Source organism: Ochotona princeps, chromosome 1 (genome assembly GCF_030435755.1).
Source record: "Ochotona princeps isolate mOchPri1 chromosome 1, mOchPri1.hap1, whole genome shotgun sequence".
Taxonomy (NCBI): Eukaryota; Metazoa; Chordata; class Mammalia; order Lagomorpha; family Ochotonidae; genus Ochotona; species Ochotona princeps.
This window is the reverse complement of record NC_080832.1, coordinates 46,786,380-46,858,468: the sequence shown is the minus strand read 5'-3', so window position 1 is coordinate 46,858,468 and position 72,089 is coordinate 46,786,380. Positions and strand designations below refer to the sequence as shown.

Below are 72,089 nucleotides of genomic sequence, written 5' to 3'. Positions count from 1 at the left end.
AAGCTCCTGGCTCCCAGCTCTGGATCTGCTCAGCCTTGGCCACTGCAGTCACGGACAGCCCAAAGCCCGGGAACCCTGCACCCGCGTGGGAGACCTGGAGGAGGTTCCTGGCTCCTGGCTTCTGATTGGAGCGGCATCAGCCATTGCTGTCACTTGGGCAGTGAATTATCGAAGAGAAGATCTTCCCTCTCTGTCTCTCCTCCTCTATGTATATCTGACTTTGCAATAAAAACAAAATAAATCTTCATAAATAAATAAATAAAATTTTAAAAGAAAAGATATTTTCCATATTGTTTTCCTCCTCCCATTAAAAAAATGTAATTTTTAATGTCATAAAAAACAAAATCTCTCCTGCCCCAATATCACCCTCCCTCCAAATATGCTTTATCTTCTTCCTTTCATTTGCTAAAACCTTATTGAAAAACAAGTCACTTTATTGACTTTATCAACTTCATTAACTTCCAACTCATTCCTTCACTTGTTTACAACATAACTGCCTCACAAATAGCCCCAGTGATTCTGAAACCAAAACTCTATAATGTAAGAACAGAACCCAACTTCTGGGCCCAGCACAGTGGTCTAGTGGCTAAAGTCCTCACCTTGGACGCACTGGGATCCCACATGGGCGCTGGTTCTACTCCCAGAAGCACCACTTTCCATCCAGCTCCCTGGTTGTGGCCTGGGAAAGCAGTCGAGGACGGCCCAAAGCCTCGGGACCCTGCAACCATGTGGGAGACCTAGAGAAGTTCCTGGCTCCTGGCTCCAGATCGACACAGCACTGGTCATTGCGGTCACTTGGAGAGTGAATCATCTGACAGAAGATCTTCCTCTCTGTCTCTCCTCCTCTCTGTATATCCGAGTTTGTAGTAAAAATAAACAAATTTTTTTTTTTTTTTTAAAAAAAGAACCCAACTTCTGGCCTATTTTCCTTAGCACAAGGTATCCTTGCCTGAACTTTATTTTATATACATATATATTTTTAATTTTGAATTTTTGAATTATGTGGTACAATTTTTGCATAGGCTGGGATTCCCCCCCAAACTCCCATATCCGACAGTTTCCCCATTTTGCTACAATGGTATAGTCCTTCCTAAGGAAGCATAATTCCTTCCATAAGTCTCTTATTTAAGTGTACCCCAACGTTGCTGGTACAGACAATGTCAGACAGTCCAGCATCCCATTGTCTACGCATTTCCAACAGTTTCACTGGAAATCCATCTTTCATCTGGAATCAGGGATGCATGTTCCATTATACCCTCACATCTGGATATAACACACCCCAGTACTCCATCACTGTACATTTCCATAAATGAGAAGCCATTAAACAAGGTCAACAACTGGTATGAATAAGAACAACACCCACAACAACCACAACAAATCACAGCACCATGAAAAAACATGCCACTGAGTAACCAACACATGGGTGACAAAAAGGAAACACACAAGTCTCTTGGGAAAAAATAATGCCACCATGTAATCCATGAGCCAGCAATGAATTCAACAAGAGAAAAGAAAGTATTTGAAATAAATAAAACTGAAAATAAAAAACATCAAAACAAGTGGGATGCAGTAAAAAAAAAAACCAGTATGATTGGACTATTGGAGTTAGAGTTTCCATGTTGGTTTCCTTATATAAGAGAGAACATACGGTATTTGTTCTTTTGTGATTGACTCATTTCACTGAGCTTAATGGTCTCTAGTTGGGACCACCTAGTTGTAAATAGTATAATTTCATTCTTCTTAATAGCTGAATAATATTCCATGGAGTAGATGTACCAGTTTCTTTAACAACTCTTCTTTGGATGCACATCTGGATTGTTTCCATGTCTTTGCTATTGTAGATTGTGCTGCTGCAAATACAGGATTACAGATTCCCTTCTCATATGCAGATTTCACTTCCATTGGGTATATTCCTAGGAATGGGATAGCTGCGTCATATGGCAGATTTTTTTGCAATTTTCCAAGCTCTCTCCATACTGATTTCCACAATGGTTATACTAGCCTACACTCCCAACAGCAGTGAAGGAGAGTATCTTTCTCCCCACATCCACGCCAGCAGGCATTGGTAGTTGAGTTCTGAATGTAGGACAGTCTCACTGGAGTTAGGTGGTACCTCAATGTGGTTTTCATTTGTATCTTTCTGATGGCTAGCACTTTATCAAAATGAATCTGCTGATACAAGGGAACCATCCCACTGGCCTTGGACTAGTTGCCAGAGTCAAGGACTCCAGGTGCTTCTAAAATAGTTAGGAACCTCTGGTGGCCAGTGTTGTCCTAAAATTATCTGTGTAGGGGAATTTCAGATCTACACAGAATATAATTGCTACATTTATATAATCCTGAGACAAACTGGAGCCCATGTGGCCATCAGAAATTCCTTAAAGAGCATGGTATCACTGACCAATTAAAAAAAGGTTACAGCCTCAAATGAGCCTAAGAACTTGGACACAACTTCTCACCTCTCAGCCACAATCCCAATGTGTAAGAACCTTCACACTTAAGTCCCCAGGGACCCCAGGAACTCAGAAGTAGCTGCCAGCTCCCTGCCCTGCCCTTTGCAATAAAGGCAACTTTTCTTGCACCACCCTGATAACAGCCATGATTGGCTTTCTGCGTATCTGGGAAATGGAACTAACTTAGGGGTTCTACAGCAATGCCTCCAATCAGTTTGGAGTATTGTTGGCTTAAAACTATAACAGCCAATTTTCAGACATATTTTCAACCTTTGCTAAGCTACTTTCCTGTCATCTTTGAAAATTCCTCCTTTTCTGGTTTCTAGAAAGTTATCCCCTTTTTTCTGCTTTTGCAAATAATCATGCTTCGATTTCTCATTAAGTCCTACATGCTGTCCATCAGCCTTATATTTTTGGTCACTTTTATCTTTATGTACATGAAGCCAAATTTTTTAACAAGTGATTATGCTTTTTCAAAATGTGTAATGATCATGGTCATTTCTCACAGACATGATTTGTCTTAGTTTTACAAGCTTATCAAGGGTGTGAACCATGAGATAAACTTCTTGGTTATTGAGTTCATATATGAAACAGGTAAAGATAATTATACCACATATGTAAATAACTATTTTCAAAATAAGATGTTGATAGTTTTGTTCCTCATATACCCTCTTAAGTATACATTTTAATTTAAATAAACTAATTTCAAAAATAGTCAATAATTCAATAAACAAATGTTAAGTCCTTTGTTTGTTATATACTCATACTCAGTTTTGAGGAAACAATAGCCAATAAGAAATAATATCAATCTTCACACCAGCACTCATAAAACTATCAAGGAAAATAAAAAATCACCATTGTTTGCAAAATGAAATAATTTTTAACACATGACATAAAAAACACAAGTGGTTAGAGGCATCCAAACAATAGTGGCATGGCTTAGGAACAAGAGTTAGAAACAGTCAATATTCCAACATAGAGATTCACAATTATAGCATTAAATTGTAAAAAGTAACGTGAAGCTATCTTAAATTTAAAAGAAAATACCCACGTTTATTTGATGAAAATTTCTCCATGCATTGCAATGATTGGTAAACTATCTCCACAAGACTATACCTTAAAATTAATCCAGTAGCACACACACATGTGCGTCTCTAAGGAAGGAGAATTCATGAAAATAGAAATGAGAGCTCACCTAACTACCTGATGGAGGCAAAGGCTGTGAAAGCAAACAAGATCCACTGGGAAACTTCCATATGGAATTTCATGTGTAAAAATGTGATGAGAAAAATTCAACACCTATTAGCTCTGAAGAAATTACCTATATGGTCATCAAGATAAATTATACTTTAATGATTCTTGTTGGTATTCATTATTAACACCTGGGGTATCTTTTAACATTTTGAAACTAAAAAAACACTACTTTGTATAAGAATGTGAATAGATCTAGACTTTAATTTCTACCTTCCTTGCCCAGAATCACTTTCGTTCTGCTGTAATAAACTTCCACAGATTAACTGAATCTTCTCCCTGACTCTGAGAGCAGGCCAGCATAAGCCAGGGGTAGAGACTTCAGCCCTGTTTTATCCCTTCCGATGACGGTGACCTTCCTTGAATCTGAAGATTCTCACTTGTTTGGAATTGGGTTGGCTCTCCTCAGCCCTGTCTATCCAAGTTGTAACGTAAGATCTGCTGAAACTTGTGAAAAGCCAGGCAGATGATGAATTCCCATTTGCAAGGAGACTCCCTTTGTCACTCCGGTGTTATGGGTTCTCTGTGCTGCTTGTGGTCTCAAAAGCTTTTGTATCTGTTGGGTTTTGCTATGCAACATGCAAGTTGAGAAAAACTCAGAATTTGTATTACTCACACCAGCTCCGCTTCACCTATCTATGTATTCAGCAGGCTCATGAACCCAACCTGAACTCCTTCCTCTACCTTTCCAAGTTTCTCAAAGCTAATTTCATATCACACCTCTTCTTTGTCCCTTTCACAATTTTCAAAGAGGAACATTGTCTTCAAGCTTGTTTCTCCTTGCTGGATTCTAAGGCTACCTCTTCTCTTACTAGGGCTCAATGCTGATGTCTGTGGCAGAACTAATAGCACAAAGTAATAAAGAACAACTTGGAACAGTGACAGACTTTTTTAAAAGTTTTTACAATGTGCTAAGCTGGGCCTGGCACAGTAACCTTGTGGCTAAAGTCCTCAAGTTGCATGTGCCTGAATCCCACATGGGTACCGGTTATAAACCCGGTGGCCCCACTTTCTATCCAGCTCCCTGCTTGTAGCCTGGGAAAGCAGTTGAGGACAGTGTTGGGACCCTGCACCCTCATGGGAGATCAGGAAGAGGGCCCAGGCTCCTGGCTTCAGATTGGCACAGCTCTGGCCGTTGCGGCCACTTGGGGAGTGAATCAACAGATGGAAGATCTTCCTCTCTGTCTTTCCTCCTCTCTGTATATCTGACTTTGCAAAAAAAAAAAAATAGATCTTTAAAAATGTGCTAAGCTATTATTTCAAAGTATAGATAATGCTCCTTTACATACACCATTTGTACATACTCCCAGAGAATATGCATTTTATACAATATTTGAAACAATTTCTATGTAAACTCCTATAAACTATTTTCAATTAATAGAAAAAAGGCAAAGGGAAAAAAAGGTAGAATGAAGACTATAAGATAAAAGATTAATTAATATTAAATCTTTTGCATCAATACAGCTTTGTAAACTGAGCATTCAGAAAACCTACATGCTCACCACCTATATGATTTTTAAAAGGGGCAACCATTGAACTTTATGGTTAAAATACCATCCACCCACATGAATGTGAGAGTTATGAGTTCTCTAACTCCCAGCTAATGCAGACCCTGGGAGACAGTAGGAACAGCTCAAGTGATTGGATTCCTGATGCTCTCATGGAAAAACTGGGTTGAGCTCCTAGCTCTCAGCTTTGACACTGTCCCAGACCCAAACACTGCAGGCACGTGGGCGATGAACGAGTGAAGGAGCTTACTCTTTGTCTCAAATATATGACTTTTTAAAGAATTAAAGAAAAAAATTAAGCCATACTACCTTTAAAACTGTTTATATGTATGTCGCAAAACAGGAATTGATGTATTTCCTCATCCTGTAAATCTATATAACTTAGTATGAAGCAGGATTAAGTTTTTTAAATATAACATGTACATCATACTTTAGGATTTCTCTCTCTCATATTGTCTGCAATGAAAAAAAAAAAGCCTATCCATGTTTGTCTCCATGAGATTGGATTTTGGTAAGAGATTGAAACACTACAAATATTGGGTATGAAAAAATCCACTCCCTGAAAGTCAGAACTATTCTATGGTAGTGATTTTCAATTTCCTATTCCAGGAAAATATATTAGTTATGGGAGGCATGCCCATGCAGGCTCTCAGAATCCACTGAAATACAATCATTTGCCTTCAGGTACTTAAGGTTAAATAAGTCTGTAATTGCTGACTTTCCAATACTGTCAGTTCTGAACAGAATTAATTTTTTCTAGACCAGTTTTTCTTACAGAATTCACGGGCTTTCCATATCAAACCATGAGGTAAAAAGATAAGTTCAATAAGGAGTCAATCCAGAACTAAGAATTAAATAAAAAACAAAAAACAAACAAACAAGCAAACAGGAGTTGTGAGGGTGGAATTGGAAGGGAAAGGTCATCAATGTCATTTGTGAGTTTAGGACATTGAGAACATAATGGAAGCAGGAATGGGGAAGCAGTTAACACTGATAAGCTGTCAGAATACTTCCAACAGGGGCCTGTGGGATCCTGTTGGGAAGAGGCTCCAGGAAAGAGGTGGTGGAGGGCCTCTCGCCCAGAGTGCACCCTTGCCCCCATTAAGTCCCTGGATGTGCTTCCGTGCTTCTCTGATAGATGACCAACATCTGTGCTCTAACTAGCCAATTAGACTAAATCAAAGTAATACTCCTTATTAATATCTCACACCAATGGTGCTTTGATCCTGGTGCGCTCCTGCAGAACTCCCTGCTTACACACATGTGACACAAGTTGTACATCAAACCTGATCATTGTATCTGATATCTGAGCTGAACTGTTTGAAGTGTTGCCTTGCTGAATGTATACAAACTGAACCCTTAGAAATAAACATTGTCAGTTGCCTAAGAAAGCACTGTCCCCCCATTTCTTTTCGGTCGCATCTCTTCTTCCCCAAGACCCACAAGATAAACTTGCAATAAGCCATGTAGTATTTATCAATTGAAGTACTAAAAATGCCAAGATTTTCAAATATATGAATCTAAGATTAAAAACTACATGTGTAAACAGATTACTTAACAATATTGTTTAATTAAGAAGTCCTCAAGTTGAAAACTTTTTTTTTTTGCAAATGTAAACATGTGATTGTTTCCTATTCTTCCATACAAAGGTAACCATAAAACCACAGAACTTTCTCCTTTGAGTCCTTGAACTCAAGGCTCTCTTAACAGAGACAACATATACTCAGAGGGGAAACAGTTCTTTAACAATGAGGGATTCCTGAGCTCTTTTTAGCTTATATATCTCTGTGCAAAATAAAATGTGCATAGAATCTAAAAGTTAGAGAACTTTTCTGTTTTTATTAATTTGAATATGAAAAGAGAATACTCAAAAAGAATAAATCACACGTCCTGAGTGGAATGTAAATAAGTTTGATTCAATTTGTTTGAGAGATAAGCTAACAAATAATTTTAAGAGTTTAATGAGAAGTGCTTGTGGTGTGGTACAGCCGATTAAACCAGTTTGTGACATGGACATTCCATGTGAAGTGCCAGCTCAAGTCTTGGCTAATCTGCTTCTAATCTAGTTCCCTGCTACAGCAGTCGGGAAAGCAGAGGAAAACACCCCAAACACTTGGGCTCCTTATAACCATGTGGAAGATCTCAATGGGGTTCTAGGTTCCTGGCTGTGGCTTCACCCAAACATGGCTGTTCAGCTATCTAGGGATGAAAGAGCAGATAGAAGATTTCTCTCTCTTTCTGTCTACCCCTGCTGCTATCATTCTGCCATTCAAATAAATAAATAGTTCTTTAAAAATTTAATGATGAATCTTCTACCACTTCAAGAAGTTTTACCCAAACATCAAAAATATCTGTTTATTCATATACACCCCAAAAATCAATCCAGAATAGCTCTTTATGCATAAAACTTCCTACCTGCTTCTTCCTAGCTTCATAAAGTAATGTAAGATGTTTGGCCAATGCCAAGAGATTCTATGGAAATCAAGCATTTCACGTTAAATGTACTGCCCAGGAAATACTAGAAACATAACAATAGCATCATTACATTAATTTTACAAAAATTTCCTCAGAGTCATAACATTTATTTCTATGAGAAGGTAGACAAAATTGACTTGGAAGCCAGCTTTGTTGGCACAGTGGTTTAAGTAACCACTTTTATCACTGGGCATCCTTTATGAGTACCAATTCAAGTCACAGCCATTCCATTTCCCAAACAGCTCTCTAAGCTAGGGTCTCAGGTACTCCACTTCCCAACCAGCCCTCTGCTAACACACCTGGGTATGCAGAGGGAGATAGCCCGAGTGCTTGGGTTGCTGTCACCAATGTGAGAGATATGAATGGAATTCTGGGATCATGGCTTCAGTCTGGATCAACCCTGGTTATTACGACCATTATAGGAATGAACCAGCATGTAAGAGGTCTCTCGGTCTTTCTTTTCTCTGCAGTTCTGCCAGTCAAACAAATAAATAAATCTTAAAAAGGGGAAGAAAATAATTTACGGAGCTAAAATATTATAAGAATGATTATTAGCACATCAAATAGACAGTTTCTTAGGGCTTAAAAACAAATGAGAGGTAATCTTTAAATTGTTTGATTAAAATTATATACAGTGACACCTAAAAGGGAGGATAGTTTCTTTATTACCAATTAGAGCTACAGGAGAGTGGAATAGGTTACAATATTGATCGTTGCGTGCTAACACAGCTATCTGAAAGAATTTATTTCTGCTACTCGGCCATTTTGTGAAGGCTACTTAGCAAATTAAAACATTTAGTTCAGCTAAGAAAATAATAAATAATAATAACCTGGGGCAGGCATTTGGCTGAGCAGTTAAAATCCTTGTTAAGACACCTAGGTTTCAGTACTTTCTGAAAATGAAGACAACCGGAGGCAGCAGGTGGTGGCTCAAGTAGTTGCATCTTTGCCAGCTATGGGAGACCTGAACTGCCTTCACAGCCAGCAACTGGGAGCCCTGCAGAGAGGCAAAGGCAGGGAGCAGGGAGCAACAGGGGCAGCTCTATCTGTCTCTCTCTCCCGATGTATGTATATATGTGTATCATCTCCTCTGCCTTCAGCTATCTCTCAAATACAGCAATAATCACTTGTTACAGATTTAAATAAGTTTCAAGGGGCAAATGTTGTGATGTTTCAGATTGTCATTTGGGATGCCCACTTCCCATATCAGACTGCCTGAAAACAAGACCTACTTCGGCTTTCAATCCAGCCTTCTGTACATGTGCATCCTAAGGGGCAACAGATTACAGCCCAATTACCTAAAATTCGTCCACCTACATGGGATACCCAGCGGGAGTTTCTGACTCCCAGCATCAGTGTCACCCAGAATTCAATGTATCCCTTTGGAGAGTGAATCAGCAGATTATCTCTCTACCTCTCTGCCTCTCTTGCCCCTTCCTCTTTTTTTCTTCTTTCCTATTTCTGCTCTTCAAATAAATAAATCTTAAAAAAAAACATTCAAGACATGAAAATATAGCCAGAGCTCCAGTCTGTCTTTCCAACCCCTGCAAGACCTCATGCCCTGTGCCCTACCACCTTTTATTCTGCCTTACTGTCCCAGCATCACCCTTCTTTACCCAACTGCCTCAGAAATAATTATTTCCTTAAGGAATGAATCCTGCTTGAGCTTTTCAGACAGAGGAATTGCTACTCCCTCCAATATCTCACAGAATAATGTGTGTGTGTATATATCTATATATCTATATATATATAATGTGTATATATATATATATATATTTGAGAATAATATATTTTTAAACTCTTGGCTACAAAGTTATTAAGATAACTTTGGCTAAAAGTATTTAAGCTACTTTTTCCACTTTTCCCCATTTGGTTTTACATTCAACTTGATTTGTTATGCAGTTCTGTATTCAGCTAATACCTCTTGACTTTGTTGCCTCCATGTTTTGTGACCTGCACTGTTCCCTGTCCTTACAGTGAACACACTCATCACTCTCTCTCCCTTTCTACACTGCCTGTAAACTCTCTAGTGCTTTCCAGATATCCACAAATCTAATCATCGCTGTCTCAAAGAGAGCTTGCTGTCATTTTAAGTTTCAAAAATGTGGCGAAGCAGGCAGCCAGTTCAGGGTCATGAGCTTGGAAGGCTCTCCCCGACTACCTAGGTGCTAGCTCCTGCCCTCCTGTGACTCTCACCCATCATCTGAGAGGGGGCACTATTGCACTGTTATGTAACCACTCCCCTCACAAGCCCCTATAAAGGCTCATGATGAGGAGGCATGGCCTTACCAGTACCTCTGAGGACAGGAATCCCCCAAGCATGGCCCCTGTGTGTCTGTATTCCTCACCCTCTGTGTACTGTTTGGGTGGGGCAATGAAGATAGCAATGTTAAGATGCTTTGCATCTCTGGTTTGTGTGCCATGGGGTGTTCCAGGAGAGGTGAGGCCTAGCAGTGGTGGAGTGTGGGAAGGGGATTTGGGGAAGGTGGATGTCTGCAGGTTTGTAAGTGTGTCCAGGTTGCTCGTTGTTTGTCTCTTAGGATAACTTATGTTGTTGGGGAAGCTGGGACATAGGTCTTCAGCTTAATGGATGGACTTGAGTGTAATGACCATTTGTTCCTCTTGGGGTTATGATTGGTTGGATTGCCACATTGACTTGTGATCTGCTATTCCTAGTGAGCCCTGTCATCACCAAGCTTGGTTAAGGACTCCTTAATAAACCTTAGACATGTCTGGCATGATCTCGCTCATATCCCATAACGATGCTTAGTTCTTTGTTATGCTTTAAAATAATAAATTAAAATTCCTTAACATAGTAAGAAGTTTATAATTTGCACTGTCTTACATTATTCAAGCTACTCTGATAAAACATTACAGATTAGATGACTTGTAAGTGACAGAACCTTATTTCTCACAGTTCTAGAGACTGGGAGTTCAAGATCAAAGTGCCACCAGGTTCAGTAGCTGGTAAGAATCTGCCTGCTTTCCAAATAGGAAAAAAGGTGCTTTCCAGCTGTGTCCTCCAGAAAGGGGCAAGGGAACTCTCTTCATATGCAAAGGCATTAATCTCAAGGCTGTCTGCCTGAGGGTAGAAAGCCCTCCTAAGATTCCCGATTCCAAGCACACCTGTGACAAACAAATACAGGTGCAGAGAGATGCACATACATGCTATTACATACACATACATACATATGTCTGAGGTTTTCCAAAATCTTTGTAAATAAATAGAATTAAGAGAGGATTATTAAAAAGCAAGAAAGTTTTAGAATCCATGAGAATTGTTTTCATAATAGATGTTTTCCATGAACTTCTTGAAGACCCTTCATCAATGTATGCAGATCTAAGATAAATGCCATTTCTTCTAGAACACACATATCCCTACAATCTCATATCTATTAATGGAATTAAATGAGAGAGGAGGAGGGGAGGAAGTCTCTCATCTCCAAGGCAGCCTTCATGAATATCTAGCTCTCATGAGTGACCGAAGTGTTCTTAAAATTTCCCTCACTATAGTTTCCCCTGACTATAGTTCAAGAGCTTTTTGTACGACTCTGTGAATACTTGGAAAAGTTCATAGAACATAAAATTTAAAGGAAAGTTTATGTACACAAACCTGGAAGCACAGTTTTTATGATAAACATTTTCCATGAACTTGCAGAAGGCCCAAGCATTTACAGCTTTCAAAAATTTTTTTAGTCAAAACAAGCTTATCACGGATGGTGTGGTGGCAGGGCAAGTAACTTTGCAGTGTTAGCATTCCATACAGGCACCAGCTAGAATCTCAGCTTCTCCATTTCTGATCCAGCTCCCTGATGATGGCCTGGGAAAGCAGTGGGAAATGCCCTCAGTGTTTGGGCCCCCCACCCACATGGCAGACACAGAAATTCCCAGCTCCTGACTTTGGAAAACTTAGCAATGGTCATTGAGGTTATTTGCGGAGTCAACTGTGCCTCTTCTTCTTCTCTCTCTCTGTTACTCTTTCAAACAAAAATAGACAAATCTTTAAAAAAAGTTAACAAGTTTATCTTTTAATTCCATTTTGCACAAACTACTAAAGTCCCCTTATATATATCCTTGGGTATCCACTATCAGAACATTTACCTTGGAAAATTGTCATTGTAAATCCCTTATCTTCCCCTTTGAAATGGTATCTATTACCAGTGCCTTGCCAGATTTAAATTTTAAGAGTATCCTTTTCAAGAACTTAATAGCCATAATTGTTGAGAAAGAAAAATCTATCTCTGCAAAAAAGCAGAAACCTAAGTCCAAAAGTATCAATTAGGAAACAGGTGGCCTTGACCAACCTTGCAAGCAATATTTTCCAACTCGTTTTCCCTCCCTATCCACAGTACTTACAAACTCAAAATCTCTCATGGCCTTGAACTCAACCTCTCTCCTCTCTTGCAGCAGTTGTGACCCCTATTGTGACAGTCTTGAACAAAGTCTTCCTGGACTGTTTAACTTGTCCAGTGCAATTTTTCTTTGACATGACACACTGAGCAAGCCAGTGCACTGCTGCTGCCCATTTAAGTGAAGATAGTTTTAATGTGTCATCCCCCATTATCCTTTGATCAGAGTTAACCTGGCATGACAGCCTGCTAATACTCAGCCCCTCTATGATCCTATGACCATATGCAAAAAATAAATGGGAATCCTACCTTAGTGTTTCTGGACTTACACTCAATTTGAAAAACAGTCAGCAAAAAAAAGGGGGGGGCAATTTGTTCTGAAGGTAATACTTCTGTTCCACGTCTCCCCTTACTTTCACAGAGCAGACTAGGTATAAGTCTAATCCATTCTTAAACCAGTATCGTAATAATCACTCAAAACAAGATGTTTTGATTCAAGTAAATTTTATTTAATCTCAGCTAGTTTGTAGAATTTGGAGGAAGAGAATGGAACCACTGTTTTTTCAGATAGTATACTTTGTGACTTTTTGTCCTGTGCATATAGTCACAAATAAAGAAAGGCACAAACCAGTGTGCAGCTGTCCTGGACCACGGTACAGCATCCATACTCCTAAAATGTATTTTTCCAACTAGTACAAGAGCTTTTGCTCAACTGTTTGCTTCCTGTGCAGTGTATCTAACATGAATTACATCATAGGTAATGGGACCAGCAATGTGTCAATATTAATCCCCAGCAATTTGCAGGAGGACAGGGATGAGACCAAGAAAGAAGAGAAATCTGAGATACATTCCAAGTGATACTCAAGAATTCACAAAAGAAATATTCTACAATTCATTTTATGAAATATATTTGACTCATTTACTGTCCTCTTTTAAGCCATTTTTGAATGGTTTTCTCTTTGGACATTTTAAAGATACTTTGGCTAGAAAGTACTACAAAGGTAACAATTTGTAATTCACTGCTAATGCTACACAAAATGTAAAGTAGAAAAGACAGTTACTCTGGTTTTAGAAAGCAATGCACAAAACTTCAGTAAACTCTAACCTGAATTAAGTAGTTAAATAGGGCCCCAAAAGGAACTACAGATTGAATTAGGATTTTAAAATTATAATTGCTATTTATTTTAAATTCAAGTAAATTTCTGATGATTTTTCTTTTATCCTCTTAGGATGAAAGGCTAAGGATACGAGCCACATTCAACTAACTACAATTTTGAATATTTAAATTAAAAATATGGTGAAACATTAACAATAATTGATTCTGGGTGGTAAGGTAATAGGAGGCTTTAAATTTCTTTCTCTGCTAATTTTTCTAATTTTCCTCTTTTAAAATCTATTTTGCAATAAAACAAACTAGCATGCTCAAATAAATTAGTATAGTATTCATCAAACAATTTATGAACACTTTCTGAAAATTCCTCATAAGAATCTTAATTGTCAGGTTCCATTCATTATTTTAGATATAATCAGCTCTGTGCCAGTTGCTTTCCTGCACTAGATTTACACGGTCACATTATTTTCTTCAGAAAATAATATATAGGGGCTATTTGAGACTTGATACTCAGGCACTGTGCACCTGACTTGTGCTAAATGAGGTTGATTTCCCAGATCAGAACGAATGATATAAAAGTCTCTCCATTGTGGCCAGAATGAAATTAAATATTCCTTACAAGAACTATAAGATTATAGGCACTTAAATAAAAATAAGTACTAATATTCACTGATACCATTCTACATGTTGTCTTGCCAGAATTAACTCCTTTATTATTAACACTAGCTTCATAAGTATTATTATCACTAACACCCCCCTTTAAAATTACAGAGGTTTCTAATACATTGCTCCTATATTATTTGTACCTTGGAGTGAGATTAATATGGTGAAGTGACAAACTCTATATTTCCCTATGATGTGAGAACTATAGAGAGGAACAAATAATATCATGTTTCATAGTTTACAAATCATTATCACATGGTTAAATTAATTTGCTCCTCATACCAACTACTGGAGACAGGAATTATTTTACAGAATAGGAAACTAATATTCACAGTTTAAATGATGTTCCAATAGTAACTCAATAGAAAAATACTAGGAGAGCTGACATTCAAACCCATGGTTTTCTGGCTTCTGTTGTTACTCTCCATTCCGCTTGTACTCTTCAATCTATTAATACTATTTCCTTGCAATTACCTTTATTATCAGTCAACAAGAAACGAAAAGATTACAGTAATCATAATAATGTTCCTTAAATTGTTCTACTTGTCAGAAGTGCACCATTGGCAACAAGTTAAAGTCACATTCAGGCAGAGGGTGCCACCTCCAATCTCCTGTCTATCCAAGATCCCAAGGGGATTTGAAAACTGAAAAAGCCATACAAACATCCACTGGACAAGACAAAAGCCAACTTTACCAGGGAAGCTCTTCCTGATATACTGAGGCAAGCACTGTATTCATGAAGAGGAAATTTAATTACCCTTTATGTTATGCAGATGCTAAGAATAAAGGTTATGACATCTTCAGGCCAGAAAAAGAGAAAAGAAAAAAAGTTCCAGGGATGCATTTCAATCTCAAACTACAGGTTTCCACTTTGATGGGCCTGAATATTCAATCTTCCACTAACCACCAGAGAAAGCCATTTGGGGCATTTTGGGACAGCAATGAAGCAAAGTGCAGCTAGAGTGACATTTCAGCAGCTCGCTCACAGCACTCTTTCCATAAGGGCTTTTACTGCCTTAGGTCAAGGTCTATTCCAAACGCAGGTCACTAGAGTCTCCTAAGTGCCAGCTGGATTCAGCTCTGAGTTTCCACACGTCACTCACAGAAGAGCTACAAGGAAGCAGGATCAGAAAGAGACTTCACTCACTCCTGCCAGCCATGTGCAGTGCACCCAAAGGGGGAAAAAAATGTACAACCAGTGAAAGACGGAAATATAGGAAGGGAAATACAGCATGTGCCATAAGGAATTTTAAAAATGCTCCAGAAGGGGGCCCGGTGCAGCGGCCTAGCAGCTAAAGTCTTCATCTTAAACGCCCCAGGATCCCATATGGGCGCCAGTTCTAATCCCCGGCAGCCCCACTTCCCATCCAGCTCCTTGCTTGTGGCCTGAGAAAGCAGTCAAGGACGGCCCAAAGCCTTGGGACCCTGTACCCGCATGGGAGACCGGGAGAAGTTCTGGTTCCCAGCTTCGGATTAGCTCAGCACCGGTCGTTGCGTTCACTTGGGGAGTGAATCATCGGATGGAAGATCTTCCTCTCTGCCTCTCCTTCTCTCTGTATATCTGACTTTGCAATAAAAATAAATAAATCTTTTTTAAAAATGCTCCAGAAGGAAAGGCAAGCTGCTTAAGAGATCAAATAAGGCTTTTCTTTATCTGGATCTAATCTGTTTTTCTAACCTTCTTACCTAGAACTGCCAGTGCCCCATGCTCTGCTCTGACTAAAGATTTTTTTGTTTGTTTGTCCATTTCTACTTTCTTTCCTGTCATTTACTATACAATTTGTACAACTCTTGCAAACAAAAATGCAAGGTATGAGTTAGCTCTCTTAGAAGGCTCTCACTGTGGAGCTACCAATTTTCATCTCTAGCAGAGCAAATTCCCAGTCTTCTTCTATGTCTCTGTTTCTGCCAGAGTGAACTTCGCCACCATATCTGTCAGATGACATTCTCATCAACTGTTTACACACTTGTCAGCATTCCAATAAATACTAAGTTCTGATAAACAATATTGCTCCTAAGATCCTCACTGGTGTTATTGTCATGCTGATACCTCCAAGGCCCAGGAAAGTGCCTGACATGGAATGTGGTCAACTAAAACATAACAAAAAATAGAAAAATCACATACACATAATATTACGAATCCTTTAGTAAAAAAGAGTACAGACTGATCCTAAAACTACTTAATCAATAAAAACCCAGCTCTATTGCTTAGTAGCCGTCTGAATACGGACTACTTAACCCCCACGTGCATGAATATCCTCAACTGTAAAATGGACTGTGAAATGACTTCAAAGGGTTAACAATAACAAACAGAAAACCCATTAAAGCAAGCTAAATAACCATAGCTCTTTAATAGATACAAGCGTCATAATCACCATAGTCATCTTCCTATGACACACCTGAATTCAAATCATGATCCTCTAGTTACTAATTACACGACCTTGTCTCTTGAATATTAAACAAAACAGAGTACTATTTACCATTGTGCTGTTTGTTAAATCACCGTCAGTACACAAACCCTTAGGACTTAGTCCATGACAGACACTTTCAAGCAGCTGACACTTGTGTGCCATTAGCTGTGGGATCGCAGAAGAAAGTCACTGAAGAAACACAGACGGTGTCAGATGTTTGATACAAAGCAAATAACTGTATTTCTTGAGTTCTAGCTCTAGGAAATAGGATATGCTGTTTGCACTTTTAAAAAGGTTAAAATATGGCTACCTGTACTGGGTCCTGCCTGCACACACATTCATTTCCAAACTTACTATCCTCTGCAAAACACAGGGCATGTGAAGTAAGAAAACTTACACCTACAAAGAAGAAATACTGTCAAAAGTTTGAGGTTAAAGAAGGTAGGAATGTTTTCCCTCCATTGCGGGAAGCTTCATTTCTTTCATGTTCCTACTCCCCACCTAAGAAATCCATCCTGGTCTCAGACCCTAATTTTAGAGTTAATTATGGGCCCTGGTTACTCCCACAATGAGAGCATTCCCCATCTTTGCCTGACCCAGCACTGAACAAAACTCTCCACACTCATGGTTTTACTTTCCATAGTTCCAATTATTTTATTTCAACTGTAGGCTGAAACAGAAAAAATTTTAGAGGCTAACAATTCATATTCTAATTTTTAAAATTATTTTTCATTATTAAAATTAATTTTAATTAATTAAATAATTGTCAGTTTTAAAACCATTACATTCAAAAAATATCAGATAAAAATTGTACATGCTATAGGATATTCTATGTTGTTTTACTGCACACATTCATTGTATAATTCCAGTCAGGGACACAGGTCTTCTACATCCTCCTGCCCCATCTCATCCAGGATACTAATCATGCAACATATCCAAGGCGCTTATGCTACTTTGGTAGTCACTTAGTAGCCACTGGAGTCATTAATTGTCAAAAGTTACTTGTATGGCACAGCAAGTTGAACCCACCCTTGAGACACACGCACAAACATCAAAACAGAATGTTAGTTCAAATCCAAGGTACTCCATTTAGGAATCACTTTCTTTCTAATGCTTATACAGGAATCTGGAGAATGAACAAATGAGTACAATATCATCCTATCTCTCTCCCTTTCAGGTGCATGGAAATAAACATTTTTAAAAAAAGATTAATTGCTGAGATATCCGAGTGTTGTATTCAAGTAAAAATTACAAGGGTACTTTTAAAAAGCTTATAGAAAATGATATTAAAAATTAAGTTCACTTTCGTTCAAAAGACTTTGAAATCCATGCAAATGAACAATCCTCTAAAAGTTCATGGAAAATGCATATTATGAAAAAAATTATGCATGTATTCTATTTTCTTACCAAAATAAACTTTCCTTTTAATTCCACTTTCCATAAACTTTAAAAAATATCTTCCTATCTATGTCACAATGCTTTTGCCATTCACCTCACTTCATCTCATCCTATTGGCATTGCATCATTTCACATTATCATTAGAAGAAACAGCAGAGAATACTTTGAAAGACCAATCACATACACAAAACTTTTATCAGTGTATATTGTTCTGTTTATTAGTAGCCATTTTTCTGAAACTGTTACTGAGCCTAAATTATAAGCTGAACTTTATCATGGGTCTGTATGTATGGAATGAAACACAATATAAAGTACACAGCATTGACACTATCCATGGTTTCAAGAATCTGTTGGGGATCTTGGAAGGTATCCCCCACAGTTAAGGGAAGACTATTGTGGTTGTTGCTAAATTCTGGGTTTCTTTGCAGCTTCTCAAATCACTGTCAGCTTTAAATAACAGGATGAGTGTAGCAATTCCCTGTATTCCTCGGTGGCGTCTCTTTTCTGCATTAAACCCTGACTGAGCCAGTGACCTTCATTTCCTTGCCCTCTATTCCTCCTGTGATGGATTTAGAAGCTGACTGATTAGCTGGTTCCCCAAAAACATACATGTGTATACGCTTGTATACACCAAATTCTGACTCTCATTTAAAAGAAAGGCAGATTTCTATAGGTTGGAAAAGGATGGGTTATGTGGTTTTATAAAGCTGATGACTGCATCATCTATTGCACTGGTCCTCAAGTGGCAGATATTTCTCCCACCCTTACTTCTGAAGGCAACATCTGGAAACCTTCTTAGTTGCTACAGGCAGAGGTGGAGAGATTGCTACTGGCATCTAGTGGGCACAGGGCAAGAATGCTGCTAAATATTCCCAAGTCAGCACTCCCACACAAAAAGGATTTAGCAGCCCAACTGCCAATAGCACTCCCATAGAGAAACTGATCTCATCATGTAAAGCCCAACATTTTCACATTGCTGATGCTGGTGAGTTACTACTATATAAGATACTTTAACAACAACAACAACAAGTAATAGGGTCCTATATGTTAAGTGATAACATATACCTGTGGGAGCTGGGAACGGGATAGTTGACTCCTGCTCACAATCTGTCTCTCCTACTAAGTCCATGTCCAAGGTGATTCTGCAGAGTGGGAGCTCAGAACTGGATCCCTCTACACGGTTCACTACCAGTTGTAAAGCTTTAGTAGACTAGTACCGTCATGGGTAAAATTAAAAAGTTGTGCTAGTTAAAAGCTTATTAAATTAAGTGTATATATACATACATACACACATATTATACAATACTTGCATAACATGCTTATATATTGCATCTTTAGGGGACAACATGTAAAAAAAAAAAATGTAGTAAAAGTTTACATCCACTCCTAGTTTATGGAATAGGCAGTTCTTACTAAACTGAAGTGTAACATGGAGCATTGCTGGACAGATGATCCATTCACCCAGTCCTGTTAAAAGATGTATAAGACTGTCTGGAAGAGGTGATAAAGGATAAGTCTGTCATAAAAAGATCCATATCACTGCTGCTCTTTCTGACAACTTGAAGTGAGAATGGACTTTCGCCATGCTTCAGAGACTGAACTTCAACACACAGACTCTCAAAATTGCCCAGGGACTTCCTCTTTCCTGTTTGCTGAGGGCAAATAAAAATATATAAATCTAGTTCCATTCACTCCTCAAACAACAACCAAGACAGCCATGAAAAAAACTATGCTGTCTTGCATCTAAAAGAGAGGTTTATTTTTTTTTTCTCTTTTTAAAAATAAGCTTTGTCTTTGAAGCCTCTGAAAACCACAGCTTGCAAATGCCTTGAATTCTCTCAGCCCAGTCCCACAGGTAACCACCTGCCTTGATGTTTCTACTCTCTCCACTCCCTGCCTTCCATGGCTTTTGGCTGTCACCTTAGTGGATAGAGATTATCTTAAATCTGCTTGCTCGGTGGCCGCCAGTGCAGCACTTGTTCTCTTTAAAAGTTAAATCATAAACTAGCTAAAGCACAAACCTTCATTTTTGTTTGAAAAGTTGCAGCAAATCCTAGAGATTTCATTCCAAAAAGATTTGATTTTTTGGTTCCCATTGATATCACCCTCTGCATGCATCTCTGCAAAGCTGTGGTGTGGAGGGCTAAGAAAGAACCAGTGTATGAAAAACCAGAAATTCTGCGATGATTTAAGCTACAAAAAGTGCTGGGGGTGGGGGAGTACGGTGTTAAAATTTGTGGCATGTTAATGAGGTCATTTGATCTATGTCACCTTATAAAAAGTTTAAGAGATATTTCTCTCTGATTCTACTTTCTTTTTTTATTTCCTTGCTCCTTACCATCCTCTTCCACATCTAAAGATGAAGGTTAATATTAAGCATCACATTAAGGGTTGTCAAATCAATCATGATTTCCTCTGAGTTACGTTACACAGACCCAACATGCTTTATCAGAAATCAAAGAAAAGACAGTGCCAAAAGTGGATGAGCTAATGTAAAATCACTTACATGGGCACTCTAGAGACGGAAACCCGTTTAATATTTAATGTAGTCATTAACCTAAGAACAAGAAGGAGACGGTAATGGATGATCTACTCCCTTAGCCTACAGGACAGGTTATTGAAGCGAGCTGTCCCTTTTGGGATCAGATTCACACATATCTAAAATCCATAAAGTGGGTCACCGGTGAAGGGAATTGGAAAAGTCTCCAAACGCCCAGATGTATTGTTCTAAGAGGACACTGCACACAGCGGTCTTGCCTGAAGTTCACTACATTGCAGGAAGCAGAAGCCATGTCAATTGAATTGCTCAATTAGTTTGTTATGGCAACAGACATGCTGTCCCCAGCACATATGGTCAAATTGCAGCAAATAATCAATTATTGAAGGAAACTATCTCTAAGAAGCAAGAATCCATCAGGATATTGAAAGGTTTGTTTTTGTCTCTATTGAGTTTTGGTCTCTGTTCTATTTGCTTCTCACAGAAACAGTCTTCTGCTCTGCCAGTTACCCAGATTGTTCCTGAGAGCCAGAATGTCAAAACTCACTGAAACTGAAAAGCGGGGGAAGCACAGGTGAGGTCGCTGATGACAAAGGCCATCAGAAAAAGAACTTTCTCTACATATGAGAATCATGATGTGTAAACAACAAGCATCCCCCTCTATACAAAATACTTATATATTATACTTAAATGTTTATATTATATATTATATATATTATGAAACATAAGTGCCACAATATTCTCTGTATGAATTTATACAATTGCTTTACTTTGTCTATACTGCTTCCTAATATAGAACATCATTCTTTAAATCTGCCTTTTATTTAAGAATTTTTAGTACAAATGATCATATTTGGAGTGTAATTCCAGAGAGTCTCCAAAAATTCAACTTCGCCACAGAAATCAATTGATATTTTTATCCAAATTATACACCATCTTTGCCAGTATAGCAAGCATTTATTTTTGTAAACTATACATTTAATTCTAAAATTGTTTTCACCTGTGGGACTTGAAAATTATTCCTTCACACTCAAAAAAAACTATTCCCTCATGAAACTATGCCATCTCTGAATTTGGGCAGAAACTCCAGATAGGTTATCAAATATCTGAAAGTTACAAAAACCTTCACCTCCAAGTATACTCTAACACAAGTATACGTTTATTCAAATGTAAAATCTAAAAGGCTGACTTGGTAGAAGTTGTGAGGAGGACAGTGGTTGCTAGAGGCCTGGAGAGACTACAGACAGGAGAGAAGGGGAAAAAGCTGGATTCCTGGGTACTATGTCATAGCTAGGAGAAAGACGTTCTAGTGTTTTTTTGCACAATAGGATGATTAATTGTAACAGTGGTGTAATGCATATTTTTATTTCTGAAACGCTAGAAGGAAAGTTCAAGGACGTTTTCCTCATACATGCGCAATAAATTTGAGGTGATATATATGCATAGGTTCATGCTGATTTCGATCTGGGCAATGAGCATATTAATTTTTTTTAAGATTTATTATTATTATTGGAAAGCTGGATATACAGAGAGGAGGAGAGACAGCGAGGAAGATCTTCCATCCGATGTTTCACTCCCCAACTGAGCCGCAACGGCCGGTGGGCGCCAATCCGAAGCCGGGAACCTGGAACCTCTTCCAGGTCTCCCATGCGGGTGCAGGGTCCCAATGCATTGGGCCGTCCTCGACTGCTTTCCCAGGCCACAAGCAGGGAGCTGGATGGGAAATAGAGCTGCCGGGATTAGAACCGGCGTCCATATGGGATCCCGGGGCGTTCAAGGCGAGGACTTTAGCCGCTAGGCCACGCCGCCGGGCCCGAGCATATTAATTTTTTACCCAGGTTCTTTTTCACGCATAAGAAGAAACACTACGAGAAACCTGATACCTGTGCCAACAGGAACAGAGTTTATCTGGCAGTGAGAGAATAAGAAGTCTACATTCACACACGTAATTCACTCCACAATAAGAAATACCCACCATGAGTGGGCCAAAGAGTTTCCCAACAACTAAAACGAACAGAAAATCCAAAAACAATACCTAGAATTGGGAAAGTCCATCCCAGCTCTGCCACCAAAAGGCGAATGTGAAAACGTTTCACAGTGGAAAAAGAAAACGGAACAGTACCTTCGAGTGAGTTACTTGGCGGGAACAGCGACGAGGAGCAGCACTTCCAGGCAGGAGCCAAGGAAAAAAACAAAAACAAAACACAAAAAAACTCTCTTGTCCACCTCCTTTCATAAGCAAGACAGAGGTGCCAAACTGGATGTGCAAACGGAATGCGGTCTTAACACACGTCCTGTTCCTGGATGTACAGGGGCATCCCGGGAAGGTGGGCGTGCCAAATCGACAGTTAAAGAGACAGCATCCGTGTACAGGTCCGTAGGAGTTCCGTCTTTGTTCCACTACCACGCAGCAATACTCTAAGCCTCCACCTGTAGCACCGGTATCCCATAAGGGCACCAATTCTGTCATAGCTGCTCCACTTCTCATCCAGCTCCCTGGTTATGGCCTGGAAATGCTGCAAGCAAGGGATGTTCTAAACTGGTGGGACATTGCACTCTTCAAGGGAGACCCAGAAGAAACTCCTACCTTCTGACTCCTGGTTCCTAGTTCCTAGCTCCTGGCTCTTGACTTTGGATAGGCTCATCTCTGGCCATTGCAGCCATTTGGGGAGTGAACGAGTGTACGGAAGACCTCTCTCTCTCTCTCCGCATCTCTCCCTCTCTCTGCGTAACTCAGCATTTCAAATGAAAATCAAAAGCGAACCTTTTTTTGGTTTTTTTTGTTTTTGTTTTTGGTTTTGTTTTTTTTTTGCGAGTTCCAGCTATCTAAGTAGCATCACATAGTGACCCATAAATATGTACACTATTTATATATTGGTTGAAAATTGCACAGAAATGTAGACAAAGAAGTGGAGAAGAAAGACAAACACAGAGAAAGCATTAACACATAGAGCAGAGAGCCAGGTAAGGCCAAACTGTGGACAGACCTCAAACAGCAGGGAGTTTGTAAATGCCAAGGATCTGGTGACAGGCCACCAGAAACTACAGCAGTGAGAAATGCCGTGGTTATTTGTGGATTTCAAACTTCTACACTCCAAAGCCATGAGAGAATATATTTCTTAAGCCTTAAGAGTAACATAGATGAAACAAAAGAGTGAGTCTACACTCACACACATGCACAAAAGGCTTTCTCCCACAACTTCTCTAAAAGAGTACTGGAATGAACCAGCCTAAACTTACTTGCCAAATAACCTCTTTAGTTTACGTGTTTATTGAATTGTTTCTATTCCTCTTCATTTCCTCCCTCCTCTGCCTAATGTCTTACTTGCTTAAGAACTTTCCAGGGACAAATAATCTAGCTGTCATGTTCCCCAGCTACTTGTAACTTTCTATACATCTTCAAGTTATTAGGCTAGTTGGTTGTCACCACTAAAGGACTTACTTTGAAAATGAATCTGGGGTCTCAGTGCGGTGGCAGCATTGTAGGCTAATCCTCCAGCTGCAGTACTGGCATCCCATGTGAGCAATGGTTCATGTCCCAGCACTGCACTTCTGATCCAGATCCTAATGGCTGGGAAAGCAGCAGAGGAGGGTCCAAGGTCTTGGCCTCTGGCACCCACTTAGGAAACATATAAGGTCCTGTCCCATGGCTTCTGATTAGCCCAGCTCCAGTTGTATCAGCCATCTGGGGAATGAACCAGCAAATGGAATCAATCCCCGCCCCCCCCTCTGAGTTTAAAGTAAAATATATATTTTCTTTAATATACATATTAAAGAAAATGAACAAAAATCTTTACTTTTCTTAGCTATGACCAAGATTTTCCACTTCTATAAATTCATTCTCAGCAAAAACATCAAAAACACTATCTTAAGATATTTTGACAGTATTGTTTTTAATGACCAAGAATTGGGCACAAAGTGAGTGCTCAAAAGTAAGTGTTTATGTAAATCAGTGAGATAATACATATATAACAAAACATTATGAGGTCAACAAAATGTATATGGAAGTATTTGATGACACACTACAGTACACAAATAATATATTATAATAAAAAAACAACAAAGAAAGTGTTTTAGGGTCTGCAGTTTGATGCAGTGAGAGTTAAATCCGCACCTGTAGCACTAGCATCCCATATGGGCACCACTTTGAACCACAGCTGCACAACTTCCAATATAACTCCCAAGATGTGGGGCTCTGCCACACACATGACAGACTTAGAAGTAGCTCCTGACTCCTGTCTTCAGCCTGGACTAGCCCCAGGAATTAGAGCCAGTTGGGCAATGAATCTGTGAATAGAAGATCCCTATCTCTCTGTCTCTCTGTTAACTCTGCTTCTAAATAAATAAAAATAAATAAATAAATAACTCTTTTTTAAAAAACACTTTTTACATGTTGTACAATTTACACAGTATGGGAATTTTCACACACTTGTATAAAGAAAATGAGAGGGGTGATGTGAAAATATATATGTGAGACAACAGAAGTAAGAAATCACACTAAAACTCAAAAGATGTTGAAACTAAGCTGAGGGTAAATTTCAGAAGGAGCAGAAAAAACACTGAAGATTATTGTCTCTGTATCTTCTAGATGAGGGATATAGAATAGAAAAAGAATCCAATTACTTTTCATTCTAAATTTTATAGAAAACTATGCAAACTTTCAGGCTCACTGTATAAGTAACCATGAAATAATTATAAGTTTCATTTTGAGGGGACAGCTCTATGGCATAGTGGATTAAACCTTCATGTGCTGTACCAGTACCTCAGAGAGGCACTTGTTTGACACCCAGCTGCTCCATTCCAATCTAACTCCCTGCTAAGAAGAAACTCCTGGTTCCCAACTTTGGCCTTCCCCAGCCTCTTACCATTGCAGTCATTTGGAGAATGAACCAGAAGATACAAGGCTTCTCTCTCGCCCATTCTCTCTTTTTCTCTGAATCTGTAACCCTGCCTTTCAAATACGTAAAATAAATCTTTTTAAAAATTTGTTCATTTTGAGTGAAAATATATGCTTTCCCTCCATAACAATTGTTGAGACATAGCATATAATAAACACATATTGAATTGTAAGCACAACACTATCTAGGAATGCAAACACAGTAAATTCTAGAGTTTTAACCTGGGGAAAAAATGATGCTTAAGCATAAAATTACTTATGGCTATCAAAGTAATAGTATAGTAAGCAGAAATGGCATCATAACAGTACTGTTAATAAGATTTGATCTTTGATCCTCTGAAATTACATTCTCAGATAAGTAGGAACAAAGATAAAAATTTGCTTAAAACCGTAGAATTAAAGTTTGTCCTCCATGAAAATAAGGTTTCCAGTCACTGGTAGACCCCAGAGATAACAGTCCTAGATTACAAAAATTCAAAGTTATCTTCCAGTTTTTCAAGTTTTCAAATATATTGCGGTGCTTACCTGAGCAAATGTGAAAACAGCCGGTTCCTTTAGTCATTTAGATAGTCATCAATTCTATTTTAGTTGTGTGCCTTTCATATTCTCTTCTAAAAAATTATTTGGAATTTATTTATATCTAAAAGGCACAAGCAAGTGGCAGACACTCAGATGAATAGTGAGGGAGACAAGAGACTGCCCTTGGAAACTATATGAAGATTTAAAGCACTTTATAATTATTTTTGGAAAAATCAATTAAGTATGAAGGATATCTTATGAATATTGGATTCTTAAATACTGAAAAAGAGGAGGTTTGAAGAATTGTGGAAATAATTACTGATATCTTAACTACAGAGTCCAAAAATGAAACAGCTGGCACATAGGTGATGAAACAAACATGCTGAACATGAAGTGGGACACCAGACTGAGAGCAGTGGGAGAGGAGGAGAGATAGAGAAGAACTTTGCTTACAGCAGCAAAGATCACTACGTCAAAGTGGCTATTCTACGGAGAAACGAGAAGCACAGTGTGTCCAGTAGCTCAGAACATCAAAAATGTCATGAAGGGAATTCTTGCCTAGGAATTGAGGTTTCCAACTAAATAAGCTCCAATCTCTCACCCTTCCCTAGAATTCCATTTATCCTGCAGTTTACAAGTACAATCAAATTTCAATAGACAATTCTGTCAAATGCAAAAGAAAACATTTGTATCAGTTACACCTACAGCTGGAAAATAATCAGTCAAGCATCCCAGGCCGTATTCAAACTGTCAGGATATTTCCTTTCACGTCTAATTGCTTCAGAATTGCACTAATTGTAATTAAATTTTCATATGAACAGGTTGTCTTCTTACCCCAAGAAAAGTAGTTAAGAGAAGATATATTATCTAAAAATATTAGACTGGAATGCTGATAAAGATATTGAGTTGTGGAAAGATAAGGCACCTACAAAATCAGTAACGGCATTTTAGTTAGGACCTGGAGGGTATCCACTGGCCTTATTGACTGGCCAGTTCTATTCTGTTTAACCTGTGACAGCTGATGAGACTGGGCCCTCGGGTAGAATTACTACCCAATTTATCAGCAATGCTTATTGAGTAGCCGGCAGTGAATGAAACCTTGGAAAATTCTTCTTAATATTCAGCTTTTCATGTAAAGTCTAATGTGTGTATTCTACATATTCTGAACTTTCACTCTTTCCTGAGCAATGCTTTGTAATAATCAGCCCTGAAAACAGCACACAAAGATGGGGGGGGGGGGCACTGAATTAAAAGTATTCTGTAGCCCTAAATGTGTTATTATATTTGACCAATAAATTTGAAAAACCAGTAATTAAAGAAAACTTCAATAATAGAGCATCCCCAGTTAGGATATACGACATGTTGCTATGGATAAAGTGGCTTTGATTAATAGAAACATTTGCAAAATAATCATTTTAAAGAGACTAGAAAAGCAAAAATCGGTGAATCGTGTTAAAGCAAATGCATAGACAGGCTTTCATCTATAGACAGGCCAAAGTTAACACTGAAATGTTCTGTAGTTGGTGGTATACTTGGGAGTGCAACTTAGATAAGATATCACATCACAGTTACAATTAATGAGACTGGTGGGATATGATTGAACCCATGTTTGGAAATGATGGTGGCTTTGAATACTATCAATGCAACTAAAGTCTTCTGCTCACCTAGCTTTCATAGCACAAGTATTGGGAAGCATCTTGATCAGCTTCTGGTCCAAGGGCCCTATAGGAAAGTTATATAAAGCCTGACACATTTATTCATTGTTACAGGAGAAAAATCGATGTGTTAATGACATTGCTAGGCAACAAGTGATATATTTCAGTAGAAGGAAGGCTAAGTTGATGGAAAATACTCACTGTATCTACAAATACCACCAAAGTAACCTTGAACTTATCACACCACAAAATACTGTTTTTTAGAACTCGAGTTAGTTTTACTTAACCTTGCACAGCACTGTTAACACCCACACACGTACAACCTCATTCACTCAAAAAGCTGAAAAACTAAGGCCAAATAGTTCCAAAAAGCTTTTAATTAAAAAAAAGTAAATTCTGCCTCCTCCATGCTGATGAAGTGTGAGGTAAAGAAACAATAGAAGCAGGCAACCCACACTCCCCAAACCCCAATCCAGCTCCTATACACAGCAGAAGTGTCCCAAGAGGAGGATAAAGTATGCTCTCCAAGCCGAGGAAAACCCTACAGGCGTGGAAGCAAGCAAGGGAAATGGATTTGCACTTTGAGAATGTGCCTAAGCTTCTACCCACATGTTGGAGGTGTTTTTCATTCAGTATGCTGTGGACATAAGCAGGCCACTTTGCTCTTACTGGGTATGCCAGTTGCAGGATATGACTAGGGGAAGAGAGTGAACACATTCCAGTGGACACTGCCATGCCAGAAGGCTATACACGAAACTATTGTGCCAACTGTAAGAAACAGTGCTGAAAAGCCAATCTAAGCCAATGCTAATTCTTCGCCATGCTTTCCCATCTTAGGACACTTTACTATGAAGACAAAAAAAAATCCCTTTGCATCTTTGGAGCATTTCAAAAAACAGATGAAGATTGGGGAGGTCACAATTGGAGTTTTGTTCCAGGTTTCACTTAAAACTTGTAGTTTGCCCATTAAATCTATAAATTGGAGTGAGTATATCCAACAAGCAATCAGGCAACAAGTTAAATTTTAAGAATAAACATCATTTTTGCTCACCAAATCATTGAAGATGGCACTTAATTTTTATTATTGCTTGTAATTAAACTTTCTATGCTGTTGTGACTCATGGCTGAGGCAGGTTTCTCCTGACTGAAGGTAAACAACTCTCTCACTCATCTTCTGGTGTCTGAGGTGTGCTCTCTCATATGACTTTCCTGTAATCCTATGAATTCCAGGGGAAATGCTTCAGTTACTTAAGAAATAATGGTGCAATCCTTTAAAAATTGTTTCTTCAAAGAGTAATGACTTAAATCCATAAAAGAGCAACCCAAGAATTATCATTAATGCAATTGAACACTGATACTGCCAAGGAACAGTGAAAACATTTTTGAGTAAACTGGCAACTCCACCAGTCATGATGCACTAGCTCCAATTTTCCATTTCTTCAGGACAATAATAGTCATGTAGAAGAACTGTATAATAGAGATTATCATATCCAGATGTAAAGATACAATGAAGGATGTGTTTCTACTTCCAAATCTAAGATAGACTTCCAATGAAACTATTAAATATATCCAGCAATAGGATGTTAGACTCTGCCATTGTCCATACCCACAATGTCAGGATTCACTTCAATAGCAAAATGATGGACTTACAACTGTTTTTGAAGGACTGTATTATTGTAAAAAAAAAAAAAAAAAAAAAAAAAAAGGAAATCAGTGTGGTAGGGAGGAGGAAAACCCAGAGTCTTTGCAACAGTATGTATGACAATGAATAAATTCAAAAAATAAAAATGCAGAACTAAATGAAGAATAAAATATGAAACAAGAATATCAAATCCATGGATAGATTTGCCACTAAAGTACATGCATAATCTGTTCTTCATTTCCGTGGGAAGTCTCACATTAAATAAAACGTATTAAACAAACAAACTACTAGGTCCTAGCATGGTGGCCCAGTGGCCAAAGCCCTCACCTTGAAATCATCGGGATCCCATGTGTGCTCTGGTTTTAATCCCAGCAGCCCCACTTCCCATCCAGCTCCCTGCTTATGGGCCTGGGAAAGCAGTCGAAGATGACCCAAAGCCTTAGGACCCGCATGGCAGACCCGGCAGAGGCTCCTGGCTCCTGGCTTTGATCAGCACATCTCTGGAGGTTGAAGTCACATGAGGAGTGAATCATCTGTTCGAAGATCTTCCTCTCTGTCTCTCCTCCTTTCTACATATCTGACTTTCCAATAAAAATAAATAAATCTTTAAAAAAAACTATTAATACCCCATTTGACCTTCCATAATAATAATTCTTACATGTTTTGTTTTTACATGTTCTGTGAGGGGCCTTAAGCTTATTCATGTAAGTCAGTGAAGCCATGGATTAGATTTCTAATTCACTAGACTATTCCTGGTACTCCACATCACGCACATCATAAATTCCTTTCCCCCATCCTCTTCGGTTGTTTTCACCTGCTGCTGGAAAATCCGTTCCTAGGATAATTAGGAGTTACCTACTTTTGCTTGAGTAATTCCTGATTACCCTAAGAGGTGAATCTAGGGAATCAAGTAGCAAAGTCTTCCCTTACCTCTTTGGCTGAGAGGATGCAATTTTCCTATGTCCCCATGCATATACACATATTTGTTGTATCACTTTGCCTCTTGAGTACCACAGTAGCTATAAGAACAGAATTCTGTCCTAGGCTCACTTGGTTTGGATCATGGCTCTATCAGCTTTATCTCATCTTTGGGGCTTTGGGTACTCAAAATCTAAATCACTAATATTGCAACCCTCTTCACACTACAACAGATGTGTGTCATAATTTGCCTGTCCTCTTTGCCACTGTATGATCTGAGATGCAGAAATGTTTTCTATATGTTGCTACCTCCAGCACAATGTCTAAGCTTTAGCAGCTATCCAGGTACTATTAAACTAATGAAAGTATAACATATTTCTACACTCAGAATGACAAATACATATGTCTTTTCACTAAAAGTGACAGAAATCATTTAAAAATAAATTATATATACCTATGCACATGACGCTTAGTAGTTTAAAGATCACAGGATTGAGTTAATCTTGACCAGTGTCACTGAAAAGCAATATCAAACTCTGCTGCCCAGCTCAAGACAAAACATAATTAATTTGACTTAATATATCTAGCAAATCTTATGCTCTATCTTTGATGTTCTATGAATAACCCAGAAAGAAGTAATCAGACTGAATGATAAATTTAGAATGGCATGAAACAATTTGACATTTTCTTTCAAGAGAACAGGTTATCTTGACTTCCATTTAGCACTGCATATCACACTATTGTTCTGAAACAATGAATTTAACAACCTTTTATTCATGGCTACTTTTCTCATATTCACCATCCTTATAATGAACTTTACAAATGGATTTGGTTGTATGTAAATATTAGCAAACCAGGTATACATTTGCCTCTCGTTTTAGACGCTTTAAAACCAGAAATACAAAGTTATGAGTATGTTGCAATAGGTACTCAATTGATTCTACTTTAGAACGAAGGCTTTAAATTTATCAGTGTCAGGGTACACTTAAATAAGAGTCTGATAGAATTATGATTCCTTGTGAAGGACTACACTATTGCAACAAAATGGGAGAAATCTGACGGGGGTGGGAGTTTGGGTAGGGGGGAATCCCAGCCTATACAAAATTGTACCATATAATTCAAAATTCAAAATTCAAAATATATTTTAAAAAAGAAAAAAAAATTATTGATTTAATGCTTGTTCTCAAAAATTTTAATAATTGTATAAATTTTAATCAAATGGATAGTGGTTTAAACTTCACACAAATATGTTAAATCCAATCCTTAAAAATAATACCAGCCACTGTACAGGAGTCTTAAGCCCGAAAAGAATTCAGACTCTGTCAACATGTCTAATGAAATTTAGCAAACACTCTTAATTTAAGCACCATGTTATTTTCAAATTCTTTTGTTGGAAGGCTGTTGGCTACTTAAGTTTTAAAATTCTCTGTGTTAATATAATTGTACAAGGGACAGGAGAAGACGGTAACCAAGCCATTTAACTATTAGAAACAACAAGAACAAAAGGACTGTCTTCAGGGTATCCCTGCCAATGATGAATCAATCTTTTTTTTTTTTTTAAGATTTTATTATTATTGGAAAGCTGGATATACAGAGAGGAGGAGAGACAGAGAGGAAGATCTTCCGTCCGATGATTCACAGCCCAAGTGAGCCACAACAGCCGGTGCTGCACCGATCAGAAGCCAGGAACCAGGAATCTCTTCCAGGTCTCCCAGGCGGGTGCAGGGTCCCAAAGCTTTGGGCCGTCCTCAACTGCTTTCCCAGGCCACAAGCAGGGAGCTGGATGGGAAGTGGAGCTGCTGGGATTAGAACCGGCACTCATATGGGATCTTGGCGCATTCAAGGCGAGGACTTTAGCTGCTAGGCCATGCTGCCGGGCCCGATGAATCAATCTTAATCCAAAAATTTGCCATATTTGTTTTGACATCTCTACATGTGCTTAAATTCCCAGGGCGAAAAATGGATTGGCTCAACTTGCATCATGAACCTTATCTTAGCAGGGAGCAATGTGTGCTTGTGTTGGGAAGTGGAGTGCAAGAGGAGGGACTATTTGTACTGCAGGCACATGATTCAGCTGGTCCAGCGAGACTTAAGCCTGAAGTGGTTACAGGAGTTTCCAGGGAAGAGAATTGCTTTCTCCTGGAATCACTAAGTGAATAGGATGTAAACTTGTTGCAATAGGTGACTATTTTGCCACTTGGCCATCTCTTGGAAAGAAATTTGATTTTCTGAGAATAAGAACTGACTCAGTGGAGACTAGTGAGAAAGTCTCTGCTGTGATCGTCAAAGAGTTGCATCTAGACTTTCTCAGATAAAAAAACTTGGGGCCTTCATTTTCCATTGGGGTCTTCATTATACATTTCAGTTTATGCTAGTTATTTTCCTGTAAGTATTTCCTAAATTTATAATTTGATTAAAATACATCAGCTGCTGTAGAAGGACATTCAGAATCTTTGCTATTATGGGAACAGAGCCAGTTAAACCTCCTCTGAAAGGCCAGGAGTAGTTGATAAGATGAATGAATAGGAAACCTCCTAGCCTGCAGGTTTATGTAAAGGACTTCCTAGACAACTGATTGTGTATTGTGGAGCTGATTGTGTATTGTGTATTGCTGATTGAAATGTAAACGGATCGGATCCTTTCCTCTTATGCCTACTTGACCCTCAGTCCTTAAAAGTCTGATGCTTTAAATAAACTTTGGCTATCCTACCATCATGATAGTCCACAAGTGTTATTATAGGCTCTGTGCACCAAATCCATTGTTGCAAAACAGTGAACAGTCATCATCCCATCAGCAAGTATTTATTAATATATTCTGTGGGTTAGGTACCATATGTGGCATAGGAACAACAGAATTCACATGTAGAGAGAAGGATATCCCTGCCTTCTTGGAGCTTCAAATGAAGGAGAAAGAAGTATCTGTAAACTATAGATACATAAAATTAGTATATCATATTCAGGTGATGAAAAACATTGTGAGCTAATAAAGAATCTAAATCTTATTAGCTCAAGCATACAGATCCTTAAACACTGAAAGTTCTGAAAGTAAAGATAAAATTGTTTCCCTGAAAATCATAGCCTATGAATATTAAGTTACATAAGAGTAGTAAAATTGACCATCTTCATCAAATATGATAGATATGGGTGACTGTACCATCTTTGGATACAAGCAAGTCATTTACAGGACAGTTTATTGCTACCTGGTTAACACCTCCACCCTAGCCTAAAGCAAAGAATTTTGACACATGAAGATAACAGGAGTGTGACGTTAACAATACATTGTATATATACACTTTTTAATAATTTTGTTCTTAAGTTCCCAATGGCCATAAACTGCTTCCTTTGCAATTACAGATTAACATTCTGTTAATACTCATGCAGTAGAAAGTTAGTAACTTTGGAAACAAAATGTTTAAAATCACAATATAATTTTTCCAACCACGGATAATCATTGTTCATACATATATTTTTTTCTTCTGGGTAAGTGGGCAATATACTTTTAATTGAAATGTAAGACGATTAAATGGAAGACAGTGACAATTTCATTAAATAATATTTATTCACTTTGAGATCATTTGGGGAGCTGGATGGGAAATGGAACACCCGGGGCATGAATGGGCGCCCATATGGGATCCTGGCACATGCAGGGTGAGGATTAAGTCACTAGGCTACGATGCTGGGCCTGCATCTCTATATTCTTAATGTCTAAGTGCTCTCATATCTTATGTCACTTTCCTCTTTGTGTTCTCTGGGTACACTTTGCCAAGCTTCAGACAGGTTTATAGTCCCTTTTCCCAAGACAAAGGTAATAGCACAGCAAAGTTCGCAAGACACAGAGTAAAGAAGCAACACACCAAAGCTAGCAACATTTGATAGAAAAAAGTTTGCTGTGAGGTAGACAAATTGCTAACTTTCTAGCACTAAGAAGCAATATTGTACTATGTCATAGGATGACTGAATTTGAAATACCTTCTGCTGAATTTGAAATACCTTCTGCTTTGTTCCTCAAAATAACGATAACATAGGTTCTAAATCAATAGAAGCCCCTCTTACTCCTAGGCAGGAACGGCCATGGTCAAATGCTGGATTTGCATGTTTAGTTCTCAGAGTATTATACTTAGAACTATTTAAAGAGCTTTATCAAGTAAAAGTAAATAACTTTATTTTATGAAATTTAAGTGTTTGGCATTTCTTTTTCATTAACATAATCGTTGGAGCTATATTGGAAGAGATTGCTTGAATATAGATATCCTTATTGAGTATGTTAAAAATTACATATAGATTCTTTTAAATAATATATCTTTCACTTACGGAAGGGATTGACTATGATTACCAAATATGTTCTGATTTTGCAAGACTAAATAAGAATTATTTCTTAGAGTCTGGTGCAATAACCTCATGGCTAAAGTCCTTGTGTTGCAGATGCAAGGATTCTATATGGGCACCAGTTCGTGGCCAGAGACCTTGCTTCTCTTCTAGCTCCCTGTTTGTGTCCTGGGAAAGCAGTAGAGGACAGCACAAAACCTTGGGATTCTGCACCCGTGTGGGAGACCCAGAGGAGGCTCCTGGCTCCTGGCTTTAGATTGGATCAGCTCTGTCCATTACAGCACCTAGGGAGTGAACCAGTGGGTGGTAGATCTTTCTCTCTCTCTCTCTGTAAATCTGCCTTTCCAATAGAGTAAATCTTTAAAAGATAAAAGATTTTTTTTTTAATTTCAGAATTTATATACTCATGGACTCGAGAGAACATAACCACTCTTCCCTGTTTTGGTGCTTGATGTACCTGCACACATGTGTAGAAGAGTTAGTTTATTTTTTCCCTAGGAATTATCTTTTCTGGTTCTCTTTAATACTTAAAGAAATCCACCCACTCCTTGTAAGGTTAATGTTCTTGCCACACTCTTTTCTGGGACAATTTCTGCCAAACTAGCACAAAAGAAAAAGATACTTAATAAAATTCACACATGAACATATTTACAGTTGGTCCTCCATATCCATGCACTCTCATCTGTGGATTTAACCAAAATATTGAAGGAAAAAATACATCTATACTGAGTATGTTCACTTTAGTCTTATTATTTTTTCCTAAGCAACATATATATTTAAAAACCTATTTTACATGAAATTAAAGTCTGTCACATAATGTAAGTAATATAGATGTCTAAAATAGTTAGAAGAATGCATTTAAATTATATGAAAGTATTATGTCATTGCATAAAATAGACTTTGGTACTCAACAATTAAAGTATTTGCATAAGTTCCTGAGACTAACCACCCTTGCACAAGGAAAAACTGAACTCTCTTGACGATGGCTGTCCCTAGAAATAAAACCTCCCAGATCTCTAACTGTTACTGCTGAATCTGAAAATATGATAATCATCATAAATTTTAATTTAAACTCAGTGTCTTTTTTCTGTGATTTGTAAAAATACAATTATTGTATTTGAATAACACCACGAAACATGAATTTATTAAAATCTAGTAGTTGATTTTCTTCTTGTAACATGTTTTTTTTTAACAGATTGATCATATTTGAATCATACTCAGGATCTTTATGATTGCAGTATCAACTACTTTATGGAGGAAGGCATATCTAGTTCTCCAAAGATGAGTCAATGGGAGAACAGAATTCAAGCCTGAAATCTTTCTATAACGCCAACCTTTGAAGAGAATATCTGAATTGCTTGTTGCAGAAAAAAAAATAGTGTAATGCTAAAACAAAAGGGAAAACATAATGAAAATAGGATTTTATGAAATGAAGGCAATAGTCATTAGGAAAATAAACTCACTGATGAACTACCTCTTATTTGCTTTTTTAGCATGCTGTGTATAAGGAGAATGTTAAAACGTATCCGTGTCTCTATATCCAGACAAAATTGCTCCTGTCTGCAATCCTGCTACCACTGAGCTCAGGAAGGCTCTTAAAGGAATGGTTCTTTGCCCCATTAGCACCTAATTGGCCCAGCAGCTAACCCAGTAGAGACCTTTCCTTCTGCAGTCACATCCCCCTGCAGTGATTTGCACCTACTGACGGTAGAGCAGCTCATTCACCTTCAAGACCTGTCAGCATCCACCCAGGTCACTTTAACTCTGTCTCCTTTGTGACAAGGATCTGCTTTTAAATGGTGATAATCTGGGAAGCATTCCTCCTGAGACTCAGTTGTGATTATATAATCTGTCACGGACCAGAAGGAGTTATAACTGCCAGCAGACACTGAAATTTCATCTGAGATAAGGCATTGGAAGCCTTTATGTGGAACAACTGACTGGTTTCCTCTTAGAAGCAATTCTGTATATTTGTTCATGAACAAAAGCAAATGGGGGGGGGGTAGCACTGTTGCTGAGAGAGAATAGGGGAGCTCCTAGCCATTAGCCCAATGATTTGCCAAGTTATCCTCTGATCTTATGCCCCCAAATCAAAAGCACACACTTTGGAGTGAATGGTAATTGGAGCACAACATGATTTGAATACTGATCATTGGTACGTCATTACCAAACCTAAGTGAAAGAGAATACATAAATAAGAACAGTTCTGTCCTGGACTACACAAGTCACTTGCATTAAGCTACAATTACCCTTGGTACTAGAGTCACTGGCACAATTACAAATGTTGCCTTCAACACAGATCCAATCTCTATTCTCACCTCACATTTAACTCTCACATTTTTTAAAGGGAAGTCTTTTATGCCAATAGATCTGTATAATTTGGTAAGTAAATAGCTTTCTCAGTCCAATGCCAGTCACTATCTTATGCTGAAACTGATTCCCACCTTGTCTCACACGGGAGCTACTGACATGAGGAACACACATCTATTCCCACATGCATGCTCACCCACATAGTGCATGCAGTGGCATTGCTCCTTGTGAACATCAGTACACACATGACTTAGCACACTGCTTACTAAGGGTGGGCTCTGTGTTGCAAGAAGTTAAGTGGCAGTTTTGAACACTCCCTATTGGTATTGTCTCATCCTGGGGGCCAACCAATGAGAGCTCAAGTTCTTGAGCTTTTGTCACCAGTGTGACTCAGCTGTGGATGTTGAAGGCATTTGAAAACTGAATCAGAAGAAGGAAGATATTTCTTTCTCTCTCACGCTATGTGTGTGTGTGTGTATTTCTCTCTGCTTTCCAAAGAGTTGAAAATAAATAAACATTTAAAGAGAAACAGTATCTTCTATAGCAAAGCATTTATTTCAGATGGATATGTGACACACAAGGCCACATATCAATACAGAGAAATCCACACAAATGCAATCACACCTATCTTCATTCCCTTGGACAAGTAAACCCATTTCCTCAAATCTCTTCCATGAACTACTACGTCTATTAAATATTCAAAGTCAAAGGAATATCTTACGAAGAAGATATTTACTTACAGACATCCTAGAAAATACAGTGCTGTGTTTCCACCACCTCTTGCAAGGTGGAGGATATTAACATCATGGACTATAGAAGGTCTATAAATCATTTGGTCTAGTTCTGCCCAAGCAACCACAGGTGAGATTCAAAATTCAATAAATATATGAAAGGCTAAATTTTAGGCTGATAATATTAAGTGGCCAACAAATGATGTTATAAATGTAAAAATGGCCCTTGACAGGAATAAATTTCCTCACTTCATTAGAATTTCTCCATATACATTAGCCAAAGTCTTATAAAAAGACTTTAAATTAATATTACTTAATGTTCCCACTTTTAAAATTCTTTCTATTCCTGAAACATCAATAAATGGAAAATGCTAGATCACTGATTTCATTTCATGTTGACTACTATATGTAAGTGGAGCAAAAATAGAAAAAAGAAATAGGGCCTGACATGGAAGCTTAGTGGCTAAAGTCCTCGCCTTGCGAACACTGGGATCCCATATGGGTGCCAGTTCTAATCCCTGCAGCCTACTTTCCATCCAGCTCCCTGCTTGTGGCCTGGGATAGCAGCTGAGGAAGTCCCAAAGCCTTGGGACCATGCATCCGCATGGGAGACCTGGAAGAGGCTCTGGGCTCCTGGCTTCTATTTCATTTAGCTCCAGCTGTTGCAGTCACTTGGGGAGTGAACCATCAGATGGAAGATCTTCCTCTCTGCCTCTCCTCTTCTCTGTATATCTGACTGTCCAATAAACAAAAATCTTTAAAAAGAAAAAGAAAAACAAAATAAATATACTTTAAGCCAGCTAATAGAATTTAAAACGTGGGTAAAATATCTTTTAAAAGTATGATGGAAACATATAACTCTACCCAAGCTCCATATTTGAATGAAGTAACTTCAAAGCTATTTATCTGTAAAACATAGATCAGAGGATCTGGTGCAATAACCTAGTGGCTAAAGTCCTTGCCTTACATGAGCCAGGATACCCTATGGGTATTAGTTCATATCCCTGTTGCTCTGCTTCCCATCCAGCAACACGCTTGTGGACTGCAAAAGCAGGGGAGAATAGCCCTAGGGCTTGGGACCCTGCAGTTGCATGGGAGTCCTGGAACAACCTGCTGACTTTAGATTGGATTAGCTCAGCTACACCCATTGTGGCCACTTGGGGAGTGAACCAGTAGATGGAAGATTTTTCTGTCTCTCCTTCTCTCTGAAGATCTGACATTCCTATAAAAATAAATAAATCTTTAAAAAAGTAGATCCCATAACCAAAGGATCTCTGTCACAAAATACATTATTTCTGAAATACATATTGTAAGATTTATAAGAAAGGACTGAGACTTCAATGTGTGTGCTTACACAAGGACAGATAACCAAGAATGAGTTGGGGAGAGTTTCCTCCCTTCAAAGATGACAGAAGAGAGGAAAGCGCAGTGAAACATTTGGAGAGGTTGCTGCAGTTCTACTGAAAAGAAGTATGAATTTTGTTTTCTAGTTTCCTAGGAAATAAATGAAATGAGTCTAGGAAAGAGTTTCCTGAAAAACGAAGAACTATACGTGTCTTTATTTACCCACATTTCTTCATTGTAGGCCCCGGTCTCCCAAGGGTTAACTCCACAGCTTAGCTTGTTTCTAAAGGGTAACAGGATGGGCAATCTTGGCCTAATACATTTAGCCCCTGGCTTGACAGCAAGTTCCTCTTTCCTGCTTCCCCTTTTTTAAGATGCCCTCGGGGGAGCTTAGGAGTTGCTTGAGCATTGGGATAATACTGGGAGGAACTGGGCAGACTATAAAAGAGGCAGGCTAACCTCAAATAAATGGCATTCTCTTTACAAGAATGAGCCACTGCCTGTTGTCTAGTGTTGTCTTGTATGTTGTCTTTTTGTAACCCTAGTCCCTCCGCTAGGCTCGACTCGGGGTACGCAGTGACTCAGGCGTTGCCGACACTTCATTGGCGCTACGAAAGGGTTAACAGTGAGAAAAGGTACAAAGAACATTCACAAATATGGGCCACACATACATCCAAAGATTTTAATAATGAGCAAGAACAAGAGAAAATCCCAAAAAGTCTTTCTCTGAAGATATAAATAAAAGATGGAAAGAAGCAGAAATCTAATGTAAATGATCAGAAATAAAATCAAAAACTGTATTAAGGTTACTGTTCTCATTCATCTAGTCTGTGACATACAATACTTTAAAAAGTATTTCCCCCAGGGCCCAGTGCAATGGCTCAGTGGCTAAATCTTTACCTTGCTCATGCCAGAATCCCACATGGGTGCTGGTTCATGTGCCGGCTGCTCCACTTTCCATCCAGCTCCCTGCTTGTGGCCTGGGAAATCAGTAGACGATGGCCCAAAACCCTGGGGACCCTGTTCCTGTGTGGGAGACCTGGAAGAGGCTTCTGGCTGCGGGCTTTATACTGGCTCAGTTTCAGCCATTGCAGCCACTTGGGCAGTGAACCAGCAAATGGAAGATCTTTCTCTGTGTTTCCTTCTCTCTCTGTAAATCTGCCTTTCCAATAAAAATAAATAAATCTTTTTTTTAAAGTATTTCACCCTGCATTCATTTTTATACATTTTAAATTATTTCTGGTTTTATTTACAGAAGTCACACATGAAGGAAAACAAATACTTCAGAATTTAGATTAAAATATGCTCCTTATCAAATATAAGGCCTCAAGCACTAGGTGTTACCTATGGTGTCACACCCTTATGACAGGTTCAGTACTTGCATACCATTAGTAATCAGAAATATCGCAAGGTATAAAAACTGTCCATGGTGTTCATGAGGCATTTCTTCACGTTGTGTTGACAATATATTGAAAATAGTACTTACACACAGACCACTGAGCCAACGGGTTTTCCACCACAGCTACACTGAACGATGAGCCCAAGGTCCTTATTGGTCATGTCTCCAATACTACACTGATTCTTAGAGCAACACAAAGTGTTTTTACCATAAACCATGAGTTTAAGCTTCTACAGAAAGGGCTTAGTTCTTACACATCTCAATATCTCACTTAGTTTCTTTGATTTTAATAAGTATTAGCTATTCCCCTAAATCTCTGTGGACTCAGAGATAGCAAAGTAATGGCAAAGAAGAGATCTGTGTAAATCACCCAAATTGAGACAAGGACCTTGGGCACTCCATGCAAAATGGGGTTCTCCTGGGAAAATAGGAACCTAAGATCATGGCTTCCTATCCACCCTGTCTGACCTATCAGTAATTGAATCTCAGTGGATTTCACAATGTTTTATTAAATTTAGTTAACCCACATAGTCAATTTACAGTTCGAAAGGAGCATAATAAAAAAATTCCAATAATGAACATGTTTTCAAAAAAATGTCAGAAGGTCAAAGAACAGCTCTTCTTTTCTTGGATCATGCTTTTTAAAAACTGGAAACCAACAATGTTCTCTTTTTATATCTATTCTGATTTCTGTTCTAAAAATATAAGATAAAAGGCACCACATTGAGAACATATAGAAAATGAAAGGGAAATTCAGGAAACTTATACCAAAGAAGCCAAGTCCAAGGCTATGATCATCCCAGCCTCTGTGGAAGCCTCTAAAGTGTTGGCAACCAAACCAAGGAACACTGAAAGAAACACAGGTCAAATCAGAACTGGAAGTCAGTTATTTTATTTACTGGCTTTTGTTCATGGGTGAGGTGCATGGATTCAAGGTTGTGAACTACAGATCATTCATTTGCAAAGGTCATTCCAAGTATAGGACAATTGCCTCAATCGTGTGGTTTAACATGTTTGAAAACTCTTCCCTTGCTGAAAAATACATTCCATTAAGCCCATCACAATCTAGCCACACCTAATGCTGCGTTTTTTCACCACCTTTCAAAATAGTGGTTATTACTTGCCTGGGTCACAGAGCACTTCTGAGAATCCGATAAAAAGCAATGGATCTCCTTCTCTCTGCATATCTGACTTTGGAATAAAAATAAAATAAACCTTTTTTAAAAGGAAGCGGGGAGAGGGATGGCACGGTGTCCCAGAGGCTAAAAGTCCTCACACTAGAACATGCCAGAATCCCATATGGGCACAGGTTCCTATCCTGGCAGCCCTGCTCCCCGTCCAGCTCCCTGCTTGTGGCGTGGGAAGGCAGTCGAGGACGGCCCAAAGCATGGGGATCCTGCACCTGTGTGGGAGACCTAGAGGAAGTACCTGGCTCCTGGCTTCAGATCGCCGCAGCACTTGTCATTGCGGTCACTTGGGGAGTGAATCAGTGAACGGAAGATCTTCCTCTCTGTCTCTTTCCTCTCTGCATATCTGACTTTGCAATAACATAAAATAAATCTTTTTTTTTTTTAAAATGGATCCTGTTCCACAAAATGCATAAATGACATTCACTAATACTGGGGACAATTTCAGGAATGTGGAGTAATTAGCCCATCCACTCACCAGACTCATCCCTCATTGGGATAAGAATGTTACTCTTCTAAAGCTTCATAATGAAAGCAATTTATAGCCAGGTTGGGCTGACTGTTCCAACTGGTGCAACCAAAAATTAGAGTGGGTGAGGGTTGGTTGGGCTTTGCTGCAACATCAGCTGGCAGAGGCTGGCACTGGGGACTAATTCTGTCAAGTTAAATGCCAGAACCACCTGGAGAGTGCATAATCTGGGAGTGGGAGTGGCCTAGTAGGGAGATAATGGGCACCTCCCTCTTGGGTTACCACTCCCACTGGAGAGCACAAAAACCAGGACAGGGGCAGGGGTGGCTAGACAGAGAGGCACCTGCCAGTATGTGTGTGGGCTGGACAGTAGGTTGGTTGGGTTGAACTAGGCTTCACTGCCCACTGACAAGTACGAGAGCCAAATGGGATGTGGGACAGACTGAACAAGCCAGCTGTACATACTGGCAAGCATGGGAACCAGGGTAGGGGGCAAGCCTGGTGGGGGTTATGGGGAGTCCCCCGAACTAGGCTGCAGCTCCCACTGGTTTGCGTGAGGACTGAGTATGAAGTGGGCAGGATCAAGCTGGACTATAACACCCATTGGTTCGCATGAAAGGACAGGGCTGGAAACAGAACTGACCCAGCAATTGCAAACAGAACTGACCCAGCATTGCAACCACAAGCTGATTTGGGCGACGGATGGTGCCGGACCCTATACTGGCAAACTCACACAAGAATCAGGTTTGGGATGATTTCAGATGAAGTTTCTTTGGAGATCCCTCCAACTGAAATGCTGATCTCAGAACCCCAACCATAAAGAGACTATGTCAGCCAGTGGATTCTGAATAGGTTTGATCAAGATTGGAACGGCAAGATTGGCAGCAATTCAGAACTGTTGAATTATCAAAACTGCTTGAGCAGGCCCCTCGGAGCGTGCCTCACATCAGGGACCTGGGATGGGTGGCAGTCTGGGTGGTGCCTTTCCCATTGTTCTCCCCTAACCCCAGATACAGGGAAAAAATGACGCTATTAGTGTGGAAACAAAGGTAGTACCCACTTTCCTGTAGCCCTTGACCCTGTGTACCCTAATCAACTAAGTAAGATTATTAAAAAAAAAAAGTAAGTAAGTAATTTTTAGTGCTTTTTTCCCCCAAATGGGCTCTAAAAATTTGCAAACTGGAAGGCATAATGCTTATTCATTCATTTTATATGGTTTGGGTAATATATGTTAAACTACAACCATGAAATTTCATGGGGTAATTGGCAAGATCTTCATAATTAATACCCCAGATTGGAAAATTAAAATCTAATAAAACAGAAAAGTCTGAGTTAATAGACAATTCAGATTAAACTTTTCTTCATTCTACAAAAAAATTATTAAGCATCAGCTATATTTTCTATATGCCAGGTTAGACAATTCATGAATACATACCATGAGATACCATAAACAGTTTTTATTCAAAAACTTTTTTACAAGGAAGAGCCTGCATCAAGAGCCTCAGTGATTTGTCAAGGTCATTTTGTCAGTGAAGTGACAGTGAAAGGAAATAGGTCAGGCTGTGTGACACATTGATACAATTTTCCCTTTGCTTATACCTGCTTTTTAAAAAATGAACTACAGAAGGGGGATATAAAACTGAACATTGGGAGTATTCTGCGATGGTAAAGGCCTAAACTAAGTCAATCTTGATAGATCTGAATAGGGAAGAGGTATGTTTGAGAAATTCGACTTACAAGTTGAAGTGATTAAGAGTAAGTAATAATCAAGAATTCCTAAGTGTCTTATGTCAATGGCTTAGGGAAGGAAGGTATCTATGCAAGAATATGAAAGAGAAGCAGCCTGGTGAAAGAGATGGAAATGTTACCAGTACCCAGTTCAGATTTCTTGAACCCAAACAGAGTTCAACAATAGATAGATAAGAATACAGCCACCTTCTGTTCAGGCAGGCTTCAGACAACCATTAAAACACCAAATAATGTGATCTCACCAAATTTTTGGTTTTAGAAAACATTTTACTTGTATTAAAAATGCATAACTTATGGGCCCGGCGGCGTGGCATAGCGGCTAATGCCCTCGCCTTGGATGCCCAGGGATCCCATACGGGCGCCGGTTCTAATCCCAGCAGCTCACTTCCCATCCAGCTCCCTGCTTGTGGCCTGGAAAAGCAGTCAAGGACGGCCCAGGGCTTTGGGACCCTGCACCCACGTGGGAGACCCGGAGGAAGTTCCTGGTTCCCGGCTTCTGATCGGCATAGCACTGGCCATTGCAGTCACTTGGGGAGTGAATCATCGGACGTAAGATCTTCCTCTCTGTCTCTCCTCCTCTCTGTATATCTGACTTTGTAATAAAAAAATAAAGAAAGAAATAAAGAAAAACTTTTAAAAAGTGCATAACTTATGTTAATAAGTAATTTTGACACGCTTCTGTTGAGAATAAATTTTAAATTACTAATGTTCTAAACTCATCAGTTCCTGTTTAATCCAATAAATTTCAATAGAAATGGTCACATAATGAAAAGCTTGTATGGTCCTCAATAATCTTTAACAGCGTGCAGAAATACTAAAAACAAAATGTTTGAGAGTCACTATATGTATTAATCCATACATAATGGCAACTGAAACCATAGGCAAGAAAGCGCACTATTTGAAACAAGATTTAGCAAGCAATTGATTATGATTACTACTGTTAGCAAAAAATACTGTGGGTTCTAGTTTGTGTCCCAACTGCTTCACTTCCAATGCAGCTCCCTGCTTATGGCCTGGAGTAAACAGTGAAAGGTGGCTCAAGCATTTGGGCCCCTTTTACCCAGGTGGAAAACCTATATGAAGCTCCTGGCTCCTGCCTTTGTTCTAGCCCATGATTAGCCATTGAAGCTACTGGGAAAAGGAACCAGTGGATGGAGGCTCTACCTCTCTCTATCCCCACTCCAAACTCTTTGAAAACAAATAAATAAATTCGAAAGAAACTTATCACTACTTGAGCATCAATCATTAACAGGAAGAAAAGCAAATTCAAGCAATACTTTCCAGGAAGCCTGGAACAGAAACAAAAATATTTGCTACTACATACCTGAAAACAACTAAAGGAATAATTGGGTTTCATAGGATTCGATATGTTTTCTAAGGTCAAAGTTTGTATTCAATAAATATCTATGATGTAAGCATGAATATGTAAGACATGCATCTGAACAGGTTTATCTAAGTGGCCACACTGCAAGCAAAGTCAAAACTTCTAAGGATTTTTTCTTAAATCAAATACACAATAATCAAGAGAAGGCTTTCATATAATTTAATTTAGTTGCTATGACAACTCAAACCAAGTAACTGACCATGTGTAATAGAACACTGGAAAATCTAATTGATAACGTATTGGAAAACAACCTCTGTGTTCAAGAGTAAGAGAATCGGAATCATTCTCTAAGGATAGTATTTCAACATTAAGAACGACTCCATTGGTCTCATTTTATTTCAAAACTTCATGAAAAGAAACAGGCTAAATTATTTAAAGGGGGACTGTCTAGCAAGTTCAATATTGTGCTGATACTGAAGTGTTTTAACATTTAACAGCAGTCTAAGATTTAAAAAAAACGCTCACCAATATATTGAAAATGAATGTCTGGCAGTTCTGTGCTGAGCTTAGATGCTTGGTGTCCTGGGAGTGTTGCTTTCATTCTGCTTCACTCCTCTAGACTGGAATTTTTGCAGATCATTTAATATTTGCAAGTAATGGGTTGTGTAGAAAACTGGAGACATGTCTCATTCCACAAATCTTGCTGATGAGAGACACAATAATCTACACAATAAGAATTAGTACTACAGGCCTTAAGTTCATTGAATTATGGGAAAAGTGAAATTCATGCCAGAGGCGGTTATCTTCAGCTATTGTGCAGTTTTACTCTGAGTGTATTCATGTATGAATGTGTGGTGTTTATTTTCGCAATAGTTTATTTGCAAGTTTTTGTTTATACTCATCAAATTTTAAAATAAATACAAAATAATTCTTTCTTTCTGCTTGAGTCAATATAACCCCAGGGATCTAAGGAACATCAGTACTTCTCCATGGAGAATCTGAATTGTCCACCCCCGGAAATGCACCATGGCCAGACCAGAATTCCTGAGGGAGCAGGTTGTCACATAACATAACGGCCCAATGGCACCCTCTAGTGGAGAGTCTCCATGCTGTAATTTTTAAAAGAAAGGGAAAAAAAAAAGTTTTAGTTTCCCTTTCCCCCTTGATTGCAGAGTACAACATTTTGAAAATTTGTACACTTACTATGAAAAAAACCTACTTAATCATAAGCATGATCTCAGTGTAATATTAAATCACTATAGACACTGAATGTCTAACAAAAACGAGGAAATCTTACAGAATATACAAAAGCAATCTACTCTCAGATAAAAGGTGGCTTTCGCTCCGCTCTAATGGCCCACTCAGAGCCCCCCAAAGCTGGATTGGTGACGCAGTTTGACCATAATGATTAGAAGCATCCGTCCTGAAGACACATATTCAGAATGAAAGCAAGGAAAAAACTATTAGGATCACAATTAAACATACCACATGAGAAAGGATGATTTTTCTCTATGTCAACGTATCTTTGCTAGATTAAACATCTCTGATTAGATATCTATGAGACAAGATTAAAAATATACAAAAAAGCTATAAAGAAAATGGCTTATAAGTCATTCTCTTATGAACATGAACTTATGCAATTGAGGACATGACTTAAAAAAAATAGCAAACATTATACCACCATTGTGAGAATCATCTTAGATCTGGGACTTAGTTGCCTGTGGTTGGGTCCATTCCAAAATTCTGTGCATACAATTGGCCATGTAAACCACACTCCCAGAACCAGAATTCCTTGGAGCCCACTGTACAGGATCCCTCAGGACCATCAGCAGACAAATCTCTCAGCCACAAGGGAAGAATTATCAACATCCTATTCCTCAGTAAAAAATGAAATTTGATACTAGAATCCACTGTAATTTTTTTTATTTTGTATATGTGTTGGTTATTTCTACTTCTTACCAAATTAAGGTTCAGACATCTCAATTTAACCATTACAAAAATTATCTAATTAGAATAAATGGGTATCTGTATAGCATAAACCAAATCTACCTCTTTGAAGTTCAGCATCTGATCCCCAAGGAAATTCAGTAAGACAATATTTTGCCTCTCTCCCATAAACTTTTATTTGGATTTGGTTGTGTTTCATAACGTATTTTATATTCTAGATTAGTGGACAGAGGTCACTTTAATGGCAATGCAGGGGCTATCTGTCCTTTTTCTTAAGAAGAAAAGGATTTATTTTAAAGGTAGAATTACACAAACAGGGGAGGATATGTGAGTGTATATCTATACAAAGATAGAGCTATATATATAGAGAGATAGAGATAAAGATAGAGCAATAGAGATAGAAATAGAAAGATCTTCCATTGCTTTTACAGGTGCATTAGTAGAGAGCTGGATTGGAAATGCAATAAGCAGGACTCAAACCAGCATCATAAGGGATCCCAGCATTATTGCAGCTGAACTTATTCCAACATCAGCCTCCCGTCTCTCCTTCTCAATAGCTATCTTGAATTTCTTTCTTTTCAACCAAGGAATATCAAAATGGAAGGTCTTTTTTCCCAGTTATAACCACTTAAACATGTGAGACTAATGTAGAACTGGCACTCAGAAACTTAAAAAGGAGCTCCTTTCCTGGCTAATGCTTTCCTATGGTCACTCCCCCCACAGAAGTTTGTTTCCTCAGAGACAGGGAAATTCATTGATTTGTACTAGTAGCACATCTGTTGCACATTGTGTCGCATGTTATTTGATGCTCACAAATGCAAATAAGTTGTTCAAATGCTTTTTCATGAACCAGGAAATCTTCCTTTGCCTTTTCTAAACAAAAATACATTCCAGATGATCTCAAAAAAAAAATGAAATTAGAAATGCCTTTTTACTGGGAAACAGTTTGCTTTCAAAAGTATTCACAAAGAGATTTATGTACACCACTTGTCTGTTGTCTATTAGTGGTCTAGCAATATCCATATGGGAAAACTGCACTCTAGCAATGGAAGACATCTACTACATGAGGAAAACTTGCTTTTGTTGCCATTGATCCTATGTATTTATATTTGCTTCCCAGGGATGCCAGAAGAAAGTATCATAAACTGACTGACATGAAACAGCAAAAATTTATTCTCTTAATTTTTGAACCTAGAAGTTTAGAATCAAGGTGTAAACAAGTCTGTTGCTACTGCAAGCTGGAGGTGAATGTGTCCCACTCTTCTCTTCTGGCGAGGGGTTGCTGGCAACTCTCAATGTCCCTTGGCTTTAAAACTTTCTTCATAAGATAACCACAGACACACAGGCAGTAGCTGGTTTAAAAAGTTTTTAAAAACCACTTTTTTAAAAAAGCACTATACCTGTAATTAAATACCTTAGAATAATGTTTAATAAAGCTAAGAATATTTGTAGTTAATAAAATAATATCAGTCAGTCACATTTCATGAGGGCATAGGTAAAAGGAAAAATCTCCAATCCCTTCAAAACTTCACTTGAGACGCACCAGTTGGACTTCATGTTACCTGCTTTTGAGTGACAATTTTGAAAATTAGAGTCACAGTTATTAATCAAACTTCTAATTTTAGGCATTTGTTGCAATTTCCTTTTAGTAAAACTTTTTAAAAGAGTCATACTGAGTAACAAGATTGATTAAATTTTATATTCCATCTTTCATTTTCCCTGGGGCAGGTTGCTAACATGAAGCTGGTAGAATGTCAAAATTTGAACAGTTCAAGCTCCAGAAAATCAAGCACAGTAAAAATACAAGTAAAACAGTAATAGAAAAAGGATAGACTTCCACTCAGGGTTGAATTCAAATCTCTGCTCATCTGGTCATTAGCCATGTAACCTCAAGCAGGTTATTTGTCTACATCAAGATAATGCTGTATAGATACCAAGCAAATTAGGTGCCTGGTCAGTGTCTTCCACCGACTTCCCAGCGTTAATCATTCTGAGCACATCTTCATTTGCTTCATTTAATGAGAATCTTAGCTTCTATCAGTGCAAGCCTTAAAGTAATATTGCCTATAGAGCAAAAAGAACACCCAATGCAATTTTGCTTCCAAAAGTGCCTTCTTTTATCTACTCCATGTAGTTGAAGAAATTAATTTTATTACCAAAAAAGCATCAAATTAACTTTGTGCAAAAATAGGCTAGGGACTTCAATTGCCCCTTCCATCGGGTTGCAAGTGGGACAGGCATTAAACTGCTGCTTGTAAGGGCTGCGTCTCATATTAGAACACCCAATTGAATACCGGCTGCTTTGCTTCAAATCTCACACCCTATTAATGCATCCTGGGATGGAGGAATGAATGAAGGCCCAATAACTTGATCCTCTGCCACCCATGTAGGAGATTCAAATGAAGTTCAACACTCATGACTCTGGCCTGACCCACCCCTAAGCTGTTGCGGCATTTAAGAAGTGAAACATTGATCAGAAGACTTTCTCTCTCTCTCTCTCTCTCTCTCTCTCTCTCTCTCTCTCTCTCTCTCTCTCTCTCACACACACACACACACACACACATGCACACACACACATACACACACACATTTACTTTCAAGCACATGAAAGTAAAATTAAACATTTTAAAGCACTTTAGATAAAAAACAAAGTCCAACTAATACTCACAAGCTTCATTCCATCAGCCCAAACTACCCAGTGCTAATCCAACTTAAGATCTAGACAAATAATTACTGCTCTCAGCAGTCTTAAAACTTTCATCCTTGAGATATTTTATATATCATTCTCTATATCAACAGAAGTTATAAAAATGGAAAATAAAAGCATGCCAATAACATATTGTAAAACTCAACTGTCAAAATAATAACACATAGCAATTAGCAGGAAAGCAAATTCTCTCTAAAAGCATCCCCACCTCCCTGTTGCATTTCTACAGTCAACTGTCTTCCATGGGAGTCTTTCCAGACACCCTCCCATTGACTTTCCTCTTACACATGCCCTCACTTCTATCCTAGCTTCTCATCCTTGCACACATGACACTTGCTCTAACTACCTTTGTCCTGGTAGAAAGTCTGCTTCCCTGGATCGTTTCTGCAGGTTCTTTTCTAAACTGTCTTGTACATAGTGTGTTTATGCATTTTCCTTTGCTATATCCTCTATTAAATCATGAAATATAAATGTGTGTGTGTGACCTTCAGTGTCCATGATTTCTCAAATATATACTAATTGCAGATTTCTAACCCACCTGTGGATCTAGAGTAGCTCCTTTGTACTGATTGGAAATAAACATTGGATACCTCCTACAAAACAGCCCACATATTTTACACAGCAGATAGCTGCCCATACTGTCAGTTTATTTCACATAGCATATTCCCACAAAATGGAAGAAATCTCTATAAAGTAATCTAAGTAAAAAATCATAGCACTTCCTTATTTTGTCACTTTAAAAACTGCACATTGTTTTTCCTTTTGAATTGCCATTTCATCAGGTCTAAAAAGAGTTGACTGTTCCATGCTTAGCTCCATTCATTTCCTTGACATCCTTTGATTCTGGACTCACTCCCCAGCCACCATCCTTCCTTGTCACAGAGGTCCTGCCAGTACAGCTCATACAGTCACTGTCATCCCAGCAGCCCCAGATGGGATATGGGTGTAAACAGCTCCCCCAAGAACGCTCGCAAATGTGGTGCCATCAATCAACCCGCAGCTGGGACTAACGAGCCGCTCAGTGACAAGATCAGAAATTCTGCCAAAAAAATGTATTTCCTAGTGCCCAGTCTTCTTCATGGGTAGGATGTCACAAGTACATACTGTACTATTAAATTTCATGCCCACACTTTATGTAAAAATGAAAATAATAGTCTTCTTTTAGATTTAGTTCTTTTTAAGTGTAACAGGTACTCAATTTGATAATTCTATCCATTTCCTCTGGAAAAGTCTCTTGTCTCTTTAATAAACCACAATATTGTAAATAAAATAATAGTTTAGTTCAGTCATGGTTTAGTTGGAACCTTAAATTATTTTTATGGTCATAATCATTATCCAGGTATATATAGATAGAAGTAGCATCTACTAACTGGAGATAGGCACTTATAGTAAGTGGTTCATTTTTATCTGCAAATGGCAGATAAGGTAGTCCTTCTGTAAGCCAAGTTCAAAACTGAGAGCAAACAGTTGGAACTCTGCAACAGCAGGGCTGGGAAACCCTCAAGCTGCAAGCAACACATCCTGGTGATGACTGCCAAGCACACTTCCACCCATCAAAATGTGGAGAGGAAAGTAGTGCTAGAAGACACCATCATGGACTATATAAGCCGGAAAAAAAATCAAACACACACACACACACACACACACACACACACACACACACACACACGAAGTGTAATCATAGGTTGTAGTATAGAAATGTTAATCTCAAATTATAACTTATCTACTTAGTAACGTTTTTAGAGTAAATCAATAAAAATCATTTTGGGGGGGGGGGTAAAAATATGGTGCTTGAGAAAAATACAATGCCCCTAAATTTTAATAGTTTCCCTGTCTTCTGAAACTGTCTTCTTCAAAAAGTTGTAGGTCACCTTTCTCTCAATATGCTCATTTGTACATGAGTAAGAGAGTTCTCCAGAACTCTGTAAACCATCCTCTGCATAGTCAATAAACTGATTTCTTTCATTCAGTAATATAAGAAAAACATCCATCAAGAGTGTGTTTATTTGTACAGTGTTTTCCATTTCTGTGCCACATACACACACTTTTTACCTAATTACTGCTTCAATAATGCAAAGAATTCTAAGAAAACTTGGACAGATATAATTGCAATAACATTATTTTCAGATGATAGTGTGTGTACAAATTCAAATCAGAAATTCCATATAGGAGTAACAGCATTTAAAATCGGGGAGTTGAGATTGAATTCACCAGTGAGAAAACAAAGGGAAATATTTATAGAATAACTTGGGAGCTGCCCCTGTGAGCATTTTCACTTTATAGATGAGAAAACTGACACCCAAAAACATGGCAACATTTGTCTTATGAAGTCACATCGAACATGTCAAAGAGTTTGGATATTTCAAACTTATGTCATACTCAACAGCTGAAAGGAAAATATTTGAAAAATAATTTGAAAAAAACATTCTGTCACAGTTATTCATTTCTAGTACAAGCATCTATTGAACAATTAACGCCTTCAACTAATTGTGTGGGTTATAACACACGATTATTTAATCCCTCATGTCAAAGGAAACACCAAAAAAATTAAAACTCATGATACAAGACAGAATATAAACACAAGATATTTGTAAATTAAATCTCACAAAATTGGCCTTTCTAGATCAAGGTACTAACTCATTTGATAAAGAAAACAATGTAATATAGAAAATAAGGCTGGAAAACCTCCAAAACTGTACAATATATAAACCATTTAGATACAGTTCAATTAAACATTTCACATGATGACATATTCAAGCTGGTTAGCATATTCCCTGACAGGTACTTAGTGCCATATCTAAACAAATTTACATTTAAAGCAAAATTCTAAATATTCATCTCCACAGTGAAGAAACAAATGCCCCTCCTAGTGGATGGACATTTATAAATGCATTATAAATGTCAAGATTTTAATGTATATGTGAGAGGATTTACCCTAGATATTCATTCGTAACTGGAAAATGTATATTCTTCTAATTAAAGGTCTTTACCCAAAGACAAATAAATGTAAAAGTTATTCAAAAAAATTTTGTTTTGGGACTGGTGCAATATTCTAGTGGCTAAATCCTCACCCTGCAACTGCCAGGATGACATATGGGTGTCAGTTCATGTCCTGGCTGCTCCATTTCCCTCCCAGCTCCCTGCTTGTGACCTTGGAAAGCAGTGGAAGTTGGCCAAAAGCCTTGCGACCCTGCACCCACGTGGATCACGGATGAGGCTCCTGGCTCTAGTCTCAGCTTGGACCTTTGCAGCCACTTGGGGAGTGACCCAGCGAATCAAAGATCTTTCTCTCTGTCTCTTCTTCTTCTTTTTTTAAATCTGCCTTTCCAATAAAAATAAATTAATTAAAAAGAAAAAAAATTAGATGTTTTTAAATGAGTTTTAGAAAAGGAAGCTTGGACCTTTGTTTAGGGCATCTTTTTATTACAAGAGAACCAGCAGAAAAAGTTTCATCTCACATAATCTTTTTCACACACTGACAAACTACACTTGCCTGGCCCTCACACAATTGTTTAGAGACATTTTATCATTTCAAGAAGACACCAGGTTGTGTTGATTCTGGTTAACATTGTCGCTAGAACTTTGCTAATTCCGAGCACTTAGTCTCCAAATGGTTGGCATAGAGGTAATAGTGTTATAATTTACAGATTGAGAGGATTGGTTTAAAGATCATCTATTTATGTACTATTTCCAAATAGTAACTTCTTTACATCCTGTGAGATGTCAGACAGGCAATAAGATTTTGCCTTGAAGATAAAAAAGAAAGAACACTTTGACTACCATTTCCCAAAAAAGGTCAGGGGAAAGCTGGAACTCATTTTTAGGCTTCTTGGCTGCCAGAACCTTCATCTTTGCACCATATGAACAAAAGGCTAATTTTGTTCATTACATCATGTTTCAAAATTTGACAAGATCTTTAGAACTAGTAATATGCCATATTTTACTTGACTATCAAACTGCCACAAAAGTAGTATGAGCTCTCTTCTCAGCCAGGATATTTTCAATGAGACAGGAAGCCAAATTATTTCTAGATGGAATGCTTAAAGATCAAGTAAATACAAATAAATTGTTAATTATTAAGTATATTCAAGAAATATAGCATATTAAAATAAGTGTCAAATTTGAACCACAGCATAAACTTGAAATGCAGCCCCCATTAGAGAAAAGATTGATGGTTTGCAGCAAGCCCTGTAAAACAGAATTTTCTTCACTTACTCATTGAAGGCGAAGAACAAACAATATCAGACGTGGAGAACCCCAGCTGTAGGCAATGGCCCAGGTTGCCTGACACAGCATTACACATTTGGGAGAAAAGCAGCCAATAGTTGGTGAACATCTGGGTCTGGTTAATGCTAAATTTGTGTTAACTATATAAGTGTGCCAGCATAGTTGCCTATTGTATTTTTTTTCCTTTCTTCTTTTCTTCCATTCTTCTTCTTCTTCTTCTTTTTCTTTTCCTTCTTCTTCTTTTTTTTTTAAGATGTGTGACCAAATTTTGTACCATGGACCCCCAGCCAGGCTTAGGCCAGCCCACATGAGCATCATTTGGTACCAAGAGCCTCATGTACCCTCCGGTGCTGGGTCTGTGGGTTGACCAGGGAAATGGGGCAAGGGAATTTATGGGAGGGAGGACCACTGAAGGAGTATGTTGTAGATAAAGAATGACTTCTGAGGGACTTTCATCAACAAGGTCACTGTACTTACTGACCATGGAATGTATGTGTCAGAACTGGACCTCCTCAGTGGCTCAGACGGAGCAGGGGATGGCAGGCCCAGTTGCACGTGGAGGATATGGCAAGTCCATTGGAGCCTGCAGAGGACGTCTGGTACCATAGCAGAGGAAGAAGAGCAGAAAGAGTTGGTTAACTACCCCAGCCAAGCATTGATAGCAAGTATCTGGGTAATTGGAGGCTCCAAATGGATAATGTCAGTCAGTGGACCTTGGAAGGATTTCCTCATCCTTGGAATGGTAAGATTGACAGCATTTCAGAACTGTCAAAACCACTGGAGAAGAATCCTCAGAGCATGCTCCACATCTGGGATCCTGGGATGACATCAGATGGCTCTTCCCCATCCCTGGGTACTGAGGCTGCGAGGCTGGGTATGGTTTCTCCCCTTATCTTGCCTCTTCCCCCAGATAGAGGAAGAAGAAAGAGCAAATTTGGAAACAATGGTCTCACCCACTTTCCCCTAAACCTCAACCCTTCCTTCCCTAACTATGTAGACAGCATCAAAAATAAAATTAAATAGCATTTTTTTAAAAAGTAGTGAAGAAAGCTCTAGAGGCAAGCACGCTGTTTTGAAACACTATTGCTGTTAGGTTTTCTATTGCTCAGACTTCACTGAGACCAGGAAAAGTGCAGCAGAAACACAATGTAAATTATTGAAGTGGTACTGCCATTTCCAGAAGCAGCTGGGATTGTCTGTCCATAAAACATTAACATGACATTTCAGAGTTTTGACAGGTCGTTTGGAAGAGAAACGGTAAAGAATACACAAGCTCTTTGATGAAAATGAAGACATTTGTTCGGATAAAAACAAACAAGCACAACGGCTGGCCAGCATGACATCTTCCATCGAAAACAGGAAGAAAACATGAAAATTTAAAGCCCAGCATTGAAATGAATTAAACTTGATTTGCTGACCATAACAGGCAGGATTAGTAGCATCTGAGTCTGTTTTTTTCTCCTTTGCTCTTTCAAGAAGGATGCTCTGCCACCAAAACTGGGCTCAGCATTTAATTTATGCCTCTGGTAAATAATTGAGCTCATGTCCTTTGTGCACCATGAATTAATGTATTTATTCATTATGACTAGAGGAGGATAAAAGATAAAGCATGTTTCTTTCACTGGCAAAAGGAACATTCCTTCTTTAATAGTGATTTATCACAGTACGAGTTGTTAGGCAAAACCAACCTTCCTTTCATTAGGTCATCATGAGCAATCTTTGCAAAACATCCTCCACCACAGAACATCGCCCACCAAGTCATCACCCCTAGAAATTAGAACCGCTTCTTTGAATGTAGGCAATGACACTAAAAAAGAAACTGCTTAATGAAGACATACTTGTATATTTAATATGCAATTAAATAGTTTAATATTCAGTTAAAGAATTCCACAAGTAGTAACTAGAAAAATCAATATTTTCCATGAATAGACAAGGGCTACAAACAATTATCAAATATGAAAATGTCTATTTCACTCACATATATTGCTTTTTTTTACTCTGAATATTAGTTACCACAAATCATAAAAAGCATAAACTTTAAACACTAAAAATATCACAATGTTGTAGGTATTTAATGACTCTTTAGCCATATTCTGTATAAATAATCTATACCTACACATACAACAACCATGTTAGACTTTCTCGAAGTCTTGTTAATGTCAAGATGTCTTTTCTAGGCATCTATGTATTGTCTATAATAAAATCACAGAATCACCATAAAAATATTATAGCTTTTCCCAATCTGTGACAACTAAGATATAAAGTACCAAAAAAAAAAAAGTAATGTAAAGGAGTGAGATTGACATTCTGGGATCAGATAATTATTTACATACTTTGTCTACACCTCTCAGGAATAGTAGTTGTGTTTTCCTTTTTCTACTTGCTGTGGGTTGATATCTTTACCCAGGAAGTGTGACACCTGTGATTGCAAAGTGAAATGAAAATATGCCCTTCTACAAATTAGGAAAAGGACCCAGCACTATAACCTAGTGACTGAAGTCCTTACCTTGCCTGCACCGGGATCCCATATGGGCACTAGTTTGTTTCCCACCTGCTACACTTCCCATCCAGCTCCCTGCTCATGGCCTGGGAAAGCAGTAGAGGATGGCCCAAAGCCTGGGACCCGGCAACCTGAAGTTCCTGGCTTCAGATCACCTGAGCTCCGGTTGTTGTGACCACGTATGGAATGAACCAGTGGGTGGAAGCTCTTCCTCTCTGTTTCTCCTTCCGTCTGTAAATTTGCTTTTCCAATAAAAATAAATGGATCTTTAAAAAAATGTAAGAACGGAGACTTTATGATGGACCATATCAATCAGTGGACGACCTCATCGAGCGAAACTGGCAGCGATTCATAACTGGAGAACTATTAACACCACTCGAGCACATATCTCAGAGCATGCCCCACATCCGGGACTCGGGGTGGGCGGGAAACCGGGTGGGGCTTCCCCCTCAATATCCCCCTTTACCTCAGATACAAGATGGAAACAATATGGACATAATAGTATTACCCACTTCCCTATCCCCCTGAACCTTTTTTTTTTTCTTTCTTTTCTTTTTCTTTCTTTAACTGTAATTAACTATGTAAAGATTGTCAACAACACAATAAAATAAATTATTAAAAAAAAAATGTAAGAAGAAAAAAACAAAGGAAGTGGGTGGTTGGAAAATGTGGGCAGTAGGGAGGGTAGGTAGGAAATACAGTTAGATTCTTCAATCTGTATTACGAACTATGTGACACTTGTTTGTGTAAATAAAAAAATCACAAAATCAAAGAATTTATAGAAGTAAATTTCAAGGTATGCAGTGAAAGTATTTTGTAGACAAATGTTCTGTCACACTGACACAAAATTTTAACAGTACAGCAATATAATTTTTCAAATTCTCCTAATTACAAATCTAAAAACTAAGTCAAATGAGAAAGTCAAATTACAAATAATCAGGATATAAATAGTTTTGTGAATTCATGTTAACATTCTTCATGAAAATATTTCATGGCTTCCTACAAGCTCATGTAATTAAAAATATGAAATTCAACTAGATTAGATTCATAGTTTTTACATTTCTTCTGAGAATCATACTAAGATGGGTTCATGTATGTGACTTTCACACAGAAATCAGTTCTAAAAATGACAGTGATAGGATTAGTTTCCTTAAACTACTCGATATAAATTAAAAATTATTTACCTAGACTTTGTGTGAAGTTATTTGTATTTAATACTTTCTCACGAAAGGAAGAAGTAAAAATTATAGCTGTGGATAGATTATCTCTTCATGTTAGGGTTTTTTATGTTATTCCCAGTATTTAATTTCACCTTGTGTTTGCTACTGAATTCTACACTAATCTCTGTCCCCTGTGAGAAGTTCCCTCTCATGTCGGTATTGGCTTGTAAATTTTGTTGTTAACGCTAATGTTGTTAGAAAAGACAAGTTACAGGATTTCCGTATGTGGATATCACTAACATTTTTATATTTACATGACACTTTAACAGAATAAACTTCTTATACATGGGGGTGAAATTAATAAACGATTCCTCTTTATAGTCTTTACCCTTTTTGGATGTTATCTCTTCCCTCATCTTGGCTGATCAAACTGAGCAATAGATGAGAAAGTAGTAAGTGGTATTCTTACTCAGTTGAGGTTGCTGTAACAGGATACCATAGAATGGTTGGCTTAAAAAGCAAACATTTGTTTCTAGCATTCTGGAAGCCAAGAAGTCTAAGATTTAGGTGCCAGAAAAAACAATGTCTGGTGAGCTCACTCTTTCTACAGATGGCAGGTTTCCATTGTATCCTCACATGATGGAGAAAAAGAGATGCAGTCTCTTTTTTTCTTGAAAAGAAACAAATCCCATTCATGAGAGTCTATCATCAGGACTTCCCAGAGGCTGCATCCCCAAATTCCATTACATGGGGAATTAGGTTTCAACATTTGAATGGTGAGAGGGGTACACACATTTAGTGGATGGTAGTGCTTTAGAATAAAAGTAAAAGTAAAGCATAACTGGGACTGCTTTAGAATAAAAGTAAAGTATAACTAAGAAGAAAATACAGTAAGGGAATCAGTTGGATAGAGTATGTTACAAATATACATATACCTCAGAACACATTGCATACTCATTTATAGAGGAGTTTGTTTTGCCTAGGTGTCAGTGTTGGACAGCAATGATGGCTCCATGCTGTCACCAATATCCCTGGCTCCTCTCTCTGTTTACCGTCCTTGTGGCAGCCACTGTACTCTGTCCATCAAATCCATACTCCACATAGAGGTAAAGAGGATGGATTACAAAAAAGATGTCTACAAATGAGTGAACCACATTGGCAAAAATTCATATTTAATTAGCATTAGCACCTGTGTCTGAAGGGATATTGAAAAAATTTTAACTAGAATGACAGCCATTCACTGATACAGATACAGATTTTTTTCATGAAAAGAAGTCTAAGTACATATTGGGTGGGTGACTAATGATTGCTGCCACAGTAGTTTTAACATAAAATTGCAATTACTCTTAGCCTCCTTTGTCCCTGAGAATCTTAAACAGCATACTCTTTAATGTTAATGCTAATTATTACTTTACACTCAAGCACAAATAAAAACAGCCATTTTTTCCATTCACAACTGATTTATTTTTTTATATTAATTCCATTCCCATCTCACCCGACATTTTGTTCCAGCCTTAAAACTAATTGCTTAACTATCATAAACATTTGAAATGTTCAAAGTTTCACTTAACAAAATAATCTTACATATTTATAGTCAAATTTATAACTGACTTTAAAACAACAAATATGACTCAAATATTGTGGAATCTTTTGAAAACCTAGGTTATGGTTTTGTTGAAAGGGTGCAAAGTTTCAAGCCCAGTGGATACAAGATATCTGCACACTTACAATTGAGAATCTCTAGGGGCCAACACCATAGCATAGCAAGCTAAGCCTTCTCCTGTGGTGCCAGCTTCACATATGGGCACAAATTCATGTCCTAGAAGCTCCGCTTCCAATTCAGCTCCCTACCAGGAAGGCAGAAGAAAACGGCCAAACCCTCGGGCTCCTCTACCCACATGGAATACCTGGAACAAGATTCTGGCTCTTGACTTCAAGCAGCCTAGCCTTGTCCATTGCAGGCATTTGGGAAGTGAACCAGTAAATGGAAGATCTCTCTGTGTCTCTCTCCTATCTTCTCTGGCACTGTGCCTTTCTAAGAAAAATTAAGTAATTTTTTATTAAATTCTGAGAAGCACTAGTTTGGAGAAGCAGCAGCAGAAGGAGGGGGATGAGGAGAATTTCCTTAGATGGATTTTAACCAATAGAAGTAAGACTTCTTTGGACCCTCTCCAACCAGCCCAATTATAAAACTTTCAAATATTCTTATTCTATGTTCTTAAATTCAGCATAGTACTCTTTTGCAGGATTCAGAGAATGTTCTCAAGAGAAAAATATTGTTGTAAATAGGCCAAATCTATCCCAGAAAGGAGTTGCAGGTAGAGCCTTAAAAGCTCAGGCGTCTTTATTCACCAGCCAGCATGGCCAGAACAGAAGCCACACAGCAAGATGCCGACAGACTACCACCCCGAGCCTCCAAAGTGAAGGGGTTATAAACACTCCGCCACATTCTCGGTAGTAAGAAAAATCAGATAAGGCAGTAAAAAAGCAAGACACTATTAGTCAGATAAGGACACAGGTCAGAGCAATAAGCAGTTTACAGAAGTGAAAACAGTGTTATCAAGACTGCCAAAAGCAGTCTTAATCAGAATAAACATGAGTCATGGGCCATACATCTGGGATTCATCCTTCTCTCAGTTCTTGGTCAAAGAGGTAAGGGCTTGGGTCACCAGATGATTTAGATGGAGTCACTTATACGTAGCCCAGTAATGCCCTGTATTGGGATAGGGGTTCAGGCAGGTGTTCCGTTACAGTATAATTTTTATTTAGATGTATAAAATCAAAATTTTCACTTTTCCAACTTGGAGGGAGGAGAGAGAAACACAGATGAAGATATAGATGAGATCATGCAGAAGCATCCACAAGAAACATCTCCTGACTATATGGCCCATTCCCCTTAAACAGGCCACTGGTAAATGGAAAAGATCCTAGTGACCTTTTTGGTTTGACAGCAGTAAGCATGACATGGTATATTGTGGCAACTAAGATACAGAATCCTTAAATACATCCTAAATACAGATCAGGATCCTCTGTTCTACCGAAGACCTGTAGCGTATGCTCCATGTACAACAGAATAACTGCAGAGAAATGTGGAAGATGAAAACACTCATAGAGTTGGTGAAGGACAGATAGGTTTATCAGTACCAAAGCAAAGGGTAAAGAGAGCAGAGAGGGAGGATAGGGTTAACATGAGAAGATGCTACAAGAGAATCAGGGAATTCTGGAGGACTGAGTAAATTTGTCACACCCCCACTTCCTATAGAGATGGATGGTTTGATCTTTCTGCTTCATTTTATCATTTCTTCCAGAAAAGCCCAAGGAGAAACTTTGACAGAAAGTGTGCTTCAAACTAAATAGCTGTGAAATAGAAGTATTCTTGGGAGGCAGAAAAAAAATCTGACAAAGATTGACACCCATTGGTTTCTACTTCACAAAGTGCTCTATGTGAAACTGCTTTCAATCTAGAGGAGGGCCTGAGTCAGGCTTCCTGGTGACTGACATAATTTCTTCCCCTCAGAGAGCCAATGTAATACAGCTGAAGCCCTAGTCTATAAAACGGAAGCCAGCTGGTAGCTCTGTTTATCACCTGCTAACCTATAAACAACTTAACCTTCCTGAGGAGAGATTTTTGAAAAAAAACAAAAAAAAAACAAAAAAGAACCAGGTTGGAGTAATTGTCTTCATGATCAAATAACTCACATGTTAATAACTCTAAAAGTATACAATGCTATCACAATTGAACAGATTAACAATAATAAAGTGATAATGTGAATATCGATTTTTAAATGTGGTTAAATTTAATGCCTGAGCAATTGTGTAATGTCTGTAAGGTTACTTGTCGCTTGCCACCCAGCAGCGGCAACACTAAAACAACGAGGCACGCTCTTGGGGGTCCGGGAAAAGCCGGAACTGCAACCTGACCCTTCACTGCCAAACACGGCTGTGTTTAAATCCTTATCCCTGCTGCTCCTGTCCCCATTAATCTAAACTTTCCTCCCCACTTTTCCAGCCCTCTTTCTGCCACCCTTCTTCCCATAATTCCTGTACTTTCTGCTGCATTTCTCTCTTCTTGTCCCCGTCTCTCCATACTTTTACTGCTTCTGTCTGTATCCCTCTTCTACAACTCTCTCCCCACCCTTCCTCCCTCTCATCCTTCTCCCTCATCCCGTCTTTCTCCGTCCACTGTCCATCTGTCCGTCTGTCATTCGTCCGTCGTTGGTCTGTCATTCGTTCGTCCGTCCATCTGTCTTCCATCGTCTGTCTGTCCCTCTAGCTTTTACCGGCTACTTCTATTTCGTTCTCCACCAATCACTTCTCCCCGTGGATCCACTTAGCGTTACGTGATAGGCCAGTAATCACAGCAAGGGAATTAGCCTATCCCTGTGACTTCCTGTTTACCTGCTGGCAAGACCAACTCTGCCTCCTGGCCCTGGGCCAGCCACCATCTTGCAACAGCCCCTCCTATTCCAGCTTTCCTATTCTAGGGAGTGGCTTCAGCACCCCGCTCCCCACAGTTACTGATATAATAAAAGATAAAAACATAAACACAATCTTAGAAAAGCTGAAAGTTCTTCAAAAGTAACATATTTCTTTCAAATTTTATTGATGGAAGAGCAATTTCAGAAAATTATGACTATGTAATGCATTAACCAACCTTGTGAGTTTTGTGATTGCTTCTTCCTATTTGACAGAGAAGTGCAAGAAGTGGTGGGTACAGAGTGATATTTGCCTCAGACTTCAAGCACAAACATCCAGGTAAGTGAGGAGTAAATAGCTTACATAAGAGAAAATATCCAATGTTGTTAAACTGTATTCTTGTTAACTCATCTTTAAAACACCATATGAGCAGGGTGTTACAGTTTCTCTTATGAAAAAAAAAAAAAACAAACATTTATCCCAAGTGTTTGAATATAATGACATCCCCTCAAAATGCTGGTAATTAGTATAATGACTTTTGTCAAAGAATGGAGCATATGCAAGATTGTATCTTGTGTATTTATAATTATTCACATCAAAGAGAATGTAGGGTGAGTCCAGCTGAGCAGCATGAGAGACAGCACCTGCTGTGAGGCGACAGGAGTTTGGATCCTTCTCTCTCAGGGCAAGCTGGCCCCAGTTGGTATCAGAAGGGCTCCTCATTGTTAGTACTTGTTTCTGCCTCCATCACAGCCCCTTCGACAGCCCCCTATGGGGGAGCCTTCTATTTTGCCAAGTGCCATCTGGAAAGGGAAGACTGGCCCAAGCTCCCTCTGGAAGTTGTTAGCTCCATGCCACAGTTGGCTCCTGGGTCTCTGGGGAGCTGACTTCTTCACAGTCTTTCTTCCCATGTCAGGAAGCTGATTGTACACATCTCACTGCGCTGTCAGCTTCTACCGGTTCTCCAAATTACCGGGAGAATCTCCAAAGCCGACGTGGGTCTCCCATGGGAAATGCAGGCGGCTAACCTGAGATATCTTCTTAACAAGCATGAGGATCTGTGGCTACATCTAATTGGGGAAAATAAATTCACCTTGTTTTCTTTGTGTAATTTCTTAACACAATTTTAAATTTAAAATACAGAAAAACGGAACAAAGAATAGAAGTCAAATCTCTGAGTGTAGTGCCATGATCATGAGCTTGGGAGCCACAGAGGTCTGTATACTACATGACTGAACAGCTCTGTGAACTCAAGCAGGTTACTTAAACTGCTCTGCCTCTATTTTTGCATCTATAAAAGGGGCATGCATTGTGCATACACACAAATTAAAAGATGTTTAGAAGTACTAAGCACATAGAAGTAGCAGAAAACCGCTAGTGCTCATCTACAACATTCATTCATCCACAGAATTATTTTGATGTCTCTCCTAGGCCACAAGATTCACTATTAATTCCTAAGGAAACAAACCAGCAACTCAAAAGCATTCCTTCCTCTCAAAGGAGATTATGTCTATAGGGGTTATATGAGGCTATACTACCCTAAGGCAAGTTTGAACAGCAATTTTTCATGATTGCTAAATTCAAGGAGTATAAATGATCACCTGGTTTCTCTCCCTTACACTCTTCTGATACTCTTTCTTTTTACTGTCTATGTTGAAGAAAATGATTCAATCTCCTCCATCATGAGCTAGCTTTCTATGACAGTCTTTAAAAAAACTTCAAGTTTTGGACCCAGTGTGGTGGCCTAGTGATTAAAGTCCTCACCTCGCATGCCTGGCATCCCATATGGGTGCTTGTTCTAGTCCCAGCAGCTCTGCTTCCCATCCAGCTCCCTGCTTGTGGCCTGGGAAAGCAGTCGAGGACGGCCCAAAGCCTTGGGACCCTGCACCCGTGTGGGAGACCTGGAGGAAGTTCCTGGCTCCTGGCTTCAGATAGGCACAGCACCACCAGCCATTGCAATCACTGGGTGAATGAATCAGCAGATTCTGTCTCTGTCTCTTCTCCTCTCTGTATATCTGACTTTGCAATAAAAAGAAATAAATCTTAAAAATAAAAAAACTTCAAGTTTCATAAAATGGTAACTGCTTAATGCATGCTGGTTACCAGACTTTTTTTCATATATGAGCTATCAGAATTCTTTTTGAATAACTTTTTTTTTTTTCAGATTTACTCACTTCAAGCTGCTGCTTCCCCCTCTGCTTAAGACCACAAGTCTTTCCTTTCCCTGAAGGTCACTGTGTCTCTCTTCCACTCAAATCACCTCACAGCGAGAAAAGAAGTGATCACCACGAAAGAAGAAAACCTGTGATTTCTCTGTATCAGGAAGCTCTGGGGTTATGGCCCGTATCCTGTTTTTCTTCCTGAAATGTATTTCTTATAAGAAGCATGTGCTAGCTGAAATTCTGAGGTCATGTTCTCTTATTTTCTACACCACTACCCAAGGGTCACAAAGCTCAGTTGGACATGGATATGTAAACCTCCTCAGAGCACCCTTCCCTTTTTTGCAATAGAAACTACTAGAAATGACTTCCTTACATTGGGTGCAAGGATGCTGGTGGACCTTTCTTATCACGTTTCCTACCACCGCCATTCTGGCTTTTATGCTTCACCAGAAACAATCTCTTACTCTTCCTATACCTGAATTATTCTTTCTTTCACCGCTTTCTTTCTTTAAAAGTGAACTCAGGCATGCATTTTGTCAATAAGCCAAAATGTCCATCCCATTAAAGCTACAAGCATATACAATTCTACTTGCAAAAACTTGAGGAAGATGACTTCTTGCAAGACCACAGTTATAATTATGAGAGTCACTCCAAATACAGTTTGAGTAAGTAGAAAATATAGCCAAGGATCCAGGTAGGAGTCAGTGGGTAGCATCAGCAGGGATTTTGACTGAAGTGAACTGACAGAAGATAGCCATAACAGAAGATCAGCTGGAGTGCGTTGGAAGATTCAGAACCTGATGCAATATTGAAGATGATCAGATATCAAGATAGAGGAGAATTCTTTGGTAAAAACTGGATTTATAAAACGATTTTTTATTTGAAAGACAGAGTTATAGCAAGAGAGGGAGAGAGTGGTCTTCTATTTGCTAGTTTACTCAACACATAGCTATAACAGCCAGGGTGCATCCAGAAATCATAAGCTTTATCCATATCTTCCACATGGGTAAAAAAGAGCCCAAGTAGTTGGACCATCTTCCATTGCTTTTCCCAGGCCATTAACAGGGAACTGGATTAGAAGTGGAGCAGTCGGGCCTGGCGGCGTGGCCTAGCAGCTAAAGTCCTTGCCTTGAACGCCCCATATGGGCACTGGTTCTAATCCCGGCAGCTCCACTTCCCATCCAGCTCCCTGCTTGTGGCCTGGGAAAGCAGTCGAGGATGGCCCAAAGCTTTGGGACCCTGTACCTGTGTGGGAGACCTGGAGGAAGTTCCTGGCTCCTGGCTCCTGGCTCCTGGCTCCTGGCTCCTGGCTCCTGGCTCCTGGCTCCAGATCGGCACAGCACCGGCCGTTGCGCTCACTTGGGGATTAAATCATTGGATGGAAGATCTTCCTCTCTGTCTCTCCTCCTCTCTATATATCTGACTTTGTAATAAAAATAAATAAATCTTTAAAAAAAAAAGAAGTGGAGCAGTCTTGACAATGAATTGTAACACATATTGATAGGATGCTGGCTTCGCAAGCAGATAGCTTAACCCACTCCACCACAAATACCCACCTCCCTACAAAGTAGGTTTTATTAGCAAGTCACGGGTCTTGGAGACAGTTCTAAAACTGATTAAAGCCAAGTAGTGAATCATTGTCACTCCAAAGTCACTTCTATGACCTCATCTAAGATTTTTTAGTAATCTCAAACCTTCTTGTCCATGTCTAATACTGAGCTCATTTCAGTGTACTGTGACTATCTGTGCCTCTCATCCTAATTTTAAATAACAAGTTTCCTAAAACCTTAAGCTATGTTTTATTCCACTTGACAATCTCCCTGTTACAAAATAGTCCCTCAAAAATGCTTGTTGAAAGAAAAAAATTATAGTATTTAATTCATGTAGCTGTCATCCAGTCTGATCACTTAGAACTAAACAAAGATAGTGGGTTTTTTTTTTGGCACAACATTCATTTATCACTTGAGGACACATATCACATTTTGTGTCATTCATTTATTCATTTAATCAACAAATATTTAATAATTTCTACATTGCAAGTATGGTTGTTGATAATATATAAAGAAGGATGGATAGATTAAATGTAAACCCTGTCATTAAGAAAAATATAATTCCAAGTAGATTTTTCAGGCCTTATCAGCTCCATAGTAAATTCCACCATCTGATCACATAAGCCCTTTTTAAAAATGTTTTGGTTTGTTTATTTGAGAAAGTGTGCACAGTCATTCTTAGGCTCACTTGTTACATTCCCTACGTGCCTGTGATGTCCTGAGTTGGACTTAATTTGGGGATTGAAACTCAGCTCAGATCTCCCATATGGGTGAAAGAAATATAATTACTTGAGCAATTGTCACTGCCTCCCTGGTCCACATTAACAGAAGCTAGAATCAGGAATCAAAACAGACACTCTGATGTAGCACATACATCTTAACTGTTCTGCCAAGCACTAACTCTAACATAATGTTTTTATTAAGACTCTTTTAAAGGCTGCAATGCCGGTGTTTCCATTAAAGATAGCACTGGCCCCAAACTCAGATTGAGTTTCAGTGCTGATGTTGAAACAATTGGAGAAATTCTGGAGAAAATCATCCCCACCTTGGAAGACATCCCGCAGTTGCATTACCCACTGTAACCAGGAGGCCCCAGCTCTAATCTGATACTGTGGTTTGCTTAAATTACCAACACTTTATTTTCTTTTTAAAGACTTATTTATTTTTATTGGAAAGACAGATCAGATCTACAGTGATAAGGAGAGATCTTCCATCTGCTGGTTCACTCCCCAAGTGGCCGTAGTGGTTGAAGCTAAGCCGATCTGAAGCCAGGTGCTTCATCCAGGTCTCCCACACCAGTGCAGGGTCCCAAGGGTTTTGGTAATCTTCCACTGCTTTCCCAGGCCACAAGCAGGGGGCTGGATGGGAAGTCGAATAGCTGAGACATGAATCAGTGCTTAAATGAGATCAGGGCACTTGAAAGGCAATTATTTAGCCTTTGAGCCATCATGCCAGGCCTACCAACACTCTAAAGGAAGTGATAATAATCGTAAGCCAAGGCTTTTGATTCATCAGATTCTGGCAAGAGGCAAAGTTTTTAAGATCATAGAACTTTGAGAAAACACTCAGGATAAAATCAAACTTTTCCCAGAAAGCCTGATAGAGTTGCTGAAGACATAAAGCTCATCCTTGATCTCGTATCTGAATCGTCTGCCAAAGCATGTGCATAACTTTATAATCCCAATGATTATAAAGAAATTTAGGATTACGGTTGCTTTACAATGATATTTGATGACCAGCAGGCTCGTCTTGTGTGGTTTCTCATGCAAGGAAGAGTTGATTTTGACAGAATGCCCCGTTCGTGGTGAGCACCTCATGCCTCCATCTGGAAAAGGTTATGATGATATGAACCCCTTTTGATGACCACCACCATTGCCTCTTGGACAAGATGGCCAGTTTGGCAGAGCTCAGAATCTTTCTCTTTCTTCTCCCCTGCAGCCTAGACGGGGCAATCCAGTGGCTTCTGACAGAGGAGGAAGACCTGGGGACCATTCTGTTTCAGTGCTGATGAGACTTGGGACTCTGCAATAGATACATGGAGCCTGTAAGAATGGCGGATGACTTAGGACTCACAGGGTGGCTCCAGATATGATTATTCCTATGCAGAGGGTTGTGCCTTACTTGATGATCTTGGTGGACCTATTATTACTACATAAGTTACCTATTCACAAAGATTTGACTGGATCCATTATTAGCACAAGTGGTCAGAGAGTTCAGGAACTCAAGAGTGGTGAGTCAGGAGCTTCCATCAAAATTGATGAGCCTTTAGGATCCAAAGATTAGATCAACACTATTCCAGCAACACAGGACCAAATACAGAATGCACAGTATTTGCTGCACAACAGTGTAAGAAAGAATTCTGGAAAGTTTTTATGAAACTAGTGAAAAACTGCAGAAGTTTTGCATCTTGGTTTTTAAAATCTGTTTTTATTTAAATAGTCACCCTCCAGCCCGCTCCATTGATGCTCTGCATTTGCAATGTAGTGAACTCTTTGTTGTTCACCAGATGTGATGTTTTAGTTCCTCACAAACAGGGTTGTTGGGGGAGGACATGCAAAGAAAATACTGGTGAAATTTTAAAACAGCAAAACCCAAAATAATTAATTTAATTTAAAACATTGGGAAATATTATTTCTACCCTTGCCCTAGTCTACTTCACTCATACCATATTTGCTATGGGCAAACACATTTCTAATTTATTTTTGTCATTTACAGATTTCTTTATATAAATAAAAGCAATTGTAATTGCATATTCTCATTTCCCTAACTTCAAGTAAAATAAAATACTGCATGCACTGATGTTTATCATCTTTCTTCTGGTTAACAACATACCTTGAAAATCTTTCTAGGCACACAGAGTTTCCATAATTTTTTGTAACTGTAGAATATCTCCTTATGAGAATGTGTCATGGTTTATTTGATTAGTGCTTCAATAATGGACTGTTGCTCACCCCAACTTTAGACATCACACAATTGGTTTTCTTGAGCTTGAGGCCATCCTCTCTGGATTCATTTAAACTAGGGTTGTACTAGCTTTAAAGCCACGCTACCACCTGCTGATATTTTTATTATGTAAACTTTGTATAGGTAGGGTGCTAGCATTATCTGCATAAAATAATACTAAGTCATTTTCCTCCATCTGGTACTATAAATGATTTGTTTTACTATGAAGGGAATATTTGCCATTTATCATCATGAAGCTTCTTTTTGTTAGTTTCCATTCATCATTCCCACATTCGAATGTGACCTCTTGAATCTTCACTATTATTAGTCATATTAGTTATTCCTCATAGACTGTTAGCATGCACAAACTTGATAAGTGCATTTTCTATTTTTATTCAAATAATCAATTTTCTAGCTCTACCAAAATAAATCTTTCCCAGAGAATGAGTTCTTCTTCCTCAGTCGGTCCAATTTACGCTTCACTTTGGACCTTGACTTTGTCCCTCCTTGCTTTATGCAACACCTTCACTGCTCCCTTTCTAGTCTTATTATTCATATCGCTTACAGTATTTCCCCGTTTCATATCTGGAAGAAATGCCAGGAGTTGGCATGTGGTACAGCAGTTACAATGCCACATGGAATGTCCAAAACTCATATTGGAGAGCCTGATTCAAGTCCTGGCTCTCCACTATTTCTGATCCAATTCTCTGCGAAGGCATGTTTGAGGCAAAAAGTGGTGGCTTAATTAGAAACCAGGATGGAGCACAAGACATGCCCAGCTAGGCTCTTGCACCTACTGGTCTGCGTGAGCCACGGTCGCTAAGCCACAGTGTCTAAGGCAGGGGTCGGGACAGGTGAGGGGCAGCGCCAAGCTGAGTCAGAGCAACCACTGGCATGTGCGTGATCTATGGCTGGGAATAGGCCTGGTTGGGGAGCTAAGGCGACACCCTAGCTGGGTGGAGGTGCTCACCATGGGGCGCATGGGCTGGAATAGGGGCTGCGTTCTGATTGGGATACAATTGTAGTCTCCCTTGACACAAGTGTGGACTGGATGCAATGGGCCAGGCCAGACTGCAACACCTTCTGGTGTTCTGGAGGATCAGGGCAGATGCGGGATGCATTAGGCTGGGTCTCAACCCCTAGTGAGCCATGTAGGAGCTGTATGGACAAGCCATGGCTGGACTGAAGCATCTAAAAGCCAGATTGGGTTGAGGGCCAGTCAGAAAAAGCAACTGTTGCTACTAGGACAAGAGGTGAACTGAGTGGTGCTGGCTCGTGGACCCACTGGTGTACGCTAGGTCTGACATTCAGAGGGATTCTGATGGAGGAACCTGGGCAACTCCTCTGGCGGGACACAGACCCTACTGGTAAGCGCAAGAAGCATGAAAGGAACATCCCAGAACAGGTCAGGGAGGGAGTCCCACTGGCATACATTTGGCAAGGGTTGGGGGCAGATCAGGCTGAATCAGTTCATGTCATCCACTGGCTAATCTGGATGCCAGAACAATGTGAGTGGAGCCAGGTTCGGTTGCAACAAAAGCAGTACACAACACAGAATGCCAAGGTGAGGTTGCCTGTGCCAGACGTGACCGCAGCACCCAACAGCACACGTGACAACCAGTAACGGAGGGGGCAGAGCCGGCAGGGGAATAGGGGTGGTTCCCTTGTTGAACAGCTACTCCCACTGGAAAGCGTGAGCTGGCTTGGGGGCAGACCGGACTAGGCAGGACTACAACACCTGTGTGCCTCATGTGGACTGGATCAGGGAAAAAACAGGCTGGTATGATTGATCCTACTGGTGTAATCTGCAATTAGAGTGGGTGAGGGTTGTTGGGGCTTAGCCGCAACATCAGCTGGCAGAAGCTGGCACTGGGGGCTAGTTCTGTCAAATTCAACCACAAAACCACATGAAGAGTGCATAATCTGGGAGTGGGAGTGGCCGGGGAGGGAAATAGAGGGCTCCTCCCTCTTGGGTTACCACCCCCACGGAAGGGCAGGGGCTGGGGTGGCTAGATAGAGGCAGCCAACAACATCCGTGAAGGCTGGATAGTTGAGCTGGTTAGATAGAACTAAGCTTTAAAACCCATTGATGGGCCCGGCGCCGTGACCTAGTGGCTAACGTCCTTGCCTTGAGCACCCCGGGATCCTATATGGGTGACGGTTCTAATCCCGGCAGCTCCACTTCTCATCCAGCTCCCTGCTTGTGGCCTGGAAAAGCAGTCGAGGATGGCCCAGGGCCTTGGGACCCTGCACCCGCTTGGGAGACCAGGAAGAGGGTCCTGGTTCCCGGCTTCTGATTGGGGCAGCACCAGCCGTTGTGCTCACTTGGGGATTGAATCATCTGACGGAAGATCTTCCTCTGTCTCTCCTCTCTATCTGACTTTGTAATAAGACAAATAAATCTTAAAACAAAAAAACCATTGACAGGTACAATTGCCGAATGGGATGTGGGATAGACTAGACTAGTCTGCTAAACATACTGGCAAACCAGGGGAGGGGGCGGGCCTGGTGGGGGTTATTGTGGGTCACTCTGACTAGGCTGCAGCTCCCATTGGTTGGTGTGAGGGCCGAGTATGTGCTGGGTAGAACCAGGCTGGACTGCAAAACCCATTGCTTCCAGTCGAAGTCGGAACCGAAAACAGAAGCAACCCAGCAATTGCAACCACCAACTGATCTTGGAGATGGACTGTGCCGAGCCCTGTGCTTGCTAGAACATACAAGAATCTGGTCTGGGAATACCTCAAAGTTTCTTTGGGGATCTCCCCAATCGAACTGCTGGACTCAGAACCCTAACCAAGAAAAGACAGAAGAAAGAACAAGTCAATCAACCACCTCAGCTATATGTTGGCAGCAAAATACTGGACAAATGGAGACTCTAAGATGGACTGTGTCAATCAGTGGATTCTTCAACGACCTCATCGTGCTTGGAGTGGTGAGACTGGCAGCGATTCATAACTGGTGAACTATTAAAACCACTTGAGCAAGTATCTCAGAGCATGCCCCACATCCGGGACTTGGGGTGGGTGGGAAACTGGGTGGGGCTTCTCCCTCAATATCCCCCTTTACCTCAGATACAAGAAGGAAACCATATGGATATTATGGTCTTACCCACTTCCCTATAGCCCCCAAACCTTTTTACCGTAATTAACTATGTAAAAATTGTCCAAAATATAATAAAAAAAAAATTTTTTAAAAAGTTTAAAAATTCACATGAATGAAAAATATTTGAACGGGTGAATATTTATTACTAATAATGATTTAAGTCCAAAACAATGAGATCTACATCACAGATTAACTTTTCTTTCACAATGCAATTTTGAGGGCCCGGCGCCATGGCCTCGAGGCTAAAGTCCTCGCCTTGAGCGTGCTGGGATCCCGTACGGGTGCCGGTTCTAACCCCGGCAGCTCCACTTCTCATCCAGCTCCCTGCTTGTGGCCTGGGAAAGCAGTCGAGGATGGCTCAAAACTTTGGGATCCCACACTCACGTGGGAGACCAGGAAGAGGTTCCTGGTTCCTGGCTTCTGATCAGCACAGCACCAGCTGTTGCGCTCACTTGGGGAGTGAATCATCAGTCAGAAGATCTTCCTCTCTGTCTCTCCTCTCTATCTGACTTTGTAATAAAAATAAATAAATCTTTTAAAAATGCAATTTTGAAAAAACCCGTACAAGTATTATTTAAATATACTTATTAAAATCAATAACACGTCCTGCCTACTCCTCAGTTCCTTTATGACTTTCTGCTAATGCACCGTGGGAGGCAGCAGATGATGGCTCATGTACTAGAGTTCCTTCCACCACCATGGGAAACCCAGAAGGAACTTCTGGTCTGGCCTAGGCTGTTTCAGGCATTTGAAGAGTGAGCCAGTGGATGGAAGATTTCTCTCTCTCCT

The 72,089-nt window shown here is 39.2% G+C and overlaps 1 pseudogene; it reads left to right on the top strand.

Moving 5' to 3' along the window:
• The first annotated feature begins 59,722 nt into the window (after positions 1-59,722).
• Positions 59,723-67,631, top strand: LOC101518608 (heterogeneous nuclear ribonucleoprotein K-like; annotated as a pseudogene).
• Positions 67,632-72,089: the final 4,458 nt, after the last annotated feature.